Below are 72089 nucleotides of genomic sequence, written 5' to 3' on the forward strand. Positions count from 1 at the left end.
AATGCTTCATAAACTGAAAAACAATCCAATTCCAAAATATCAAAACTACCCTTGTATGCCTAAGTTTGAGGTTTAAATTTAACTTCCAAAAGCAGTCCATATTCAATCTAAAAAAAGAGTTCAAGACCTCAATCCAACTCATTACAATATTTGTACACCATATCATCAGCAGGTAAAAAACCTATTAAAAAAAGCACTCCGTTAAAAAAAGCATATATCCTGCAAATTTAAAGATCCTTTAATTTAGCTCATACACCTAAGGTCAGTGTATATTCCTAATTCTGATATATGTTCAGAGATATCAGATTATTTCAGCAATCTCCATAACCCAAGATTTAATAAACTACACCCTATTTCATTCCATTCCAATACTCCCAAATTTCAGCATATAAAGCTATAAAATAAATAAATAAAACTGTTTATAAGTTCAGTATTGGGAGACACAAAACTTTGACTTGAGAAATAAAGAAGAAGAAGCTACACCTTTACACTGTATTAAACCTTACCTGCTGAAAGGAAATCATCACTCATCAGGCAATTATCCAGGACAATCGTTTCAAGCTCTGTGCTGCAGGAGAGGTTATAAAACTGAAACATACAATGTAAAGACCAGCACTCAGCATTTCTCCTAAGAATCTAGTGATGCTGCTATTAGACGGATAATATGCAAAAAACATAGTTCATGCTCTGACAATGGGTTACTCCAGGTAATATCTTTGCCTGAACATCTAGAAGCACACAAAATTTGTACATGACACATGTTTTTACCAAAACATACCTGCCGGGGGGCAGGGGGTTGAAGGAAAATTTGAATTTTAGAGCAGACAATTTAGCAAGACTCAATTGCATTTGATGAAAAAAAAATAAGAATAAAAAGAAACTTACATAATCATTCTATAAATTACTTTTCTATTAGTCATGCAGTAATAGGAAAACAAAAAAACTAGCTAATGTCACCATTAAATTTATTTTCCAATGATTCTGGATGATTAAGCACAGAACTGGTAACATTTTACAAAGATAACCAGGCTGCATAGAAAGACCCCATTCTTAATACCAAGGAAAGAAGTTCTATGAATTAAAAAGTAAATTAGGTTGCAATATATAAAAGACAGCAGAAATCAAAGAAACCAAACATTTACATCTTTTTTTTTTTTTTTTTAAATCTGGTTCAAAACTGAGCAAATAAAAATAAATGAGTGGGCCTTAATCTCCACCCAGTTCTGAAGTTGAGAGGAGGTTTCATTTGAAAAACAGGTCATTGTCACCTATTTCCAATACTCACTTGCAGAAATAGAAATCAGTATGGCTTTCAAAAATGTTGGTCTTTCTACATAGAAATCACTAGTATAATAAATTCATAGACGTAAGAGAGAGAGAGAGAGAGAGAGAGAGAGAGAGAGAGTTTTTCCCCAATCATAATACTTTCGCTTGGCAAACAGAAAAATCCCCAATCATATGTTCAATGTTACACAAAGTTTCCCATGTTATTAATCAGTCAGCAACTAGACATCATCCGCAGCATTAATGCATTATTATCACTACTATTACACATCCTTAACATTCAAGGCAATATTTCTTCCACTTAAGAAGTTTTCTTTTCAAAGAAAATCAAAAAAGATTTTAAGTATGATGAGTTCCAAGGAGTAAAGCCTGTATCCTCAGCAAATAACATGAATAACAATTCTGGTCATGAATATGAGTGTTGATTTATTTCATTACCAGCCCCCAATCAACAGATTTAACACACATAGATGTTTTGAGTACCATGTCAAACTCATTTAAGCTGATAGCATACAATGTCACTAACTCAATCAGCAATTGTGACAAAATCATAACTTAACTTGAATATATAAACCTCTAAAACATTGTCTAAGCTTGTGCAAAATTTAAAATTGGTACCCAACAAATTATTGCATGAACATTTAAGTCACATATATGGCCACAAGTAATCATGCATATAAATTGGCAGCTCAGATTTCAACAATCATAAATAATAAAAAAAGAAAAAAGGAAAAAGGAAACAGTCAATTATTAATAGAGTAATAATTTGGCTAACATCAAAACTCTTCTGTTTCTTAAAGTAGCAGATAAGAAACAGGGATTAAACTGATGGCAACTTCATGTGCAATCGTTTCACAAAGAACATCAGGCGAAAGGACATATAGTTAGTTTATAATTCCGTTTTTAGCCACCTGCAATTTTTCCAGCTGGATTCCTCCTATCCGTCATTAAACAATAAGCATTTAATCATAACACAATGTATTAACAGTACTTAAAATACATAAATTTGCATATTGTCAGATTGATCATTCACATCTAAAAATTTTATTCACTTGAAAAAATATTTTACAAGATATCTAACTGAAACAAAAACAAAGAGATACATAACAATCATATGCAATCTACTTCTTCAAAAACTATATCTCATATTTCCCGTAGAGATACAGTAATTTTTGAATGTAACAGACCCTTGTTCCTTCTTAAACTCTTCTAGCTTTTGGCGAAGGCAATGAAGAATTCCAGGTAACACATGTCTTGGGTTTTCCCGTAACTCATCACCTTTGACATTACAGTGTGTCTCAATGCATTCAATATGCTTTGTACCAAAGTAGTAGTCTTCTACTATGATAGGCTCCTCCAATGACTTACCCTGTATCTCATTCATTAACCACTCTGCACACTCTATTGTTGATCGTATAGGTGTTAGGAACCTATCCCGATCATATTTTAGGTCCTCAAAATCCTCGCAAACTTTCTGCTCCTTGCTTTTTTTGATTCTTTTTATAGAGTAATCCAAATTGGCACACACCAAATTGCCATTCGAAATCCAGTAACTAGGTGTAGCTTTTGTACACTTAGAGAGGTCAGGTTCATGGTCTTCATCATCCTTAGTTATAAGCTTTTGCCTCTGTTGGCCTTTATGAGATGGTTTTGCTTTTTCACCACTACCACCAGCAGCAGCAGACATATGAGAGCCTTTACACTTTTTTCGCGCCCAGTCCAATGAATTCTCACATAATGCTGGAACAGCATGAGCATGAGCGAGAAATCCACAAAAATTATCATCCCTCCCATACTTTTGCCACTGTTGGCCTTTATGAGACGATTTCACTTCATCACCAGATTCACCACTACCACAACCAGTAGAAAAACGAGACCCTTTACGCTTTTTTTGGCCCGAGCCCAATGAACTCTCACATAATACACCAGCAGGAGGAGCAGGAAACCCACCCAAATTCTCACAATATTTGATAAAATTATGCAATTCATCCACGAAACCCAGAGGACAGCTTCCAAGAACACTATCAAGCCCTATATGTCCAGAAGTGTAGCAGTGAATACGCTCCAAAAAGTAGTTGTAATGATAATCCGACCCACATAAACAGCTTTGAATCTTCTTGAACAGAGAATTTCCTTGCTGGGACAAAGCTTGCAAGTCAAAAGAACATGACTTATTGGTACTGGTTTCATTAGGAACCGGATTTGAAACAAAGCTGAAGAATTCCTGGAACAAATCAGGGTGGTCCTTGAAAAGATCGTGGATCTGATCACAAAGCGAACCCATATCCTGTTGCCCTTTACCCTTACCCTTACGGTATGAACTGAGCAAAACCAAGAACGACTCATAAATGCTATCGTCATCTGCGAACCGAGTTCGAACCTTATTAATCAACCAACTTGCTTTCTGAAGCCAGAAATCCAATTCGTTTTTCATGTTTGACTAGCAATCATATCACCAACAGGTCAGTTATAATCACAAAAGAGAAGACAAAATAAATGGAAGTCTTAGAGCACAAGGAAAGAGAGAGAGTCTCATAAAGTGAAAGAAAGATTGCAAATAATAGGATATGAGAATTAGGGTTAGAGGTAAGAGTGAAATATATAAAAGAAATTTGGAAGTCTTGGAGCACAAGGAAAGAGAGCAAGAGTCAGAGTGAGAGTCGGAGTTAAGAGTTAGAAAGAAAGAGAAAACTAGGGTTGTTAAGATGAGACAGTATTTAACGTTAACCGCCTTAACTTAAGCACGCGCGTGAATTTGACGACTTTAAGACGCAATAAACTGTGGTTATGAATTTGTTGAGTTTAATTTCGAAGTTATTTTTTATATAAACAAATTTTTATTTTTATTTTTATAGGAAAATGCTAATGAATACTCTTAAGGTATTGGTTAATAATTCATAGGCCATGCTAATGAGTACCCTTAAGATATTGGTTAATAATCCAGTTAAAGAAAGTTTCTATAGGAAAAAAAAAAGTAATTAATGTTTTGACAGTTTTTTTCATTTCTCATAAAAATTATGTCAAAACTTTCCTAAAATAAATTGTTAACCAATACTCTAAGTGCACTCGTTAGCATTTCCCATAATCCATTTAGAGAAATTTTTTATGGGAAAAGAAAAAAAAAACAATTAATGTTTTTTTCATTTCCTATAAAAGTGATGTCAAAATTTTCCTAAAATGGATTATTAACCAATGTCGTAAGGCACTCGTTAGCATGACCTTTTTTTTATATAAACAAATTTTTAAGTATTTTAATTATTATAATCTTTATTTTTATATATTAAGAGGATTTAGAAAGTTAGTTATGACTTCAAAAAATTTCAAAAATACCCTAATCTAATTAGATAATCTCTATTCTTAAAAAATAAAAAATGGGGTTAAAATTGTAATTAAAAAAAAAACTTAAAAATTAGCACATTCTCTATTTTAATATATCTGACACACATTTGATACATTTTTTCTTAAAATCTAACAAACACAAACAAACAGTTTACTCCATTTCAAATTTAAATTTTAGTTTCTTAAAAATTCCTTCCTCAGTAATGTCACTAACAATAGATAAATTCAAATTAAAAATTTACATTAAACTCAAAATAAATAAATAAAAAGCCTCATCGCACATGCAGAGCGCGTGTGATAAGAAAGTTGCTACATCCACAATATTTTCACAACACTTTTACAACAAATCATATGTGGTAAGTTGTTATTGGTTCTAATTTGAATTCGCAGCTTAAATTACTTTTTTGTCCACCCATAATTGCAAATAACAACCTGCCATTTATGATTTGTTATGACATTATTGTGAAAATGTAGTGAACATAACATTTTTCTTTTTAAAACATTTTTTCATAGACAAACACACACAAGTGAGAAGGAATATGGTTCTAACTTCTAACATAAAGGCACACCACAAACTTCTCTCAAAAGTCACGTTTAACTTTTAAGAAAGAGTAGAGCAAATTATAATACATACAATACACCCTCTTAAATAATGTGAGACCGTTATTCTTTTTAAAAAATAAAAATAAATAAATAAACACACACACAAGGAGATTAGGAAAGAGAGTGGTTTTCATTTCTATGGTGGAACCAAGGATAATAATACAGATAAATATACTCTTTTTTTTTTCTTTTTTATGTTATCCCATATGTAGAAATAAATATACTCATTTTTACGAATTAAAGCTTTTTATGTTATCCCATATAAACTTTTTCCCCTCAAATTTAATAGCCTTTTTGAGATACACAATTGTTATATTATTTTAAAAAATACATAGACCATTTTTTTGGGGGTTTATTTCTTTAACAATAGAGCGAGACTTAAGAAATGCAAGCAACTAAAAAAAAAAAAAAAAAAAAAGAGAACACTAGTGTGCATTTTTATAAATTAGTACGGCTATTAGGAAACAAACCAATATTCATAGTAATATAACTAGCCAATAACCAAGATGGCAATTACATGTTGATGCCTTAAAATTGAGCAATGCTAGGGACACAAAAACTCTCACAATTTTTGTTACAACTAGCCATGTGGCAAGTTGTGAGTGATGAAGATATGTACCCATCATTTGACCTCCACCATTCATAGCTCACTACGTAGCGAGTTGTGGCAAAAGTTATGAGATTTTTTGTGTCGATAACATTTTCCCTTAAAATTTGTGTGTGAAATGATAAATGAATGGATTATTAATGAGCCGCAACTTTTTCAAAGGAATTGAAGCAATGTCATTCAAAATAGCAACTATCCATTAAGGCTCACACCCCAATGATTCAAACAAAGAGCTTCGTTTCCAATGAGTGGAACCTACCAATCTTCGAAGCAATTAGAAATACCCACAAAACTTGCAAGATTCCACTTCCTCAACTCAACTGTCTCGAGAAATTGAAAGACCTAATAGTTTAGAAAGAGGACGCACAAGCTTGGAATTGGTAGGCTTAGGGGGCTCAATCCAAGTAGGCCAAGCCTAATGAGTATGGTGCAAAACTAGACTTCTTCATTGACTTGAAGACATTTTGCTAAACTTGAGGCCAATTAGCCAATCAAGTCCTTGAGCATGCCTCTTTGGTCAAAATTGTGTATTGCGATCGAATTACACCTAGAACAGTCAAACCTCTTGTTTGAGGTAGTCTACTTCAACCCAAACTACAAAGCATGCACAAAGGTTAGCTACCAATATTCCTTGCCTAGAAAAGAAAATTTGCAAAGGACCATCATCCTTCGCATTCGCATTTATTATGACTCACCTACCACCATTTGTATTTACTAAAAAACACAATAGGGACCTTACCCCTAACAACCATGAGGAAGACTTCTTATGATTAGATCCCCTCATCTGACTTAAGGGGGTGGTGTGTTGTCAAGTTCTCCGTCTAATTGAATGGTAAAATAACCACCAAAATCCATTAGGGGAACCCTAGAAATATCTCATAAATTAGAGATATTTTCTCTCTATTCTCTACTTTCATTCATTCTTTCTTGAAGCTTATTGTGTGTTCTTATCACTCACTAGCTTATTGGAGTGCCTTCGACCCACCCGTTGATTGGATTCTATTCAGTTTGCCTCATCTTCACATTCACTAGAACCCTTATTGTGGTTCCTTTTTCTATTTCACCCATACACTTTAACAATCTAGGAAATATAAATTGTTAATAGCCATATAATTTAGATTATGAATGTATTACTTGAGGGATTTCACAAATATTTAATTATTTTAACTAATTTAAGTGCATAATCAAGTTTTTATATTCTTGATTGCATGTTTTATTAAATCCATTTTATTATTTGGTTGCGTTTTGTCTCAATTGTTGCCAAAGTAATATTCCAAATAATTTTTTTTAATGAATATTCATAATTAGTTATTCATAAATTTTAAAAAGAAAAAAAGTTATTTTACATAAATAGTTATTTTATATCTATAGGTAACATAAAACAAATTAATTTACCTCTTTAACAAATGGTAATGAATTAAAAAAAATACATGGTTGGTTTTTAAACTTTAAAACATGAGTGATTTTACTCCTTAAAATTTAAATTAGGGATGGAAATGGGCAGGGTAGGTTTGGATCATGGTTGCCTTGTACCAACTTTGAGGTGGGGAAAATCCGTAAGGGTAGTAAGCAGGGCAAGTTGGGTTTGAGGCAAATTGAAGGTATTTTACTAACCTTAATGAGATGGTTCTAACATTGACAAAATAAAAATGAAATAGAAAGGGAAAGGGCAACCCTATAGAAAAGCATTTTGAAAATAGTAATATAGAATGTTTATAGAAAACTAAATTATAACTAGGATATGTATACCAAAAATTAAATTATATGTATGAATAATTCAAATATATATAAAATAAAATATATCTATATACATTCGGGGTGGTGCGGGACGAGTAAAACTCATTCTTGGCCCGTCACCTCTTTGAGGGAGGAAAATTTGTAGAAGACAAGCCGAATCAAGCGGGACGAGGTGATTTTGACGTCCCTAATTTAAAGTGATTGCTTTTAATCACTTACAAAATATAAACAAACTAAAAACTAACAAATTATCATTATTCCAAAGACATTAGGGATTAAAAATGATTACATTAAGTTTATTAGAAACATGATTCTTAAAAAAAAAAAATGTTTATTGGAAACAAGTTGCTTAATAGAAAGTAGAAACATCAACCTTTTTATTTAAAAAAAAAAAAAAAAAAAAAAAAAAAAAAAAAAAAATTAATAGAAAGATTAATGGGCTAAAGTTGAAATGAGTTTTTAATAGAGAGCATTGAGTATTGGGTTGGGCTAGACTTACAAGAGAAAAGGGATAGTTGGTATGAATAGTGTGGGCCGGCCCATGATCCATGATCCATGATCCATGATCCATCATCTAATGTCTTCCATTCCAAAGTCGAGACTATCACTGAGGTTGAGTTTTGGTGATTCGGATTCAGAGGAAGAAGAAAAAGAAAATCTGTATCGGATTCCGCTTAGTAATGAGATTGTGCTCAAAGGCCACACCAAGGTCTCTCTCTCTCTCTCTCTATAATTTTTTTTTTTTTTTGAAAAATGGCTATAAATTAGTGATTTTACTTAAAAAAAGTAATGCCCACCAAAATCATTGTAAGATCATGATAAAAACACATTCTTGATAAGAGCCTAGAAATGATGAATAAATTTTGCTAACAAAAACCATGCAAATAAATAGTCAAAATATTTACACTATCAAAATTACATTTAAAAACATGAATACTTTTTTATGAAGGAACCATTTATTTCAAAATTACATTTAAAAAAGAAAAAAAGAGCTAATGTGACACACATAAAAATAAAAATAAAAAATAAAAAGTAGAACTCAAAGAAAGTCAATCATAAACAAAAGAAAAGAAAACAAAGAAGAACTTGCAAAAGATAGAACCTGAAAATTTGTTGGAGCCTCTGACAGTAAATGTCTTTAATCTAAAGAAAAAGAAATGAAGATGTAGAGCTAAACTAAATGTCTTCAATTTGAAGAAGAATGAGAGATAGAAAGTGAGATAGAAACTGCAAAGCGTACGTGAGTTTGTGGGTCTTAAAGTGTAAGAGTTTTAATTTACATATTGTAGGGTCCGATTTTTCTGGTCCGGCCCAAGATGCATGAGACCTTAAACCAGCGAGCCCGGTACAATGAATTTGTAGAGAGTGGGCCAAAGAGCTAGGCTTTGGAGCATGAACAACAGTTATCATGGTGTTTTACTCGATCAGGATGAGATGGACTGAGTTCATCTGGGAGAATTAGTCCTCGGCACGGTTCCGAGGGCCCTTTCTGGTCATTCTTATGTGTTGGGAGGTCTTCACCCCGCCCTCTCTATCTCTTTTTACTCCCTTTTTATAGTAGATTTCTTCCTCCTGAATGGGGTCCCTAGGGTAGGTGCTTGTCCCATTCGCCCTTCTCTCCAGTTGTTGGGAATAGTTGTAAGGACAGGGAAGTATGGCCATGTCAGGCACAAGGTCATGAGCGCAATAATGGCAATCTTTTCCCTAGACACCTCCCTTTTTTTCGCTGTCCTTTCCTGCTATAGTACTTTTCCTACTCTGTGGTACGATATAGTGTGTCACTATAAGTGGCAGGTTGTCTCCTTTATCCTAGGCTATATCCATACCGAGGAGGATCCTCCTCATGGCCGAGGAGGGGTTTTCCCTTAGGCTGGATCCTTGGTCCAAATGTAGACATTCGCATAGGCCTCCGGGTCTTTTACCCCCCACAATAGCCCCTTAAAATCCTGCTATCTGGATCCTCGGACGAAAATGAGGGTTTTGGTGACATTGGGATTATGTCACGGCCTGCCAAGTCTTGCCCTCCATTAATGCTAAAGCCTCTTTGTTTGCCTGAGGCATGTTTTTGGTGGTGAGACATTCTTTTAGTCTATCTAAGTTGCGTTCCCGCCATTTCGGTACACGAGGCGTGCTTTAATTAGGGTCACTTCACGAGGCGGCATAAATCCAACGGCTGAAGACTGTTTTGGAAATTGAGCGAAGTTTATCTCGTTTGCAACTCCTTCTTGGAGATTTGGTTGAATTGATTGCCACCAGATTTGCCCCCTATATAAGACGCACAGTAGGAGATCACTCCCCTTTATTCGCAGACCCTTGAGCTTTTTTTAGGCTTCTAATTCTCCACATGTTCCCAAAGTCTCCACTGCGAGTGCAACTGAGATTTGGGGAGTGAAATGGTCATGGTTAAGGCGAGGGTGAAGGAGCCAAACCCTCTTCATAAGCCTTGGGTGTCTCCGAGATTCAGAATGGCCCGGTCGGGGCAAGGGAGACAAAGGCTCAAGACATTTCTTTTCCTCGATAGGGAAAGAAAGGAGCCTCTTTTTCCTTCAGCCAAAATCCAAAGCAGGTGGAGGTCGCATCAGATTTTTGGTGCGACAGCACTGGGATTTCCACCCGACGCCGTGTGTTGCGCACGTGAAGGCTTGGACTTCCCATCGTCGATACCATCCATGCTTGCTCGATTGCTGTTAGAACGATACTTGCTCAATTGCTGCTAGAGCAAGTATGGGGATTTGGCATCCCCGCTTCTTCCTCTCTTCCATCATTGGTGTCATCCAGACTTGCTTAGTCGCTGCTAGAGCAAGGCTGTGGACCAGGTGCCTCTGCTTCTTCTTCTCTTCCATCACTGGTGCCATCCAGACTTGCTTAGTTGCTGCCAGAGCAAGGTTGTGGACCAGGTGCCTCTGTTTCTTCTTCTCTTCCATCACTGGTGCCCTTCAGACTTGCTTAGTTGCTGCTAGAACAAAATTGAAGGATCTATCGTTCCCATGTATTCCCCTTTTTTTTTTTTTTTTTTTTTTTAGTTAGCTTATGATATAGGCTTGTCTAAGCCCTTTTATGTACATTATACTATCTCTTTATCTAATAAAAGACGATTTTATCGCATTTTATACATCCTTTCTTTTCTGCAATAATTATTTTGTGAATGAATGTGCTGGTGTCTTTTCTTTCGAACCGTACTTAGATCCAATGCCCTTGTCGGTAAAGAGTTATTACTTTGAACTTATCGAAACCCACGGGCACAACAATGTCGACTTTAAATAGGTTAACAATATAAGACTAACCGGGATAACAGCCGCACGTTCTGTATTATGAACGGGGTGACTGCCTGAGGACGTGTAATCTAAAATAAACTGTCTGAGGGGGTCGCTGGGTACTAGGATTCTTTTTCGCGTTTCTGATGATATTCGTAGCTTTAACTTGTTTTAGGCGTCTGGTCTGAGGACCGAGGCATGACTGTACCTGGTCTAAACACTCAGAAAGGCACTATTGTGTGTTAGTTTCCATAAGGCCGGGGGGCCGAGGACCATACAAGACCTCCATTCCGCCTAGGAGTTAGGCCTTTCTTGAAGTTGCTAGTTTCCTGTAGGTTTGAGTCTGAGGACCATGCAAGACCTTGGTTCTGTCTAGCACTTAGGCTCTTAAAGTGTCTAGTTTCCCCATAGGTTTGAGTCCGAAGACCATGCAAGACCTTGGTTCTGTCTAGCACTTGGGCTCTTAGAGTGTTTAGTTTCCCCATAGGTTTGATTCCAAGGACCATGCAAGACCTTGGTTCTATCTAGCACTTAGGCTGTTAGAGTGTCTAGTTTCCCCATAGGTTTGGGTCCAAGGACCATGCAAGACCTTGGTTCTGTCTAGCACTTAGGTTGTTAGAGTGTCTAGTTTCCCCATAGGTTTGGATCCGAGGACCATGCAAGACCTTGGTTTTGTCTAGCACTTGGGCACTTAGAGTGTCTAGTTTCTCCATAGGTTTGAGTCCGAGGACCATGCAAGACCTTGGTTTTGTCTAGCACTTGGGCACTTAGAGTGTCTAGTTTCCCCATAGGTTTGAGTTCAAGGACCATACAAGACCTTGGTTCTGTCTAGCACTTGGGGCGTTAGAGTGTCTAGTTTCCCCATAGGTTTGAGTCTAAGGACCATGCAAGACCTTGGTTTTGTCTAGCATTTGGGCCGTTAGAGTGTCTAGTTTCCCAATAGGTTTGAGTCCGAGGACCATGCAAGACCTTGGTTCTGTCTAGCACTTGGGTCGTTAGAGTGCCTAGTTTCCCCATAGGTTTGAGTTCGAGGACCATGCAAGACCTTGGTTCTGTCTAGCACTTAGGCTCTTATAGTGTCTAGTTTCCCCATAGGTTTGAGTCCGAGAACCATGCAAGACCTTGGTTCTGTCTAGCACTTGGGCCGTGAGAGTGTCTAGTTTCCCCATAGGTTTGAGTCCGAGGACCATGCAAGACCTTGGTTCTGTCTAGCACTTGGGCCGTTAGAGTGTCTAGTTTGCCCATAGGTTTGAGTCCGAGGACCATGCAAGACCTTGGTTTTGTCTAGCACTTGGGCCGTGAGAGTGTCTAGTTTCCCCACAGGTTTGAGTCCAAGGGCCATGCAAGACCTTGGTTTTATCTAGCACTTGGGCCATGAGAGTGTCTAGTTTCCCCATAGGTTTGAGTCCGAGGACCATGCAAGACCTTGGTTCTGTCTAGCACTTGAGCCGTGAGAGTGTCTAGTTTCCCCATAGGTTTGAGTCCGAGGACCATGCAAGACCTTGGTTTTGTCTAGCATTTGGGCCGTTAGAGTGTCTAGTTTCCCTATAGGTTTGAGTCCGAGGACCATGCAAGACCTTGGTTCTGTCTAGCACTTGGGCCGTTAGAGTGTCTAATTTCCCCATAGGTTTGAGTTTGAGGACCATGCAAGACCTTGGTTTTGTCTAGCACTTAGGCCGTGAGAGTGTCTAGTTTCCCCATAGGTTTGAGTCCGAGGACCATGCAAGACCTTGGTTCTGTCTAGCACTTGAGCCGTGAGAGTGTCTAGTTTCCCCATAGGTTTGAGTCCGAGGACCATGCAAGACCTTGGTTCTGTCTAACACTTAAGCTGTGAGAGTGTCTAATTTCCCCATAGGTTTGAGTCTGAGGACCATGAAAGACCTTGGTTCTGTCTAGCACTTGAATAAATTCCGGTTTAGCCCTTGGCTTCCCTGTTCGAAGGGAATTCAGCGAACCGGAATATTAGGGGTCTTAAGAGTTAGCCTTTTGACAAGTGCATGGGGGCGCATATCTGACGTCCGAAACCCCTTGAACTGCGCTGTCTAGCAATCCTCCCTTCGTAATGAACACTTCGAAGCGTGACCCAAAACGGAGGTTGAGCTATGATAATGGCGGTGTGTTCCTAGAAATGATAGGGGGGCTTTCGTGCAACTCGCACCATTGCCAAAATGGTCCTCTCGAGGGATTCTTGTTAATAGGAGCTTGACCGTGACTAATTGTTATATTCGCCAACGCACAAGCTCTTCTCACAGACGTCGCCAATTGTGGGGTCCGATTTTTCCAGTCCGACCCAGAATGTGTGGGACCTTAGACCAGCGAGCCCGGTACAATGAATTTGTAGAGAGTGGACCAAAGAGCTAGGCTTTGGAGCATGAACAACAGTTATCATGGTGTTTTACTCGATCAGGATGAGATGGACTGAGTTCATCTGGGAGAATTGGTCCTCGGCATGGTTTCGAGGGCACTTGCTGGTCCTTCTTATGTGTTGGGGGGTCTTCGCCCTGCCTTCTCTGTCTCTCTTTACTCCCTTTTTATAGTAGATTTCTTTCTCCTGAATGGGGTCCCTAGGGTAGGTGCTTGTCCCATCCGCCCTTCTCGCCAGTTGTTGGGAGTGGTTGTAAGGACAGGGAAGTATGGCCATGTCAAGCACAAGGTTATGAGCGCAATAATGACAGTTTTTTCCCTAGACACCTCCCTTTTTTCTGTTGTCCTTTCCTGCTATAGTACTTTTCCTGCTCTGTGGTACGATATAGTGTCACTACAAGTGGCAGGTTGTCTCCTTTATCCTCGGCTATATCCATGCCGAGGAGGATCCTCCTCATGGCCGAGGAGGGGTCTTTCCTTGGGTTGGGCCCTTGGTCCAAATGTAGATATTCGCATGGGCCTCCGGGTCTTTTACCCCCCACACATATTTATCTCTGTTAGTTGAAAACTTGTAAGTGGGTATGATAAGGGTATTTTAGGTATAAAAAATGAGGAATCCAAACAGGAGAAACCCCTTAAATAGTAAACTAGCCTTTAAGCATGCACTCACGCGCGTGCTCAAAGGCTCTTTTATTTTTTGGGTAAGGGTTAATTTAGAGCATCCATTATAATTTCGGATCACTACATTTTCCATTATAAAAAAAAGAAAAAGAGTTTTCAATCTGAAGAAAAAGAAAGGAAGATTTAGAGCTAAACTAAATGTCTTCAATCTGAAGAAGAATGAGAGATAGAAAGTGAGATAGAAACTGTAAAGCGTACGTGAGTTTGTGGGTCTTAAAGTGTAAGAGTTTTAATTTACATATTTATCCCTGTTAGTTGAAAACTTGTAAGTGGGTATGATAAGGGTATTTTAGGTATAAAAAATGAGGAATCCAAACAGGAGAATACCCTTAAATAGTAAACTAGCCTCTAAGCACGCACTCACGCGCGTGCTCAAAGGCTCTTTTATTTTTTGGGTAAGGGTTAATTTAGAGCATCCATTATAATTTCAGATCACTACATTTTCCAATTATAAAAAAAAACCTAGGGATGTGATAAAAAAATTATTTCACCACACATAATACTCATCACACCCCTAGGTTTTTTTTGTTATTGAAAAATGTAGTGATCCAAAATTAAAATGGATGCTCTTAATTAACCCTTACCCAAAAAAAAGAAGAGCCTCAGAGGCTAGTTATTTATAACCAATAAATCATTCATCCAAGTAAGTTAATTTTTGTTAACTATAAATATCAATTGGAATGATATCACCAATATTCTGCCGTAATGCACATTGAAAAACATAAAAGTAAAAGTTTTGGGTTGATTTCCAACCAAATACTGTGAGCAAATCAGATATGTAAAGCATTATCTTTCAAACACTTAGATTTACTACAAAAATCAAGTGAAAATGTAATGATCTAATGGACCAATCGGAAGCAAGAGCAACTAAAGTTAGTTTTTTTCATACCTTTGTATAATGCCATCAATGAACAAAAGCAACAATTAAACGCGAAAAGTTGTAACTTTTTAAATTTTCTAAGTTCTAACCACAAAATACAAATATAATCCCAAAGATATTGAGAGTGAGAATTTTATCTTGTACATGAACGAATAAGTAAAAGAAAGAGTGTGTGAGAGAGAAAGAAAGAGATGTGATACTGGTTGCAAACTGCTGTCTTCGATCACAGCCTTTACATGAACGAAAAAGTAAAAGAAAGAGTGTGTGAGAGAGAAAGAGAGAAATGTGATACTGGTTGCAAACTGCTGTCTTCGATCACAGCCTTTCCACCAAACCAAATGAAATTCATCATTGAAAACAACTGAAAGAGAATCAAATAAACACCAACTTCATATCAGAGGAGAAAGGGAATAATTATTTATTTATTTATTTTGAAAGTTATCAACCTGGATTGGAGATGTAAGCCCCATAAGTATATTTGTAAGCAGTTCTTTGTAGAGAAAGAGAAATAGATGTCCATGTAAAACAAAAAAGAAATAGATCAATGTGTGTGGGGTTGGTGACTTTTTTATGGGATAAATCTTCAATTTGCGGAAGTTATCCTTGAGTAGTTTTGGTTAATTTTAAATTTTAAATTTCAATTAAGAATGGTGAGACATGCGATGATAACGGGGTGAAAAAAAAGAAAAAGAAGATAAATGGATTAGTGGGAGAGAAGAGAGGAAATGTGTGTTTATTTAACTTGTTTTTCTAATTTTGTTTTAAAGAAAAAAAAGGGTACGGTTGTTTAGAATAAGTGGGTTAGTGGGAGTGTTCCTATTTTGTAGGAAATATTTTTTTCAAATTTACCTAAAATTTAGGAGTTTTTGAATTAATAGTTTTACATGTCTAACCCTATTATTTAAGATTTACAAATAGGTAAATTTGAGGGTATTTTAGATATCAAAATTGAGGAATCCAAACAGGGAAAACCCTTTAAATAGTAGTATAGATATAAAAATTACATGTATTTTCATATATTTTTTCGGGAATTCTAGCCTTTTGCCCTTAATTTTTAAAAAATTTAGCAATATGCCCCTATTTCGAAACTATATAGGGATATGCCCATGTTTCGATACTCGATTACTTTAAAATTGAGTTTTAATGAAATACTTGATTTGTAGAAAATCGAGTTATGCCCAATAAAACTATTAAAAAAAATGCATGGAACTCGATTTTAGGGAAGTCGAGTTCCAAAACGCTACTATAGGGCTTTAAAACGTCACTATAAGGCTTAAAAACGCCACTATAGGGTTTCCTGAACCTGGGTATGGGGCGATCATACTTATAAAAAATTTTTTGCAGGAAAACGCCGCTATAGGGATTAAAAACGTCACTATAGGGCTTAAAAACGCCACTACAGAACTCCCTGAACATGGGGCAATCACACTAATAAATAATTTGCATGAAAACGCCGCTATAGGGATTTAAAACGTCACTATAGGGCTCCCTGAATATGCGGCGATCACACTTATGAAAATTTTCTTGCATGGAACTCGATTTCCTGAAAGTCGAGTTCCATGCGATTTTTTTTTTTTTTTTAAAAGTTTGATCGGGCATAACTCAATTTTCTACAGATCGAGTATTTAATTGAACTCGATTTTAGGGTAATCGAGTATCGAAACAGGGGCACGCTCCTATATAGTTTGCAAATAGGGGCATATTGCCAATTTTTTAAAAAATTAAGGGTAAAATGCCAGAATCTCCATATTTTTTCACCCAAACATATTTTAAACTGAAAACTGATATTTAAACCTACTTACCAAATGGTACAACTTTCCCAAACGGGCTGTAAGATTTTAAAACCCTAGTTATATTCCAGCTGGATCTTATTCTTTTCTCTTCGGCCGCCGCTCCCATTTTTTCTCTCTCACACAGTCACACTTTAGCAACTTATTATTTTCTCTTCTTCTCGATGTCGACCCTCTCCCCCCTCCCCCAATTTTCTCTCTCTTCAGATCTTTTCCTCTGTTTTTTCTTGCTTTTGTTTTCTTCCATCCCAAACACCGAAACCCGATCGATTGAAACCAAAACCCTTGATAAAATATGACAAAATTTTCTGCCCTTGAAAAAGCCCACAAATATTTTAAAAAAGATAGCCACAAAGCAAAAAATTCTAACTGATACCAATTGATAAAAACCCTTGATAAAATATTCTGATACCAATTGATAAGAACCTAAGATAATCTAACTGAATTCGAGGACAGTTATCCTCCGAGAACAATAGAGAGAGAGAGAGAGATAGAAAGGTGTAAGGTTGAATTTATTCAACCATCTAATTGGCTTTATTCCGTGCCAAATTTGCTTGTAATTCAGCATTTAGTAACCCTGTATTTAGGTGGGTTTGTTGTAAGGGTAGTGAGTGAGATAGAGTGAAGTTTGCTCAAGAGTGTGCAAGAAAACAGAGACTCACGGCTGGGACTCGCGGGTGGACTCGCGGCTGCAAGCCGCCAGAAGCTGCACACGTGCCAAGCATGCTGGAAGATGAACAGTCATGCTAGCTGGAGCACTACAGGAAAACTGGCCATACGGTTAACTCGCGACTGGATCTCGCGACTTGGTCAAGCCGCGAGGTCAAGCCGTGAGCCACCCCTGTTTTGCCAAAACCTGACGTTTCACATTCCTCTCCCACTCCAGTATAAATACCCCTTTAACCCACGATTGAAAGAGAGCTTCCAGAGAGAATTTTGAGAGAGAAACCCTAAAGAAAAACCAGATTGCTTCACCCACAATCTATACCTTAGAGTCTCTTCAAATTCCCTTACTCTCTTCCTCTCCATTGTCAAATCCTTGAGAGGCATTATACCAAACCTGGTTCTCACCATTATCATCTCTGTGAGACAGTCGTTTGGAGTTCTGGGAAGCAGTTAGGAAGGAGCCAATCTTCATTGGTTGATGCTACGGTCTAGTAGCGGAATCCGGAAAGCTAGAAAAGAAAAAGGTTCGGCGCAACCTCGTTGGAGCAAGAAGCTTGGAGGGCTTAGGTGCACTGGGTAGATTAGGCTTGGAGGGTCTATTGCTGTCCTTGTATCCCAACTGTATTTTCTAGTGGATTGATTACCGCTTGGAGGGCGGCGGAGAGGTTTTTCGCCGAGGTCTTCGGTTTCCTCTTCGATAACACATCGCGTGTTGTCTTTGTGTTTGCATCTTCCTTCCTCTCTATCTTTGCCTTTATATTATCTGCTGTGATTTTATTATGTTATGGCTTCGATAGTATTTAACCTATTTCACATTATAGCATATGTTAAGTTTCCGCACACTTGTTGTTTAACATATTGCTTGTGTTGGTTAAGTTAATTTTTGGGGGTCTAAACGTTCAAAAGTGTTTTGTACACGTTTTTGAACTTTCAATTGGTATCAGAGCGGGTACACTTGTTGTGGTTTAAATACCTAAGTGTGATCCTTGACCCCTTGTGTTTATTTGCCATGGATTGTGCTTTGTATGCCTCTTTGCATGATTTGGTTGGTGATGAATGTAACATGCCACATGTTTGTGAAAATGCCTCTATGAGTGTTAATCCTCATAAGTGTGATGACATGTTATTTGAATCCATGGGTGTTGTTGACAAACTCTTGAAGAAAAATGCTAAGAAGTTTCAAAAGAATTTGAGCAAGTTATTTTGTGAAAATGATGATTTGATTGCTAAGCTCAATGAATCCAACAAATTGGTTGAGAAATATAAAAAACTTGCTGAAATTTCTCTTGAAAAGCTGAAAGAGTTTGAATGTTTGAATATGGAGTTGGATGCTAAACTTGTTTTTTCTAACAAACTTGTTGATGATCTTAAATGTGAAAATGAATCTCTTAAGATGCATGCCAAGTGTTTGATTGCTGAACCCATTGATAAAATGGATGATAATATTTGTTGCAATCATGTTGTGGTACCCGATTTTGTGCCTAGTGTGTGTTCTACCTTAAAGGACAAATCGGTATACATTCCTCCACATAAAAGAAATCAAAAGGTGGAGAGAAAGGCTGTTAAGTCAAAACCTTCATTTAGGTCTCAACCTAAGGCTTTGGATGGATCTAAGTTTGTTCCAACTTGCCACCATTGTGGTGTGATTAGTCATATAAGACCTCAATGTCATAAGTTGAAGAGGGAACAAAACCATGTTGCTAGATCCATTCCCAAAAAGCCTAGTGGACCTAAACACATTGTTTGTCACCATTGTGGTGCCTTTGGTCATCTAAGACCTCATTGCTCTAAGTTTCAAGCTTTTAAAAGAATCAAAAGAAAAGAGAAACTTGAGCTTTTTGGAAGTGCTAAAAAGAGTAAACCGGTTTTGAGTGAAAATAGCATGTTGTTAAAGAAAATGTTTAATGCTCTTAACTTCTTGACTATGTGCATCTCCGGTTCTCATTCTTCCAACCCTCGTCTCACTTCTCTTGAGACACTCATTCCAAACAATCGTTCCGTTTGGATGAGGAAGGGTTCTTATGGTTGAGCTTTTGCTCTTTTGGTCCTTGATCTTATTCTTTCGATCTTTGTAGGACCCTTCATGCATTAAATGTCATATCTTCATGCATTTTGTGCATCTTGCATTTATTTGTAAGCATTGTTTTGTTCTTGATCTTACTTTTATGTTTCTGCTTTGTGTGAGTAAAAAATCCAAAACCACATAAAAAGTGAAAAATTCAAAAAGTTTGATCGTATTTGTTTGAGCACATATCACATGTGAGTTTGGCCTTGTACCTTTGTACAAATGGCTTTGTGCATTTTCGAGCTTAGCTTGTTATTTTTGCACTTATATCTTTGTGGAAAAAATCTTGACATCTTTGTGTGATTGTTGTAAATCGATCTTCAAGCTTGTCATGAATGATTAGTCAATAGTCATGTTGGTTTTGATACATGCGTAGACTTGTGCTTATATCTCTTCCCACTCTTTTATTTTTATTGCTTAAAGAGCTCAATAAATGTAAATCTCAAAATGAAAAGAGATGATGAGCTGCAAAAGCCGTCGCACATACTAGTATTCGACTAGGAAAAAGGGAAAGCGACTTATATGAAAATGTATGATGCCCAAAAAGCCAAAGGCTTGTTCATCAATTTGAAATATCAAAAAATTTCAGGCATCAATCTCAAAAATGAGATGTATTGCTCAAAATGAGTTGTATTGATTCAAAATGATCAAATGATATGAATTGTAAGAAGCCAAATGAAAAGCTTCAATCTTATGTAATCATTTTCTTGTGGGAGGTCATATATGTTCATTTCTATAATTGAGATAGACCACTTGACTTAGCACTAGTTGTATATGACTTGATTGAATTGATCATTGAAGCTTCACTCTAGACTAAGGACTATTCCACATTTGATACACACACACAATACACATGCCTAATGTTCAATGAATGTCTTATTCATTTGTTAGATTGTACTTGTCTAAATGTGATGTGTGTGTGCTCAATCTTATATGGATTAATCCAAAAATATTTTTGATCTTTTTATATGTTTTTGGAAGTGATTTTTATCACTTTTTGTGTTTATGTTTAGTGCTTACTTTGTTTTTCAATGTTTAAACTTATTCTGGTTTGAAAAACATGTGTCAGATTTTTTGGCCACTCATTTTGGCTACTTGCGTGAGCTGCCAGCAAGCTGCCAGTTTTGGCTACTCGGTTTGGCGGCTTGCAAGCCGCGAGTCTAAGCCGCGAGTTCATACAGAGAGGTTTCGCGGCTCACTCGCGACTTGGCTCGCGACTCGCCAGTCGCGAGTCGCCCAGAATCAGCTTTTTAAAGAGCTTTTTCGTGGGAAACTTGTTTTAAACCTCTCCCATCCTCTCTAAAACCCCTCTTTCAATATTTTTACATCAAAACCCAACCAATTTGAATGGTTTTTCAATCCATTAACATCTCTAAGGTAATTATAAACTCTTTTAATTGATTTTGATCCTTAGATTATGTTTTGGAGAGTTTTGTGCTCTTGGTTGGGATTTTCATCATAGGGGTTGGGAAAACTTATTTTTTGTCAATTTTCTTCATGGGATTGGTTTCTTTTGTTGATATGCATTGGATGTTGGCCCCTTGTGGCAGAAAGAACATGTATTAAGGGTGGATTTCATGATGTTCATGCATTGTTTCACATTTTTGTTCATAGTGTGCGTGCTAGGTGTTTGATAAAATGCCTCTTAGACATTTTCTCGCTTGTTTGGACTCCGATGAGTACCAAACTTTGGGGTTTCTCATGTTTCCTCATTAGGAACATATTTGGTTCATTGGTTGTGTATTTTAACACACTTTGCCCCACATGTGCATTTTTCATGCATTGGTCATGCATTGCACTTAGCCACCTCTTGCACACACTTTTGTTACCCTTGTCATGCCTTGGTCTTTACCTTATTTCTTCATCCTAGCATGTCATGCTTACCTTATGCTTTGTAGCATGTTACTTTGTCTTAGGTTTGAGCTTCATTTTCTCATTCATCGTGCACCCCTCATGCATCATTAGCATTGTTCGTACCTTCATCTCTTGCCCTCGTTTCTTCTTGACCCTTTGTCTATTCCTGACAAAAAAGGGGAGAGTATACTCTAGAGAATGTCATTTCTATATGACTCTTGTGCACATCCTTAGGGGGAGAAATTCTATTTCTCGTGCACATTTGTAGGGGGAGAGATTTTCCATAGTCAAGATGCATATACCAAGGGGGAGAAGACATTGTGTTAACTAGAAAACTTTGTTACGTTTGTTTTCTTGTTGGCTTTATGGTGCTTTGAGTTATGCTTTGTTGTTCTCATTGCATCATGTTTGTGCTTTGGACATGCATACTTCCTTATGCTATTGTGCTTCATTGAATGCATGTTCAGATGATCAATTGCTTTGCTATGTGTTCATTGTAGTCATTTCTATATGACTGTTTTGGTGTTTGATCAAGTTGCTCATATGTTTCACATCATGTTTACTTGATCACAATTTACTTGTTACATTATACTTGTTATTTTATTACTTGCTTTACCTTGAGGGTCTAATGTGTTTTGTGCAAGTGTTTCAGGTTACAAGTATATATGTTCTAAGTGCATCACAGCTTCTCATCATTTTGAAGGGGAGAAACTTTAAGCACTTTTAGTTTATATTGTTTAAGTTTTTATTCAATATAATGTGTTTGTATCCATGTGCTTTTGTAAGCTTTTAGGGTTAATGTTTTATGCATAGTTTGTAGGCTTTATGGTATGTACCTTGCTTAGTGCAGCCTTTATGCTATGTTGAAATCAGTACTTTAATCTAAATGTTCTGCATTTTGGTTTATGTACTGTCACTCTTGTTCCCTTGTAGGATTGTTCCTAGATGCATATGCCTTGTGTGCTATGCATTGGTTGAGTGTTGAGCATACAAGTGTCTTGCCCTGTGCTTGTTAACTTGTATGTCCTTGTGTTCATTCCAAGTGTGAATGAGCACTGTGATCACTACCTTGTGGTGTTCACTTGGTTGATCAAGCCAGGGTTTGTTTATTAACTCCATCTTTGCTTGATCACATTTTGCCTGTTTCATATGCATTTATAATTTTCTGCTTACAATGATCATGGTGTATTGTTGTGTTTCAGGAGTATTATGTTCATATGATTTAAGTGCTTCACAGCTTCTAGAGTTAGGTGTGAGTGAGTTATGTTTAACTGTTCCCAACTCACATGTTAAGTCTAGAGTCTGTTTTAGGGTTTTGTCACAGAATAGCCAAAGGGGGAGATTGTAAGGTTGAATTTATTCAACCATCTAATTGGCTTTATTCCGTGCCAAATTTGCTTGTAATTCAGCATTTAGTAACCCTGTATTTAGGTGGGTTTGTTGTAAGGGTAGTGAGTGAGATAGAGTGAAGTTTGCTCAAGAGTGTGCAAGAAAACAGAGACTCGCGGCTGGGACTCGCGGGTGGACTCGCGGCTGCAAGCCGCCAGAAGCTGCACACGTGCCAAGCATGCTGGAAGATGAACAGTCATGCTAGCTGGAGCACTACAGGACAACTGGCCATACGGTTAACTCGCGACTGGATCTCGCGACTTGGTCAAGCCGCGAGGTCAAGCCGCGAGTCACCCCTGTTTTGCCAAAACCTGACATTTCACATTCCTCTCCCACTCCAGTATAAATACCCCTTTAACCCACAATTGAAAGAGAGATTCCAGAGAGAATTTTGAGAGAGAAACCCTAAAGAAAAACCAGATTGCTTCACCCACAATCTATACCTTAGAGTCTCTTCAAATTCCCTTACTCTCTTCCTCTCCATTGTCAAATCCTTGAGAGGCATTATACCAAACCTGGTTCTCACCATCATCATCTCTGTGAGACAGTCGTTTGGAGTTCTGGGAAGCAGTTAGGAAGGAGCCAATCTTCATTGGTTGATGCTACGGTCTAGTAGCGGAATCCGGAAAGCTAGAAAAGAAAAAGGTTCGGCGCAACCTCGTTGGAGCAAGAAGCTTGGAGGGCTTAGGTGCACTGGGTAGATTAGGCTTGGAGGGTCTATTGCTGTCCTTGTATCCCAACTGTATTTTCTAGTGGATTGATTACCGCTTGGAGGGCGGCGAAGAGGTTTTTCGCCGAGGTCTTCGGTTTCCTCTTCGATAACACATCGCGTGTTGTCTTTGTGTTTGCATCTTCCTTCCTCTCTATCTTTGCCTTTATATTATCTGCTGTGATTTTATTATGTTATGGCTTAGATAGTATTTAACCTATTTCACATTATAGCATATGTTAAGTTTCCGCACACTTGTTGTTTAACATATTGCTTGTGTTGGTTAAGTTAATTTTTGGGGGTCTAAACGTTCAAAAGTGTTTTGTACACATTTTTGAACTTTCAAAAGGAATAGAAGAACAGGTACTCAAGGAAATAATGGACTGAGCTAATTCATTCATAGCCCTAACAATACAATTCAATCTCTGTTTTATACTCCCTTTCATGTAACTAACTAATTCCCTAATCTAGCATTACAATGCACTAATCATTGATTAATCAGTAAATGGCATAACTAACTTCTAACCACCCACAACGGCTTCCTTGTAACTACCTAATTGAATAACTGCCTCTTAAGGTCCCACATCAGCAGCCTTGACTTGCCCCTCTCAGTAGTAACCCACACACCATGCCTCAGCAAATCATGCACCACTCTGCAGCAACTCTCACACTACCAGTGCACCTCACGTGCCCCCCACATATTAGCATTGTATCAATACTTTCCCCCTCAAAGCACCTTGCCCACAAGGTGAGGGAATTTCAGTTGAAGCTGATATAAGTCTTCCCAACTAGCATCGTCACTGGTACAGACTTGCCATTGGATCAAGACCTGAGTGATGGTCTTGCTTCGCAGCTTGACTGACCCGCTCTTCAAAATGGCCTCAGGTTCAAGCGTAAGAATGCCTTAAGGTGAGACAGATGGCAATTGAGAAATAGGAGTGACCTGCTGTCCTAACTTGGCTTTAAGACATGAGACATGAAAAACAGGATGGATTATGGAGTCAGCTGGTAAAGCCAATTTGTAAGCCACTTCCCCAACCTTATGCAGCACCTAGAAGGGTCCATAAAATTTTGGAAAGAGCTTACCAAGAGCATTAGGCTTTAAGGACTGCTGCCTATAAGGTTGTAACTTCACATACACCCACTCACCATCTGCAAAACTCCTCTCTACCCTATGCCTATCTGCTTGAACTTTCATTCTCTCTTGAGCCAACAACAAATTCTGTTTAAGTAAGGACATAATCTGCTGCCTTTTTTGCAAATAGGCACAAATCCAAACTCATAGCTCGACTCGATGATCACGAAAATCGCACAGCTCCAATTAGGTGTATGAATTGATCTCGGCAAGCAATGTGTGACTCTTCGTCTTTTGGCGTGGGGCATACGAGTTACTCCGATTAGGTACGAATTAATCATGGAAGTCACAAACCCTAATTTCGTCTTTGATTTTTTTTTTTTTTTTTGGTTTACCCACACTTTTTCACATTGATTTCCCATGATTTTCGTTTCACATTTCTTTGGAAACTGAGCTCATCATCGATTTCCCTATTTCGAGTTCTAATTGTTCTTCTTTTGTGATTTCATTATTCAAGTTCTAATCATAATCTTTGTTTCCTTTACAATTTTCATACAAATATTGATTGATTTTTTTTTTTGATTGTGAGTACAAGCACAACTGCAAGCCTCAATCCAAGGGATTGTTAGTATTGGTTGTCTGGGAAATGTGCTTTCCTTGATTTACTTCCTAATATAATTTGCACATTCAATAACTAGGAATTTATAATATTAGTTATACATTTTTTCAATCAATGTTTGCTATATTGTATGTGTTTGAACTTGGGTATTAGTTATGGATCTTTTCAATCAATTTTTTTTTGCTATATTGTATGTGTGTATTATGTTGAATTGCTTTGGCTTTCTGCTGTAGTGAAACCAATTGCTTTGGCTTTCTGCTTTGAATATAAAAGTTGTCCAAATGATGCATGCTTTGTTTACATGGACATTATAAATGTGAGAATACAGAATTCTAACAAAAGAATGGTAGTTTGAGTGATTGATGAAGTTATTGACAAGGGAATTACCATTTTATGACTAGATATGCAGCATTGTACCATATTTCATCCGGAAATTTTTGGAACTCAAACTAGTCCATTTACAATACAGGATAACATGATTATTATAGCCTTCACAGCATCACTAGTTTTTCTGCAAGTCATGCTCATCACTTGCATATTAAATGCCAGTATTCTAAACCCTAGTTTTAAGCTTCTTCTTGTTGTGCATACAATATCTAATACAGCCTTGATATTAAACATTACTTTTCTTCTATTTAATTTCTTTTTCCTTTCATGTAGAAAAATCTGCTGATGTTCCTATTATAGATGCAGAAACTATTCTTCTGTTTTCAAGTTGTGTACTTTTAACTTTAGTATGATGGGTTTATAGCTGTATGTGTATCATCTATCTATTAAGAATGTTGATTCCTCATTCTTAGGCCTTACGCAAATTTATGCAGAAACTGTGTATACATCACATCCATGCTCCACTTTTGGTTTTTGAAAATTCCCTTTGCCAATTAGGAACATACAAATTAGCAGTAATTCTCAGTGGATAATTTGCTGAACTTAACAAAGGCTTTAGAGAGGCCACTTAATTTTCCATGTTTTCGCTTTAGTAAATTAAAATTTGCCATGAGGTACAATTCAATAGTTTCTGTATATACATCTTTATAGCTGATCAAATGCATGTACTTTGTTGCAATGATGGGGAGGGTGGGGGGAGTGATCTTTCTTATGCTTCTAGATGCCATGGCTTCTCTTATCTTATTGTTTGAGGAACCCTTAATTTTATTGGAGCAAAATCACTAGCAATAGAATAATAATGCTCAAAAAACGCAAGGTGGAAAACCCATGCACATTAGATACATATAATGACAACCCCAAGGCAACATGTGGAACACAACCTGATAGCTATACTATAGTCTTTTTGTGGTCTATGATTATGTTTAGCTTATATAACTGCCTTTTTTTATTGATGTATCAATGACATTGTTTAAAATTGGCACTAAGGTGATGGGCATTATGTTTTGAAATGAATGAACAAAGTGCCTCACTATGTCAAATGGAATAGGGAATTGGGAATCAAAGTCAGTTGTCTTACATTGTACTGTTTATGTGTAACTGCACCTATTTGTGTGTGCACATTTGGAAAAAGAATGGCAGTAGATTCATTTTAATTGATTACTATAACTTGTAAATGAGATCCAGTGACTTTGAATATACCTTTTCATTAGCCACTACTGATGTTTAATATTTTGTGTAGCATTAGTAGTTTCAATATATCTAGAAATAAGTGTTGATGCTGTTAATGAAAGAGTGTTTTTAAATTCACGATTATTTCTCCTTCATACCATTTTCTCTTTTAATAGGCAAATATCATTCATCTTTTAGGATGATGAAAAGCCCTCATTATGAACTAAATTTTAATAGCCTTGATAAAGGCATTTAATGTGATTTTCTGTAGCACTTTTGTGTTGAATGCATACCTTTTGTTTCCTTCTTCTGATTTGGCTCTAACAAGTTTTTTAGATCGCTTATGCTTTTTTGTTTGTGGTTGTTGCAGACATCATCTTTCTTTCTTCACATTTTGAAGGTTCAGTTTACAGAGAAAAGAATACAGATTGAAGGGAAGCAACCTTCTAGTTTATTTCTTGCTTCTATATCTCTTCTTCTCAGTGAGCAGGTGCCTTTTGCAGGTGACTTGGCAGTGTAAGTACTCTTCAACTTTAACTGAGTAAAATTGAACTTTTACTACAGTTATAGCTTTTAATCTCAATAAAATGGAGAGATATCTTGTGACTTTACAAAATTCAATGTCATAAAAATAAAAAATCCATGTAGTAATCAGAAATAAAGTCTTTGTGAAATGGAGAGGTAGTAAATGAGCATTGATAGTATAAACTGGGTTTTGTTGGGTTGTATAGTTGTGTGGAAACCCAGGAAAGATAATGCCAAGATACTGGGATTTTCCCTGTTCCCTTATTTGTTTTCTTCTCTTCATTACTGGAAGAAACATAGTGCTCTGTTATATTCTATTGAAAATCAGTGAGTTTTCTCCTATTGTTTTGAGCATTAACTAGGGGTTTTGCTTTCATTTCTTAGCTGATTCTAGAGAGAAAAAAAAAAAAAAAAATACAAACCCAGTTTCTGGATGTTTCTTTTTGGTTCCTTAGAGTTTGATTTTGCTATATGGTCCTAGTGTTTTTTTTCCCCACATTCAAATTCCCTTTCCAAGTAATAGTTGAAATTAGGTTCTGTAATTCTGGACAGCTATTTGAAGTTAGTGCAACAATGAGAGATGGGAATTCCAAGAAAAGCAAGGTTTATGAAATGCCATCACTTCTCTTTAAGCCTTTGTTCTGATCTTCGTTCTCACTCCTAGTATTATTTTTGTGCTAGTTAAATTTGCTTAAAACCTTATTTCCCTCAATAAATTAAATTAACATGTTTTAATTGTTGGAAAAAAAATCATGTCTTTGAGCCATGATTACGATGGTGGTTGATAGTTGGTTACTATAGGTTGTGACGGGTTGTGTCGTGGGTCATTGTGGTTGGGTGTTGTGGTTGCTGGTTGTGCTGTGGTGGTCGGGTCGTTTGATTTTGGTTAAAAGGCTTTGATCTATTTGGTTGAGGAAGAGAGACTGACATGTGAGGAAGAGAGAAGGGTATATGAGTTTTTTATTTAATACTTTAATTGGTTGTATGTTAAAACTGGATGAAATTATTTATATTATTTTAATAGGTTGTATATTAAAATAAGAAATAAGATATTGGGTGTATTGTTAAAAGAAGTTTTAAAATAGATAAAATAATTTTTTTTAAGATAATAAATAATAATTTTTCAGCACCCCATATATAAATGCTCTTAGAATTCAAATCCAACTAGCCACTAGAAGAAAATAAATAGTTTAAATCGAAAAACCAGAGCAATGGTTAGCTCAATGTAAAAATAATAACCCAAAAACCTCTGATCAGATCGTCCATTAAGCTCTCCTGTGAGAGAGAGAAAGTGTGTGAGAAAACAGAGCCCGTGTACACTTCATCACAACAAATATCTTGGATAATTGTCAATGTATAAACTTTTTTTGTTTTTGTTTTTGTTTTTGTTTTTGTATTTTTTTGCTTTTTCTATTACATTGCACAATTATAGATACTGTGCACTAAGAGTTAAAAATTTGAGAAATACTTATTTTTAGAAATGGCAGTTCTATAAGGGTGTGACTCATATATATGTGTATATATATACCTAAATATATATATGTGTGTATATATATAAATATAAAAATAAAATTTAGGTATTTACCTTAGCAACAATGCACTCCTTTTTTTTTTTTTTTTTTTTTTTTTGTGTGTGTGTGTGTGTGTGTGTGTGTAAGAAAAGGGAGAAAGGAGAAGGAGAGGAGAGCTCTCAGTTGCTTAGAGAAGAAAACTACTGCTCCTAGCTCCATGATTAAAAGTTTTCTTCTCTACGCACCTTTCCTTTTAACTGACAGATTATCTTCTGAAGTTGTTTTAGGAAATCTTTTTTTGGCTTTACTTTATCCTTTTTCCATGACAGATAATGGGATCAGTACTAATATATGTGAAACAGAAGTTTTCTCCAAGTTCATCTTACCCCCAATCCCAAAAGACGTATACTTGTTAAAAGAAATTTCCATTTTTAAAGAAGGACGCACTGACAGAGTTGAGCCAGTAACAGATGATATAAGTGATACCATTGATCTTGCCCAAAAGCACTAATGGATGTATTTATTACTTGATACCTTATCGTTTTCTTCCTTTCAAAAGATGTTTTGCCACTTATTGTATTCCCCTTTAAAAACTGTCCCCTGAAGAATTTTAAGCCCTTTGCAAGACAAGGTAATACAGATGAAATAGAAACCCAGATAGACAATCTCATTGTTGAGATCCTGATAGAAAAAGAAAAAGGTAGCATCCATGCACTTTATTAGACAATAGCATGAAGGCCTTCAAGGTGTACTTGCACTTTGTTAGTCTTAATTCTAAGGTTAACGGTCAATTGCCTGGCAAACAAGATAGCCATTCAGGCTAAAATCCCAGACCAAAAAATTCTTAACCTCGGCGGAGGAAAGGGATTATTGCCAATCCACTGCCAGAAATCAGCGAAGATTTCAGAAAAAGTATGAAGGTGTCTCGTCAGAGACACTATCCCTTAAGAATACAATACTACTGGCCGACGCAATGTATTCACATGGAAAATAATGAGACCCAAAAACAGACAGATTGACAGATGTACGACTAAAAGATTGCTGACAAACTCAACAAGAAAACTGCAGACAAAGCGACTACTACTCACCATTATCAAACAGTTTACTGTTCATCATCACGCGTGAATAGTGCCTAGACAGATCACGACAGACTGATACTGCTCACCAGCAGGCGTAAATAATACACCGACAGATTACTGTTTATCAATAGTAATTTTTCCATGATTCTACAGGATTACATCAAAACTCAAGTTATCTTTTCCTACTTGAGTTACTTTTCAAGACAGACATGGTTTATTTTCTCTATAAAAAGACAGATTCACAGGTCTAAGTTTTAGATCCAATTACAGAACCCTTTCTCCCTCTCTTAGCCAAGACAGACGCTTGTAATCTTCTCCCTCCCAGACCTCACGGACATAGCCTTTTAATCTTTTATACTTTCAGACAGACTTCTATTTGTAATCCTATATTTCAAAGACAGAAGTCTATTTCAAGCTTTGTATCAAAGACAGGAGTTTTTCAGTTCAAGTAAGATTTTACTAATTTCTATTTTGATATTCTATACTCCGTTTTAATTTTATTTTGAATATATTTATTTTGCTATATCTTCTTTATTTGCTATTTTATCTTTGTTTTATGCATCTATAATACTGTTGTGCTTTCTCCTGGTAGTTAAATATAAATACAAGTATATATATATATATATATATATATATAAAAAGAGGAGAAAGGAGGAGGAGATGAGAGCTCTCAAATGTGTAAAAGTTTTCTTCTTTACGCACTTGAGGTATATATATATATATATATATATATATATATATATATATATATATAAACATATATAGTCATTCCCCATTTAGGGAACCTCGTTAAGCCCCGCTCTAGAAAAACCTTTAGTCAAGCCATGGGTAACCCGACAAATCAGTCTCAAGTCTAAATACAAGACAGAATTATAAATAGTCAACCAGAAGTTAGAATAACTAGTAAAAAAAAGGAACCAATTACCTCTTCGGCTAGTAAAAAGAGGAACCAATTACCTGTTCAACTAGCAGAGACCCCAGATTAGCCACCCTAGACATTCATACATCATTTAGTTATTTCAGCAAAACCTCTTTAGAATCTAGAATCGAAGAAGAAATAGAACAATTAGAAAACCAGTTTCAAATTCTACAAGTCTACAGGTGAATATTTATGTATATATGTGTATATGTGTGTGGGTATATATATTTATATATGTGTATATATTTATATATATATACATAAAATATATACGTATATGTATATAAATATATATGTATTTATTTATGTATATAAATAAATAAATATATATGTATATGTATATATAAGGTATTTATATATTTATAAATATATTTGTATATATATAAATAAATATATACACACATATAAATGCAGTTTCAACAAAACCTCTTTAGAATCTGAAGAAGAAATAGAACAATTAGAAAACCAGTTTCAAAGTCTATAGCTGAATATTTATGTGTGTATATATATATATATATATATGTATATACATAAATATATGCATATATGTATATAAATATGTGTATATGTATATATACACACACACATATGTATATAAATATATATGTATTTTAAATATATATTTATATAACTAAGCTTTTAGTGTGGTCTTAGTACTAAGCCTGCTGAAGACTGAGGCCAAGGATGCCTTATATAGATAGAGGGAGCCTTGGATCCATTCAGGAGACTGCTTGAATCACGGAAGGTGAAATGCTTTTACTTCCAGGTGAATATCTTTTCAGCCGAAAGCAATAGTAACTTCAATGATTCTGCTGGGGCACTGTTGAGTGAACAGTAACTGGTCACTGTTTATGAACAGTATCTTGTCCCCTTGCTTTTCTGGAATAGTAACTCTGCATAGTGTTCTGGACTGTGCAGTAAATAGTAGCTTGCTGGTAGCTCTGCTAGTGCGGGTACTGTTCATGGAATAGTAACCGGATTTGCAAAGGTGGTTCTTAAGCTTGTCTGGGCTTCTGGAGCTGTTCTGGAGCGTCCGGGAGCCTATCTGAAATGTGTTAATCAGTATCATGGCCAAATGGGTACCCGTCATAAGGATCCCATGGAGGGTCATAGTCACAGTTGTACTCATGATACTTGGCATACTTATCACAAAAGCCACAATACAGGATAGGTTCATAATCTGCTTGTTGCAGAACTAACTATTCGGGCTTAATGTAGTCAATTCTTTCGGTATGGAGAGCTTCAGAATACGGCTTGGTGGTAAACACTGTAATTCTTCCAGTATTTCCAACAAAGTGGTAATTCTGCCAAAGCTCGCTGGTGACATTTAAAATCTCATTGTTGAAGTATCCTCCCCAGCAACTTGCAAGAGCTTCGGGGTCTTCATTATGGAGATAAGAGTCTCCTTCATACCAAGGGCCATTATGGTTGTACCCGTTGATGAGTACAAGATGGTGCGCAGGTTGGACAATCATCCAATTGCTTCTGTCCCATTGTGGGAGAGTACTCCAGCATCTGATGGAGACGAATGGACTCTTGATTTTTAAAACAACCTGTCAGACGATCAGTGGGAACTGGTTGATCTGTTTTGTTTTACATCTATTTTCTGATAGCACTTCCACTCCCATATGTTGCATTTTTCATCTACTACTTCATCTTAGTCAGTGTTTACTGTTCTTTCTTTTAGTGGTAGGTTGAGCCTCCCGTTTATTCAAACTGTTTATTATCTTGAGATTATCTGTTTGAGCTAATCCTTTGCTTCCCAGTTATCTTCTTCTTCTTGTCTTTGTTTCTTTCCCCACAATTTGTTGCAGATGTTATCCAGTAAGTCTAGGAGTAAGCCCGGTTTTGTGTTCGTCTGCTACCTAGTAAGTCTTAAGTACCGAGGTTGAGTGTGAACCGAGAGTTTCCCCTGTTAGCCGTTAGCCAGGTGGGCGTTGAGGCGTTGTTGAGGGAAAGTAAAGGTTCGTATACACTTAGTATTAGGGAAAAGCGGCGGTTAGTAGTAGCAGAAAACACAAAAGGCGTCCGAGCGGTGGTAAGTTGGTAACATATTACAGAAGGTGTCCATACACTCCCTGTTTCAGATCTAAGGATAGATCCAGAAATTGGAAGATAAAGGTAGTCTAGGTTGTAATTGATTTCTTAGGCTTTTAATCCAGAATGATAAATAGGATGTTTAGAAGGAGTGACTCTTCCACTTCCATTAGATCTAGCAGTACAAACCCTCCTGAGATTCCACAAGAAGATGGAACAATCAACTCAGAGTCGTACCAGCTTTCAGATCTAGATCAGAAGTTAGGAGATTGGAACATACCCAAAGTTCCCACAACCCAAGTCTATAAGTCTTCGTCATGGTCTTTGAAAAAGTCTTTCAGAACGGACTACCATGTTAGGACTATAGAACAAGTTTACAGCATTAACAAGGAATATGAAACATGTTATTTGTTGTCCCCTGCAGTCATGAAAGCTCACAGGGAAAATGGTCATAAATTCCTCCACATAGGACTTGTCCAAGTTGGAGTAAAACCATTGATCAGAGAAGGTTTGAACAACTCGATCCTTATGGCACTTAGAGACACCCATCTTATTAGATTTAATGACAGTCTCCTAGGAACCATAGAATCCAGTTTGAGTAACGGTCCAATTCACTTTGACTGTTTCCCAAACCTCACTGTTGCACTTGACGACCCTCACATCTTGAAGGTCCTCACCCTCAACATTAAAACCCATGGAACCCTTGTGTTACATGGCACCAAACAGCTTGCTCTTATATACAGAGTATATTATAAGTGCATGAGGACGAACATGTCCATCCAGGCAGTTGATAAGAGAAAGCCAGGTGAAACCACTCTTATCCAAACCTCAGATGTTAGATCCACCGTTCAGGTACCAAGAACTCTGAAATGGTCTGAAATAACATTCCCAGCACAATGGACTCTAGAGAATGAAAATTATCCTCTACAGATCCAGAATCCTGTTAGGAACCCAGATCTAGATTATGTCCAGCAGTTAGCCGATGGAACGGTTAGACTTAGCTTTGACCAATCTAGGTTTAGATCACCTTTAGAGTATAATGAACCCAGGCCCAGATCCTCATTAGATCTGCACCAGGAAACATACCAAGAACCAAGGTCTAGATTAATAGATCTATGCCAACCCTTTAGGCAGCCAACTATCCTCTTGAAAGATAGACCTGCATCTCAGTGTAGTTCGTCTAGAACACGAGCTCCCTTTCCAACATCTAGAAGAGACTTAAGTCCACAGTTTCAAGGTGTTAAAGACCACTCCCAGGTTAGTACTCCTTGTTACACAGCCAAACAAGACTCAGTTGCTGATCAAGAAGAAGACAGCAACAGTCAAGACAGTCTTAAGCCTCCCTCACCATCAGGATCTGATTTTAAAAATCCTATTCAGCAGGAAACTGAATATGACCATCAACTCCTAATGTTGACAAAAGAGTTCATCCCTGATATGAACGCTCTTGAAAAGGAATTTAATTCTGAAAAGAACAGAGTTAAAAGAGAAGCCTATAGAGCCAACCATACCAAGGAACAAAAGGTTGAAGTTTTGGAGAAATGGAAGTTATTCATGAAAAAGGTACAAGCTAATTATCCTTTCTTTGAATACTTTGAGAAATATTTCAAATGGCATAAAAAGAACTGTGTCATTCCCAAAACCAAACTTCCTGCAAAAACCCTTCCACCAACAAAGGCTAGACATTCAACACAGAAAGAAGAGGAACCAGTCTCTCCTTCACCTGAACTAAATGTCTTAGAAGCCCACATATCTTCTAGCAGTTCTAATGAACCCTCCTCAGAAAAGGAGAAAGAACCACTAGATGACCAACTTGGTGATACACCCTCACTTCCTCCTAAAAAATGGATATCCAAATTTAGAGGAAACCCAGCCTTTAAGGATTTCCACAGGAAGAAGATAGTTTCCAAAGAATATAGAAGACAGAAGTTCAAAAACAATGACTTCTATAAGAAAGGAAACCCCAACCCCTTAGTACCCTTTTCCAGTTCACCTAAGGTTTCACCTGTGTCACCATCCGTTGTTGCCAATCGTTATTTGGTCTCCACAATCCCGAAACCAAATTACCATAGGCCCCAAGGACAACACAGTTATAGTTCTGCTCTAGCCACATTGCCTTCCAAAGCAACTTCTCCATATACAGTTGAAGAACCCTTTGGCCCGATTGTGCCTAAGCAACCCTCTTTCACTCTCCCTCCTAGAACAGGAAGAGCCTCTTACATCAAGAAACCTTTTGTTCAGCATATCTCTTATGTTGAGCCACACTTAGCTCACATAACGGATCCGCTAGCATTAGCAACGGAAGTATTGCCCCATGAATGACATTTCCTTCCCAAAAGCCCAGAGAAAAACATCAAATTCTATAAAGGCATTCTCATCCAAGAAAAGTCTGCCAGAATAGAAGATATCAGAGATAGGAATAATCCCTCAATTGTCCTATACCATAAATTCATAATTCAGAGTTTTGTAAGCTGCAAAGATTGGGGACACCCCTCCACTCTCAGGAAACTTACAGTACTCAAGGGCTCAGAACCCCTGTATAATTATTATGACTATATGGATGCTTTTGAAAAGGTATTATTCTTCCAGAATGAGAACTATGATCACTCATGGTTCATTCAGATTGACAGGAATTTCAAAGGACAGATACCTTCGTGGTTCCTCAAGTGGTGGGAAATGTTTGGTCCAACTCCACAGAACTTCCCAGAACCTCTACAGGATGCACTAAGATATTTCGGTTCCAGATTCCAGACAGATAAGCATTCTTCACAGTTTCCAGCTATCTTGCATATGATAGTTCAATACAAGATCCACTGGATTAGCATGTGGAATTATGCAATCAATCAGAACTTGCTCGATAGGGAATTCTTTACAAAATGGTGGGATAAATTCAGACCAACTGATGCTATCTCCAAATTATATAAAGACTTTCCTCTTCCAATACAGAAACCTATAGGTCATTGCACAAGATCACAGTCAAGCCTAGATTCCGTTCAGATCTCCGGAAAATCTAGTAAAGAACTCAAGGATCTTGCCTAACAGCTACTCCTGCAGTCTGCACAACTAGAGTCAGCAGAAAAGAACTCTCCTGCCTCTTCAGAAGTCTCGTGCAACCGTGTCCCAATTGACCCATTCCAGGATTCTCAAGATCCTTACGATGGTTATAATTTGGACAGCGATTAGAGCAATTTCAGAACGGTTCCCGGATGCTCCAGAACAGCTCCAGAAGCCTAGAAAAGCTCAAGAACCACCTTTGCAAATCCGGTTACTATTCAGAATAGTACCCGCACTAGCAGAGTTGCCAGCAGAGCACTATTCACTGCACAGTCCAGAACACTATGCAGAGTTACTATTCCAGAAAAGTAAGGGTACAAAACACTGTTCATAAACAGTGACCAGTTACTGTTCACTCTACAGTACCCCAGCAGAATCATTAAGGTTACTATTGCTTTTGGCTAAAAAGATATTCACCTGGAGGTAAAAGCATTTTACCTTCCGTGATTCAAGCAGTCTCCTGAATGGATCCAAGGCTCCCTCCATCTATATAAGGCATCCTTGGCCTCAGTCTTCAGCATGATTAGTACTAAGACCACACTAAAGGCTTAGTTCAATACTACCTCAGAGCCCCAGTTTCACATTGTAACTAGAATACTTTGTAAACTCTCAATGGCTCTCTTCTTCTCCCCTCTAGTTTACACTTGTACCAGAACTACATTTGTAACCTATTTGTGCTTCCGCCCCCAGTGCCCTCTGAACGGCACCCATTTGTTGTAGCTTACCCCCATCTGTTGTAGCTTATATTTTGTGTATATATATATATATATTTATATATATGTATTTATTTATGTATATAAATATATATATATATATATATACACACATAAATATATAAATATATATGTGTATATATATACATATATGAAAGGAGAGAGATGAGAGCTCTCATTTGCATAGAGAAGAAAGCTTTTACTCGCATATCTCTACGCACCTAAGAGCAATAGTTTTCTTCTCTACAACTAAAAGTTTTCTTCTCTGAGGTATATATATATATATATATATATATATATATATACAAAAGGGGGTAAGTTACAGGTAAGGGCCGACTAAGGCCGTTACAGTGCGGAAACATAAATAAGAGGTTATAGTTGTGAAGGTTATGGTTATAGCGTTACAAGTGTAAACTTGAAAATAAACTGAGAAAGCCATCTGTTTACAAAGTAAAGAGAAGGGAGGTTTCTGAGTTTTGCAATGGGGACTGCAAATTGGACCTGCTGAAGATTGAAGCAAAGAGTTTCTTAAATAACTGGAGGAAGCCTTGGATTCTTTCAGGAGATTGCTGGAATCACGGAAGGTAAATTGCTTTTACTCTGGGTGAAAATCTTTTCAACCGAAAGTGAACAGTAAACTGGATGATTTTGTCGGGGTACTGTTTGATGAACAGTAATGGTCACTGTTCATGAATAGTAATTTGTCTCCATGCTTTTCTGAATAGTGATCATGTACAGTGTTCTGGGACTGTGGATGAATAGTAGTCTGTCTGCAACTTTGCTGGTGCGGGTATTATTCTGGCAACAAAAGCAAAGCCAAGTATGAAATAGGAAATTTCTGTATTCAATATGGCTTACCTTCCGTCATCCCCAAAAGAAAATCCAAACACAGAGGAAAAGAACCCTCTGAGAAATCCCATAGGAAGAAAACAGCCTTTAGGTACTATAGAAAATAGAAGTTCAAAACTGATGATTTCTATAAAAAAGGAAAATCCAAATCCACAGGAAGATTCATACCTAAAACATCAGGAAAATGTTTTAAGTGTGGAAAGAGAGGTCATTTCCAAAAAGAGTGTAAAGCTAAGGCCAAATCCCTTATCAATACCCTCATTACTAACCAAACCAGTAAAGAAGAAATTTTCAAACTCTTAGAGCTTGATCGCTCAAATAGTGAGTCTTCAAATAGTTCTAGTGAAGAGGAAAAGCACTAGTTGTATAAGTCATCTTCTGAACCCTTTAGAATCTCCTCTAGCTCCTCTAGTGGCTTAGACAAAATCCTAGCTTGCAAAGATAGTTGTTGTAGAAACAAGACTATTAGTGTTCTTTCTAAGCAAGAAGAGCTGCTCTTAGATCTCATAGAACTAATCGAAGACCCAATCACCAAACCCAATCACCAAAGCTCAAAAACTTAGTGAGTTCCACAAAACCCTAGTTAAGGAAGCCAGTACATCCAAACCTAGAATCCAGGAACCCAAAGTTGGAGAAAATCTACAATAGGTTTACCAAATCCAAGAAAGAGGTAATCGTCCAAGATCTCCAGAAGGAGATCAAAGGATACCAAATCATATGTGAGAACCCTTAAGCAAAAATTAACCATCCTTAGGGTTGACCACAATCTCATAGACCAGAGAGTCAAACAGTTAAAAAACAATTCTCATCATGGCAATGAGGAAGGCACCTCATTACAGAACCCCTCTAATGAAGAAATTGATGAAACAGTTAACCCTACTACAGATATGGAACAAGAACCAACCAATGAAGCGTTCTTACAAACCATCAGTAGAATTAACTTCCAGAAATGACACTCCAAAGTCAGGATTGTCACTAGTAGAGATTTTGAATTTGAGGTAGTAGTCTTAATAGATTCAGGTGCTGATCTCAACTGCATCTAAGAAGGAATCATTCGCTCTAAATACTTCCGGAAAACCAAAGAAAGGTTAACTTCGGCAAGCGGAGGAAAGATGTAAATTGAATTCAAAATCCCAAAAGTACATGTTTGTCAAGACAATATGTGTTTTAAAACCACATTTGTTCTTGTCAAAAATATGATAGATATAGTCATCTTAGGAAACCTTTTCATGTGTCTATTGTACCCTTTCATCACGGATAGTGAAGGAATCACTATCCATCCTTTTGGCCAACCAGCTAGGTTTAAGTTTCTTAGACCCTTTGTCCAGCACATCTCTTATATTGAACCTTACTTGGTCCACATAACAGATCTGTTGGTACTAGCAATGGAAATCTTGCCCACAGGTTGGCATTTTCTCCCTAAAAGCCCTGAAAAGAACATCAAATTCTACAAAGGCATCCTCACTCAAGAAAAGTCCGCCCGAGTAGAAAATATCATGGATCGTAAGAACCTTTTTGAAGTCCTCTATCATAAATTCATAATCCAAAGTTTTGTAAGCTGCAAAGATTGGGGACACCTCTCCTCACTCAGACCACTTACAGTGCTCAAGAGATCAAAACCCCAATACAATTATTATGATTATACGGACGCCTTCGAAAAGGTTTTGTTTTACCAGAACAAAAACTATGATCATTCATGGTTCATGCAGTTTGACAAGAAGTTCTCTAGCCCAATTCTTTCATGGTTCCTCAAGTGGTGGGAAATGTTTGGATCAATTCCTCATAACTTCCCTGAACCCCTTCAGGATGCATTAAGGTATTTTAGCACCAGATTCTAGGTTGACAGCCATACTTCCCAATTCCCAGCAATTTTGCACATAACAATTAAGTACAAAATTCACTAGATCAGTATGTGGAATTATGCAATCAACCAGAACCTTTTAGACAGAGAATTCTTTGTGAAATGGTGGGATAGTTTCAGGTTTAACGAGATTATTGCCAAAATACACAAAGAATTCCCCCCTCCAGTTTCGAAAGACATTGCTCACAGTACAAGATCTCAATCTAGTCTAGACTCCGTCCAAATCGCTGAAAAATCTAGCAAAGAACTCAAAGATCTTGCCCAGCAATTACTCCTCCAATAAGAACAGTTAGAGTCAGAAGAAAAGAACTCTCCTGCCTCTTCAGAAGCCTTATGTAATCGTGCTCCAATTGACCCATTTCAGGACTCTCAAGATCCTTATGATGGTTATAACTTGGACATCGATTAGGCAATCCAGAACAACTCCAGAAGCCCCAAAATAGCTTAAGAACCACCTTTGCAACCCAGTTACTATTCCAGAATAGTACCCGTACCAACAAAGTTGCAGACAGACTACTATTCATCCACAGTCCCAGAACACTGCGCATGATTACTATTCAGAAAAGTAAGGGGACAAATTACTATTCATGAACAGTGACCATTACTGTTCATCAAACAGTACCCCGACAGAATCTTCCAGTTTACTGTTTACTTTCGGCTGAAAAGATTTTCACCCAGAGTAAAAGCAATTCACCCTCCGTAATTCCAGTAATCTTCTGAAAGAATCCAAGGCTTCCTTTAGCTATTTAAGGAACCCTTTGCTTCAGTCTTCAGCAGGTCCAATTTGTAGTCTCCATTATAGAACTCAGAAACCTCCCTTCTCTTTACTTTGTAAACAGATGGCTTTCTCAGTTTATTTTGAAGTTTACACTTGTAACGCTATAACCATGGCCTTCACAACTGTATCCTCTTATTTATGCTTCCGCACTGTAACGGCCTCAATCGGCCCTTACAATGTTTTGAACATCTTTTTCTAAAACATATTTTGCAGATTTGCAATCAATCCTTAATAAAAACTTTTGATTCAAAAGATCACTTTGAAATTTTTAAATGCATAGTACTATAGATAAAATCTCTTTTTTGATAATACTGTAGTTAAACTGAGTGGGAGTCCAGATTCCTAACTTCTGATCTAAATCTGAAAGTTGGTACGACTCCGAGTTTATTGTTCCATCATCTTGAGGGATCTCAGGGAGGGTTGTACTGCAAGATCTACTGCTAGAGGATGAATCACTCCTTTTAAACATTTTGTTCATCATTCTAAAATAAAAGCTTAAATAAACAATTATATCCTAATTACCTTTATCTCCAAATTTCTAGATCTAACCTTTAGATCTGAAACAGGGTATACACACGGGACGAATGCCTTCTCTCAAGCTAACTACAACCTCTTACTGCCACAAACTCTCCACAATGCTAACACCCTAAAACGCCTCTCTCTCAGTTGACACGGGTGAACCAAGCATGAACAGGAAAGACACTGGGTCTGACTGGGTTGCAAGACGGCTTAGATTTGGTCTTACTTGTGTCAATAGTATACATCTGCAACAAACTTCAGGCTAAAAACAGAGATATGGAAAAGCAGATAACTGGGAAACAATTGATTAGCTCAAACAAATAAATTCAGAATAATAGACAGGAGTTTAAACGGGAGGCTCAGCCTACCACCAAAAGAGATTACAGTAAACAAAGACTGAGAAGAAATAATAGATGAAGAAAGTGATAAATGGGAATGGAAGAGTTATCAAAAAATAGATGTAAAACAAAATGTAATTTGTAGGAGATAACATATTCAAAGTAATGAATAATGCACAAAATAATGGATAACTATGGTGGTTGTACCGGCCATATATATATATATATATATATTTATGTGAAGACCTAATAAGGTGTTACAAATGTAAACTAAAATTGCCATTTGATTACAATACTGAAGGGTTGTAATGAGAAACGAGGTATTTTAGAACTGAACTAGACCTAAAATTGAAGAATGAGACTGAGGATTCCTTTTATAGCTAGAGGAAGCATTGGATTCTTCAAAAGATTGTTGGAAATCCGGAGAGTAAAATGTTTTTACTAAAGGTGAATTTCTTTTCCACTGAAAGCAAATAGTATTCTGAATTATTCTTTCGGGCACTGTTTGATGAACAGTAACTGTTACTGTTCATGAATAGTGACTTGTCTCCTTGCTTTTCTGGAATACTGTTCATGCACAGTGAATGGTGCTGTGGATGAATAGTGAATTGTCTGGGATCTTTGTTGAGTGCAGGTACTGTAGCTGAATAGTAACCGGATTGCAAAAACTATTCTTTGAGCTATTCAAAACATCCTAATCGCTATCCAAGTTGTAATCATCATAAGAATCTTGAGAATCTTGGAAGGGATCGACTGGATTGCGATTTACTGAAGCTTCTGAAGATGTAGGAGAAACTCTTTCTTCTGACTCTAACTTCTCTGACTGGAGGAGCAACTACTGAGCAAGATCTTTAAGTTCCTTGATAGATTTTCCGGCAATCTGGACGGAGTCTAGGCTGGACTAAGACCTTGTATTATGAGCAATAGCTCTCTAAATCTGAGGAAGATAATCCTTATTGAGCTGATTGATGATTGGATCAATCTTAAGGTTATCCTACTCCATGATGGATGTTTTAATCAGTATCATAAGCATCAGATGAGTATCAATCAAAGGGATCCCACGGGGGATTATAATTATAGTCATGCTCATGATATTTGGGATATTGATTAAAAAATTGTAGTACAGTACATGTTCATAATCTACATTTTTTTGTTACTAACTGCCTGGGATCAATGTAATCAACTCTTTGAAGAGTAGGAATGGCGGTGGAGTATGGCCTGGTAGTGAATACTGAAATTCTGCCAGTATTTCCTGTAAAATGATAATTTTTCCATAGTTCACTGGTGATATCTAGAATTTCATTGAATTCATAGAAGGAACTCAAAACAGTATCCCTGACTTCCTTACCCGTGAATTTTTGCAAAATCCAAACCAAGATGTCCGGGAAAAGACAACCCCAACCCCCAAAGTTGCCTAAACAGTAAACTACCAGTAGTACTAGTCAAGCAAAGGACCCTGGCCTTTTAGTACCATTCTCTACCAGTCAAGCAAAGGCCTTACTTGTGTCACCAACCACTGTTGCCAACTGTTTTTTGGTCTCTACCATCCCAAAACCAAACTACGTAAGGCTCCATGGTCAACACAGTTACAGTTCAGCCTTAGTTACACCACCACTCAAGATAGTCACCCCATACACAGTTGAAGAATCTTTTGGCCCAATAGTACCCCAAAAGCCTTCTTCCCATCCCCCCAGGAAAGGAAGGTCTCCTTATGTTAGGAAACCCTTTATCCAGCACATCTCTTATATTGAACCACAGCTAGTTCATATTACAGATTCCTTAGCTCTGGCCATGAAAGTTTTGCCCCAAGGATGGCATTTCGTCCCAAAGCATCCAGAAAAGAATATCGAATTCTATAAGAGCATCTTCATCCAGGAAAAGTCTGCTCAAATAAAAAACATCATGAACAAGACAGACCCTTCCGTAGTCCTCTACCACAAGTTCATTATCACAAGTTTTGTAAACTGTAAAGATTGGGGGCAGCACCCCTCTCTTCTCAAGAAGCTTAAAAACCTCAAGTCTCTTACAGGTATAGAACTCCATTATAGTTACTACGACTACATGGACGCCTTTAAGAAAGTTTTATTCTACCAAAATCAGAACTTTGATCATTCATGGTTCTTGATGTTTAACAAGAAGCTCTCGAGTCCTTCCCTCTTAATTCCTTAAGTGGTGGGAAATGTTCGGATCCATTCCCCAAATCCTTCCAGAACCCCTTCAGGATGCCCATGGATATTTTGGCTCCAGATTCCAAGCCTTCGGTCATGGTTCCCAGTTTTCGGCCATTTTGCACATGACAATCATGTACAGAATCCATTGGATAAGTATGTGGAACTATTCAATCAACAGCAATCTCTTAGGCAGAGAATTTTCAGTCAAATGGTGGGACAGTCTCTGGTTTGAGCAAATTATCAGCCAAATCCATAAAGACTTTCCCTCTCCAATTCAGAGAGCCATTGCTCATAATACAAGGTCTCAGTCCAGCCTAGACTCCGTCCAGATCGCCGAAAAATCTAGTAAGGAAATTAAAGATCTTGCTCAGCAGTTGCTCCTCCAGTTAGAGAAGTTAAGAGTCAGAAGAAAGAGTTTCTCCTGCCTTTTCAGAAGTTTCAGTCAACCACAATCCAGTCGATCCCTTTCAGGATTCTCAAGATCCTTATGATGGTTACAACTTGGATAGCGATTGAGATGTTTTGAAAAGCTCTAGAACAGTCTTTGTAGTCCGGTTACTATTCAGCTATAGTACCCGCACTCAGGAAAGATTTTAGACAATTCATTATTTATCCACAGCACCAGTCACTGTGCATAAACAGTATTTCAGAAAAGTAAGGGGACAAGTCACTATTCATGAATAGTAACAGTTATTGTTCATCAAACAGTGCCCGACAAAATAATTTAGAGTACTATTTGCTTTCAGTGGAAAAGATTTTCACCCCAAGTAAAAGCATTTTACTTTCCAGATTTCCACCAATCTTCTGAAGAATCCAAGACTTCCTCCAGCTATAAAAGGAACCCTCAGTCTCATTCTTCAGCAGGTTTTCATTTTAAGTCTAGTTTAGTTCTAAAATACCTCTCTTCTCATTACAACCCTTCAGTATTGTAATCAGATGGCAATTTCAGTTTACACTTGTAACACCTTATTAGGTCTTCACATCTGTAACCCCATGGCCTCAGTCGGCCTTTTATATTTCTGCTTCCCCATGGCCTCAGTCGACCTCCCCCTTTGTTTGTAACTTACCCTCCCTTTTGGTATCAGAGCCAAGTTTTGGCCGATTGTAAGTGTTTGTAAGTTACTGTAATTATTTTCAATCAAGTTGGTGGTATAGCCATAGTTATCCATTATTTTGTGCATTATCATTATTTTGAATATGTTATCTCCTACTTGTTATATTTTGTTTTGTGTCTATTTTCTGATGACTCTTCCATTACCATTTGTCACTTTCTTCATCTACTATCTCTTCTCCACACTTGTCTACTGTAATTTTTTTTTGGTGGTAGGCTGAGCCTCACTTTTAATCTTCTATTTACTGTTCTATGTTATCTGTTCAAGCTAATCAGTTACTTCCCAATTATCTGCTTTTTCTTATTCCTATTTTTAGCTCCAAAGTTTGTTGTAGATGTGTACTGTTGAGACAAGTAAGTCCAGATCTGTGCTATTGTGCAACCCAGCAAGACCCAGTATCTTTCTTGTTTAGTGTTTGGTCAGCCCATGTTAGCCTGAGAGAGGCGTTTAGGGTGGTCCCCACTGTGTTGAAAGATTGCGGTAGTAAGAGGTTGTAGTTAATACGTGAGAAGGCGTTGGTCCCGTTAGAACACACTGTTTTCAGATCTAAGGTTAGATCCAGAAATTTGGAGATAAAGGTGATTAGGTTTTGATTGTTTATCTTAAAATTTTAATTTAAAACAATGAATAGATTGTTTAGAAGCAGTTCTTCTACCAGCATTAGATCTTCCCATTCATCCCTACCTGAGATCCCTTAAGATAATGGAATTCTCAATTTAGAATCTTACCAGTTATCAGATACATATCTAAAACTAGGAGATTGGAACATCCCTAAGGTTCCCACCAACCAGATCTACAAGTCATCTTCATGGTCCTTGAAAAAGGCTTTCAAGATAGATTACCATGTTAGAACTATAGAACAAGTCTATAGTATAAACAAGGAGTATGAAACATGCTACTTGTTACCCTCTTCTGCTCTGAAGGCACACAAAAAAGGACACAATTACCTTCACATAGGTTTAGTCTAGGTTAGAGTTAAACCTTTGATCAGAGAATGATTGAATAACTCGATCCTAATGGCTCTTAGAGACACCCGTCATATCAGATTTAATGATAGCCTCTTAGGAACCACGGAATCCAGTCTTAGTTATGGACCAGTTCATTTTGACAGCTTTCCGAACTTCACAGTTGGGCTTCATAACCCACATATTATGAAGGTCCTCACCCTCAACGTCAAAACCCAATCTCAGATTAGTACCCCTTGTTACACAGTCAAACAGGACTCAATTGTTGAACAGGATGAAGACAACACTAGTCAGAAACTCCCATCACCATCAGGAACTGATATGGAAGATCCTTTTCAGCAAGAACATGAAATTGATCACCAACTCATGGTGATAAGAAAAGAGTTCACCCTTGACCTTGTAGCCTCAGGCAAAGAATTTGACCTAGAGAAAAATAGAGTCAAGAGAGAAGCCTATAGAGCCAACTACACCAGGGAACAAAAGAAAGAAGTTTTGGAAAAATGGAAAGAATTCATGAAAGAGATATCCAGCAATGTCCCTTTCTTTGAATACTTTGAGAACCATTTTGAATGGCATAAAAAGTCTTGTGTCATCACCAAAACCAACTGGACTATAGAAGACAACAAAGCAAACAAGAATATTGTTCGGTCTAGTCATCCACCCCAGGAAGCCATAACCTTTAAACACCGTGGTAGTGATGTAGTTGCCTCTCCCTTCAAGCACCCAACCAATGACAAAAAGGTTGTCAAGAAGGTAATAGAGCAAAACAACTATACCAACCAGTGTTTAGGTGTTATCAGTAAACAGCTTGATAGTATCAAAGATAGTATAGATAACAAGGTCATCCTCTAACCAGGAAACCCTAGTAAACCTATCCAGACCCTAGAAAAGCCCTTAGTCAAGCTCCCTACAACCAGACAAGCCAGTCTTAGACCTAAGGATAAAACAACCTTAGAAATAGTCTCCCAAAAGCTTAAGGAACTCGTGAAGAATGAACCAGTCACCTCTTCACCAGACACCACCTCAACCAGTAGAGACCCTAGAGATGATCGACTTGTCACCTTAGAAGCCCATACAGCTTCTAGCAATTCTAGCAGAACCTCCTTTGACAATGAAAAGGAGATAGAACGTCTAGAAGACCAATTTCGAGGTTTACAGGTAAATAGGCTTTACCAACCCAAACCAACCAGTTTAACCAAGAATTGATATCCCAGACCAACACCCCCTGACCTCTAGTTCAAGGAAAGGAATAGCCAGTTCATTGTATCCACTGGTAAACTCTATAAGTGGAACATAGACGGTTTATCAGAACAGGAAATCCTAAATAAGATTCAGCATATAACCATGGAAGCCATTAACTACCTAAATGATGGACATCCCCACACAGAGGTCATAGAGCTCATAACCTTAGGATTCGTAGGAAAACTTCTGCAATGGTGGAACAATTGCCTAACAGAAGAATCTAGAGAAAACATTAAGAATGCTGTCCAAAAAGATGAGGATGAGAACCCCATCTTTGACGAACGCATAGGAAGAGATATTCCCAATAGAGTCAACACCCTGATTTATACGATCATGAAACACTTCGTAGGAAAACCCAGCAACATCACATCTAAGATTTACGACCAGTTGAGTAACCTTAGATGTAAAACCCTTGGAGACTATAGGTGGTATGAAGATGTCTTTACCACCAGAGTCATGCATAAAAGCGATTGCAACTCTCCATTTTGGAAGGAGAAGTTTATCAATGGCTTACCCAGATTATTTGGCGAAAAGGTCAAAGAAACCCTATGTAGCCCTTTAGGTGTCATAGATTATGAAAAGAATCCTCTGAGAAGTTCCATAGGAAAAGAACAGCAGCCAAGTATTATAGAAAACAGAAGTTCAAGATAGATGATTTCTATAAGAAAGGAAAGTCTAAATCCACAGGAAAGTTCATACCCAAAGCGTTAGGAAAATGCTTTAATTGTGGAAGGAGAGGTCATTTCCAAAAAGAATGTAAAGCTAAGGCCAAATCCCTTATCAACATCCTTGTGAGTGACCAAGCCAGTAAAGAAGAGATCTTTAAGCTTTTAGAACTTGACCGCTTAGACAGTGAGTCTCCCAATAGTTCTAGTGAACAAGAGAACCACCAATTATACAGGTCGTCCTCTGAACCCTTTAGAGTCTCCTCTAGCTCCTTTAGTGGCCCAGACGAACCTATAGCCTACAAAGATAGTTGTTGTAGAACAAGACTATCAATGTTCTTTCTAAGCAAGAAGAGCTCCTTTTAGATCTCATAGAACAGATCGAAGACCCTATCATCAAAGCTTAAAAGCTTAGTGATTTCCATAAAACCTTAGTTAGGGAAGCCAGTAAACCTAAACCTAGGTTTCAGGAACCCAAAGTTGATTTAGAAAAAATCTACAATAGGTTTACCAAATCAAAAAAGGAAGTTACTGTCCAAGACCTTCAGAAAGAGATCAAGGATACTAAGACAGAAGTGAGAAACCTTAAGCAAGAGTTGACCATCCTTAGGGTAGATCAAAACCTCCTTAATCAAAGGGTCAGACAAATAGAAAACACTTTTCATCATAGCAATGAGGAAGGTACCTCATTTCAGAACCCTTCTGATGAAGAAGCAAATGATACAGTTAACCCTATAGCAGATATGGTACAGGAACCATCCATTGAGAAGTTCTTAGAAACCATCAATAGGATTAACTTCCAAAAATGGCACTCCAAAGTCAGGATTGTCATTAGCAAAAATTTTGAATTTGAGGTCGTAGCCTTAATTGATTTAGGTGCTGATCTCAACTACATTCAAGAAGGAATCATTCCCTCCAAATACTTTAAGAAAACCAAAAAATGGTTAACTTCTGCAAGTGAAGGAAAAATGCAGATTGAATTCAAAATCTCAAAAGCCCATGTTTGTCAAGACAATACGTGTTTCAAAATCACATTTGTCAAGACAATATGTGTTTCAAAACCACATTTGTCCTTATCAAGAACATGACAGATAGGGTCATCTTAGGAAACCCTTTCATGTGTTTGTTGTATCCTTTCATCACGGGTAGTGAAGGAATCACTACCCATCCCTTTGGCCAACCAGTTGAGTTTAAGTTTCTTAGGAGCCCAGAGCCCAGACAGATAAGTAGCCTCCAAGAAGTCTCTGTCTCTAAAACTCTTAACCTTGTCAAAGCCAAAACCCAACACCTAGAGTACCTTAGCAAAGAACTAAGTTACAAAAGAATTGAAGAACAATTAGCTTGCAAAAGTTACCAAACTGAGATCAAAAAGTTTGAAGAAAAACTTAAGCAGGAGGTCTTCTCTGATCTTCCTACAGCCTTTTGGCATCAAAGGAGACACGAGGTAGCTCTCCCTTATGTCAAAGATTTCCAAGAAAAGAATATTCCTACCAAAGCTTGACTTATCCAAATGAGCCAAGAACTCATGGATACTTGCCGAACTGAAATAGAGGATCTTCTTAGAAAAGGAATCATCAGAAAAACTAGGTCACCATGGTCCTGTCCAGCTTTTTATGTCCAAAAAGATGCTGAGATTGAGAGAGGTGTCCCTAGACTTGTCATCAACTATAAGCCCCTTAACAAAGTCTTGCAATGGATAAGGTATCCAATTCCTAATAAAAAAGACTTAGTCAATAGGCTTAGCAAAGCAGTGGTTTTCAATAAGTTTGACATGAAGAGTGGATTTTGGCAGATACAAATCAGAGAGTCTGATAGGTACAAAGCCACCTTTACCACACCATTTGGCCATTACGAATGGAATGTAATGCCTTTTGGTCTCAAAAATGCACCTTCCGAATTCCAAAATATCATGAATGAGATTTTTAATCCATTCTCCAGTCTTGCTATTGTGTACATTGATGATGTACTCATCTCTTCAGAATCCCTGGATCAACATTGGAAACACCTTAGAGCATTTCTTAATACCATCAAGCTCAATGGTCTTGTTGTTTCAGCTCCAAAGATCAAACTTTTCCAAACTACTATCAAGTTCTAGGCTTTGATATAAGACATGGTGTCATCAAACCCGTAGATAGAGCCATTCAATTTGCAGACAAGTTTCCAAATGAAATCCTAGATAAAACCCAGCTACAGAGATTTCTAGGATCTCTTAACTACATTTCAGACTTCTATCAAAACCTCAGGCAGTAATGCGAACCCCTTTTTGATAGACTTCGAACCAATCCTCCTCCTTGGACCCTAGCCCATACCACAGTTGTCCAAGAAATCAAAAAATATGTTAAGACACTCCCTTGCTTAGGAATTCCCTCAGTAAATTCCTTCAAAATTGTCCAGACAGATGCCTCCAATATTGGTTATGGCGGTATTCTCCTTTAGCATCTCAGTCCCACTTCCCCTTAACAGATTATCTGTTTCCATTCCGGAATCTGGACTCCTACTTAAATTAATTTTAGTACTATTAAGAAAGAAATTTTATCTATAGTACTATGCATTTCAAAATTTCAAAGTGATCTTTTGAATCAAAAGTTTTTAATAAAGATTGATTGTAAATCTGCAAAGCTTGTTTTAGAAAAAGATGTTCAAGAAATTGGTCTTCTAGATGTTCTATCTCCTTTTCAGTTTCTGAGGAGGTTCTGCTAGAACTGCTAGAGGCTGTGTGGGCTTCTAGGGTGACAAGTTGGTGATCTCTGGGGTCTCTACTAGTCGAGGTGATATTTGGTGAAAGGGTGACTGGTTCTTTCTTCACTAGTTTCTCAAGCTTTTGGGAGACTATTTCTAAGGCTGTTTTATCCTTAGGTCTACTGTCTTGTCTGGTTGTGAGGAGCTTGACTAAGGGCTTTTCTAGGGTCTGGATAGGTTTACTAGGGTTTCTTGGCTGGAGGATAACCTTGTTATCTATCCTATCTTCGATCCTATCATGCTGCTTGACTATTACACCTAGACACTGGTTGGTATAGTTGTTTTGCTCTATTACCTTCTTGACAACTTTTTCGTCATTGGTTGGGTGCTTGAAGGGAGAGGCAACTATATCACTACCACGGTGTTTAAAGGTTATGGCTTCCTGGGGTGGATGACTAGACCGAACAACATTCTTGTTTCCTTTGTTGTCTTCTATGGTCCAGTTGGTTTTGGTGATGACACAAGACTTTTTATGCCATTCAAAATAGTTCTCAAAGTATTCAAAGAAAGGGACATTGCTAGATATCTCTTTCATGAATTCTTTCCATTTTTCCAAAACTTCTTTCTTTTGTTCCCTGGTGTGGTTAGCTCTATAGGCTTCTCTTTTGACTCTATTTTTTTTCTAGATCAAATTCTTTGCCTAAGGCTACAAGGTCAGGGGTGAACTCTTTTCTTATAACCATGAGCTGGTGATCAATTTTAGGTTCTTGCTGAAAAGGATCTTCCATATCAGTTCCTGATGGTGATGGGAGTTTTTGACTAGTGTTGTCTTCATCCTGATCAACAACTGAGTCCTGTTTGGCTGTGTAACAAGGGGTACTAATCTGGGATTGGGTTTTGACTCCTTGGAGCTCTGGTCCTAAGTCTCTCCTAGATTTAGGAAAGGGTGCTAGGGGTCTGGAAGAGCTACATTGGGATACAGGTCTATTTCTAAGGAGGATAGGTGACTGCCTAAAGGGTTGGTGTAGATCTATCGGGGATTTAGACCTGGGTTCATCATAGTCTAAGGGTATTCTAAACCTAGATTGGTCAAAGCTGAGTCTAACCGTTCCATTAGCTAGTTGCTAGACAAAATCTAGATCTGGGTTTCTGGATGGGTTCTAGATTTGTAGAGAGTAGTTTTCATTCTCTAAAGTCCAATCGGAAGGGAAAACGACATCTGACCATTTCAAGGTTCTTGGAACCTGGATCTTGGATCTGACATCCTTGGTTTGGATAAGAGTGGTTTCTCCCATCTTTTTCTTGTCAATTGCTTGAACATTCATGTTCATCTTGATGCACTTGTAATACAATCTGTATATCAAGGCTAACTGCTAGGTTCCCTGTAACATGAGGGTTCCATGGGTTTTGATGTTGAGGGTGAGGACCTTTATGATATGCGGGTTATGAAGCCCCACTGTGAAGTTGGGGAAGCGGTCAAAATGAACTGGTCCACAACTAAGACTGGATTCCATGGTTCTTAAGAGGCTGTCATTAAATCTGATATAACGGGTGTCTCTAAGGGCCATTAGGATCAAGTTATTCAATCCTTCTCTGATCAAAGGTTTGACTCCAACTTTGACTAAACCTATGTGAAGGTAATTGTGACCTTTTTTGTGTGCCTTCAGAGCAGAAGAGGGTAACAAGTAGCATGTTTCATACTCCTTGTTTATACTGTAGACTTGTTCTTAGTCCTAACATGGTAATCTGTCTTGAAAGTCTTTTTCAAGGACTATGAAGATGACTTGTAGATCTGGTTGGTGGGGACTTTAGGGATGTTCCAATCTCTTAGTTTTAGATCTGTATCTGATAACTGGTAAGATTCTGAATTGAGAATTTCATCATCTTGAGGGATCTTAGGTAGGGATGAATGGGAAGATCTAATGCTGGTAGAAGAACTGCTTCTAAACAATCTATTCATTGTTTTGAATTAAAAGCTTAAGATAAACAATCACAACCTAATCACCTTTATCTCCAAATTTCTGGATATAACCTTAGATCTAAAACAGTGTGTTCTAACGAGACCAACGCCTTCTCACGTGCTAACTACAACCTCTTACTACCACAATCTTTCCACACAGTGGGGACCACCCTAAACACCTCTCTTCGGCTAACATGGGTTGACCAAACCCCAAACAAGAAAGATAACGGGTCTTGCTGGGTTGCACAACAACACAGATCTGGACTTCCTTGTCTCAACAGTACATATCTGCAACAAACTTTGGGGCTAAAAATAGGAATAAGAAAAAGCAGATAATTGGGAAGTAACTAATTAGCTTGAACAGATGACACAGAACAGTAAACAGAAGATTAAAAGGGAGGCTCAGCCTACCACCAAAAGAAATTACAGTAGACAAGTATGGAGAAGAGATAGTAGATGAAGAAAGTGACAAATGGTAATGGAAGAGTTATCAGAAAATAGATGCAAAACAAAATATAACAAGTAGGGGATAACATATTCAAAATAATGATAATGCACAAAATAATGGATAACTATGGCTATACTGCCAACTTGATTGAAAATAATTACAGTAACTTACAAACACTTACGATCGGCCAAAACTTAGCTTTGATACCAAAAGGGTAACAAGTAGCATGTTTCATACTCCTTGTTTATACTGTAGACTTGTTCTATAGTCCTAACATGGTAATCTGTCTTGAAAGCCTTTTTCAAGGACCATCATATATATGTATGTATAAATGTGTATATGTTCATGGCACTGTTCACTCCGAGTTTTTGCCTATTTAAGGAGGGTTGTCATTTATATAGACAAAAATTCGAAGTGAACAGTGCCATGAATAGTAAAAGTGAATAGTAAATAGTGAACAGTAGTGAATAGTAAAATTTCACTTTTTGTCTTCAAATTTTTAGCCAAAGAGCCTTATCCAAAGTTTGCCGAAAATGAACTTGGAATGACCAAATGCATGAGGAATCATTGGGAATCTTCTTTTCAAAACATCATTATTAGGCATTAGTGTAAAACAATAGTGGTAACTTATAGCATTCTTGGTATGATTACTGCTTCTTTGTATGATGATCCTCTTTATTTCACTTTTTATCTGATATTACTCTTGCTTTGGATGATCCTAATTTTACTCTCTGGTGAAATTCCCACTATTGTTTCACACTGCTGTCCTAGGCAAATGATGATGTTTTGAAAAAAAAGATTCTTCATATTTTTAGTCATTTCAAGCTTGCTTTCGGCAAGTTTTGGTTTTTTGGATTGAAGAATCAAACAAGGCCCCTGCTGCTGTTGATTTAAGACAAAAAGTGAAAAAAATCACTATTCACTTTTTACTATTCATGGATTACTGTTTATCGGTACTGTTCACTATACTTTTTATGCCTATCTAAGGGGGGATGTCCCTTATGTCAAACCAAGTTTTGCTCTAGAGTTAAGGGAAGGGACACAGTGCTGAAGGCGGAAGCACAGTAATATTATGTTAAAATAAACAATGTAGAACCAGCCAAAAAGGCGGTATTGCAAATATAATCAAAGTAATTTAAAACAATAGTAAGGCGGTAGAACCAACCAAGCAATATAGATCAAAACAATATAAAGTGTAGAACAAACTGAAAGCTGAAAGTAGTTAATATTGAAAATAAGTAGTAGAACTTACAGTAGTAGTTACAAGGTCTCAATAGGGTTAACAGTTACAAGGCTTGAACTAGTTTTAGTTACAAAGCTTTGTAGGGAAATAGTGGTAATAGTGGAAATTCTAGAGAGAAGTTCTGAAGGAGAGAAGTAGTCTTAAAAGAGAATTTTGGCTCTAGAGCAAAACTTGGTTTAACATAAGGGACATCCCCCTTTAAATAGGCTTAAAAAGCGTAGTGAACAGTACTGATGAACAATGAAAAGTGAACAGTAATCGGTGAATAGTAATTCATGAACAGTGATTAGTGAACAGTAAAAAGTGAATAGGGATTTTTTCACTTTTTGTCTCAAATCATCAGTAGTAGAGACCTTGTCTAATTCTTCAATTCAAGGAACCAAAACTTACCGAAAGTAAGCTTGAAATGATTAAAAGCATGAAAAATCTCTTTTTCAAAACATCATCATTTGCATGGGGCAATGGTGTGAAACAATAGTGAGAATTTCATCAGGGGGTAAACATTGTAGCATTTTGGCCATTGTGCAGGCCAAATAAATAGGGGAAGGAATCAATCTTCCGCTAAATCTTGAGTTTCTTCTTCATCATGACCAAACCGCTCCTGATTGTAGGGGTAGTAAGGGTCTTTTGTAATAGAAGATGACACTAGATCTGTGTCTCCATCTATTTCTGATTTTCCCCCTATTGAAACCCCTTATTACCCAAATCAATTAAGAGTTTTGAATGTTTTCAATGAGAGATTTGAAATAGATATGGTTTCATTGTATAATGAATTTATTTTTGCTTATAATAGAGATAAAAGAAAATATTACCAAAGTACTTTTGCTCAGTCTAAAAAAGATCGTGTTAAAAGGAAATGGAAAGAAAAGATGAATCAATTGAAGAATCATATTTTGTTTTTTGATTTCCTTGAAAATCATTATGTTTCAAAAGATGAAGTTTCAAAAAATCATTTGAATGTGATAAAAAAAATCAAATTTTGTTAAAGAAGATAAAACCATTGTTAGGTCTAGCCATCTGCCTCTTGAGACAATTTTGATAACCTGTAAGAAGACTAATGTTAAGGCCTCCCCTTTCAAAGTTGCTGATGAGCAAACTCCTATTATCAGTATTATTGAACAAAATAACTTTACTAATGAATCCTTGTATATTATTGGTCAAAAACTTGACTGTATTGAAGAAAAAATTGTTGAAAAAAATCTTGTTTCAAAAACTGAAAAACCTTCGATTGATTTACCTAGTAAAGATGGGAAATTAAAGTTTAAAAATTTTACAAAAAATTGGTATTCAAAACCTACTCCTCCTGATATGCAGTTTGAAGAAAGAGGTTTTCAAACACAATTTTCTGTTTCTGCAAATAAAATTTATGAGTGGAATATTGATGGTTTTTCTGAACAGGAAATCATTAATAAAATGAGTCATATGTCTATGGTTGGAATTGCTTATGTGAATAACCATAATCTTGACCACCCTGAAATTGTTGACCTTCTTGTCACTGGTTTTTCTGGCACTCTTCATGGATGGTGGGATTCATATCTCACAGAAGATTCTAGAGAATCTATTAAGCATGCTGTTAAAAAGAATGATGAAGGTTTGCCTATTTTTGATGAAAGTATTGGCAAAGGTATACCTGACGATATCAATACCTTGGTCTATACTATTCTCAAACATTTTTTTGGTACTCCATCTAATATTTCGTCTCGAATTTCTGATTATCTAAACAATTTGAGATGTCCTACTATGTTTGACTACAATTGGTACCAAGATGTCTTCATTTCTAGAGTGATGCTTCGGAAAGATTGCTACAAGCCTAGTTGGAAAGAAAAGTTTATTCACGGTCTGCCTCCTATCTTTGCTCATAAGGTAAAACAAGAGTTGATTGGTAAAAATGATTCTATTGATTATGATAATTTAACTTATGGTGATATTTTAAGCACTATTAAAAAACTTGGTATTAATATGTGTAATGATGAAAAATTGTTAAGATACTATTTAAAAAATAAAAGAAAAGCTAAATATGAAATGGATAATTTCTATGAACAATATGGTTTGCCCCCTATTACTCCTTCCAAGCAAAATGGTAAAAAAATATGATAAAAGTCACAAAAATTATAGCCATAAAAAATATAAAAAATACAAAACCAACTTTGTTAAACCTAATGATTTTTATGCTAAAAAGAAAAATGTTTCTAAAAAATATGATAAACAAAGATCAGGTAAAGGCAAATGTTTTAACTGTGGTAAACCTAGACACTATAGTAAAGATTGCAAACAAAAACCTGGTAAGTTAAAAAATAAGTTTAACATGTTATCAATTTGTTGTAGAGAAGAAGAATTATTCCGAATCCTTGAATCAAACAATTCATCTGATTCCTTGGAAGAGGATTTTTCTTCCTCATCTAATTCTTGTTATCAATCTGCTGATGATTCTTCTGATTCTCCTAATATTAAAATTGGTTATAGAGATTCCTGCTGTAATGTTATTAAATCTGTTAATGGTCTCACTAAAAGTGAAGAAAATGAAAGTTTGTTGATTAAATTGATAAGTCAAATTGAAAACCCTAAATTGCAAAAAGAATACTTGGATAAACTTAAGAAAAATTTGATAAAAGATGAAACTGGTAAAAAACTAAAGGGGTAATTACACATAACCCACCTATGGTTTGGGCGAAAATCACTTTGCCTACCCGTGGTTTGAAAAGTATCACTTAACCCACTTGTGGTATGTTCCGTTTGTTTTCCGTAACCCACCTTTGTTAAAATCAGGGGTAAATAGGTATTTTTGCTCAAATTTTATGTCTCTCTCCTCCCAAAACAAAAAATAGAGATAAAATACAAGAAAAACAAGATCAAAAAGATGTATTTGTCTCTCTCTCCATTCACACAAATTTTGAACATGAAGAACTGAAGAACGTACCCAAAAAAATAAAAAGCCTAAGGCCCATTGCCTCTCTCACTCTCATTTTCTCAGAACCCAAACAATTCACAAACTAATTTTCATACTCTTTTCCTTTCTCAACAATTAAATAAACCAAACCACACACGAAAACAACAAAACAAATTACACTCCACCTTAAGTTTTAGCTCTCAAAGTCCCACATTGCAAAACAATCTAAAAACCCCATCCCCCCAAATACCCATTTTTCTCTTCTTTTATTTCCCCCATTTTCCCACCACCCAAACACAACACAAACTAATCTTCATGAGCCTCCTCTATGAGCTTCTCAACCTGGCCACAATCGAGCTTCTTCTCTATGAGATTCTTCTTTGTCTCTCTCGGTTCAAAAGCTTGAAGGCTGCAGTGACAGTAGAAGTAAGGGATGACGGCGGTAGGGGTAGGAAGACGGTGACAGCAGCGGCGGCTTGAAGATTTTTCGTTTCTGGATTTCTATTTCACTTGTCGTGGTCGTCGATGGTGGGCTTTGCTCGCCAGTAGTTGCTGGGTGTTTGGGTTGCTTTGGATGTTGGTTTGGTGGTTGTTTGGATGTTGGTTTGGTGGTTGTTTGGGTGTTGGTTTGATTGGTGGATGTTTGAGGCAGTGGGTCTTTGGGTGGCAGTTTTGGGTGACTTCAGATTGGCCTCTACCTCCCTCTCTCACGCCTTGATAAGTATGGGTCAAGGGTCGTGCGGCCGTGTCCCCTTCACCTTCGATGGTTCTGCTTCTTTCACCTTGAACTTGAGAACTGAGATGTCATAGAATTGGAGATTTGGATTCAGTGAGGATTGAGACCCAAAATATGTTTGGTTTAGTTTTTTTTTTTTTTTTTTGCTTGCTATGGTATTGATTTTTGGATGGATACTAATTGTGGTGGCGATGGAGGTTGGTTTTGGTTGTGGAGGAGAGGCTGGAAATTATTGGTCTATTCTGATTTGTATTCGTTCTTTTTCATTTTCTGTTTATGATGGAGTAAGCCAAAGGGTTGAGGGAGGCAATGGGGCTTAGGCTTTTTATTTTTTTGGGTATGTCTTCATGTTTTTCATGTTCAAAATTTGTGTGAATGGAGAGAGAGATAAATACCACTTTTTGATCTTGTTTCTCTTACATTTTTGCTCTATTTTTCGTTTTGGAAGGAAAGACATAAAATTTGAGGAAAAATACCTATTTACCCCTGATTTTAACAGAGGTGGGCTACGAAAAACAAACAGAACATACTACAGGTGGGTTAAGTGATATTTTTCAAACCATGGGTAGGCAAAGTGATTTTCACCCAAACCATAGGTGGGTTATGTGTAATTACCCCAAAAATAAAATCAACTATAAGCTTTGAAGAAACTTTGGAAAGATTTAATAAAAAGAAATCCAAAGAATTAATTGTTAATGATCTTCAACATGAAATCACTGTTGTTAAACAAGAAATAATTGAATTAAAAAATGAATTTGAAAGCATTAAAAGTGATAACATTAATCTTAAACAATAATTGTTATTGTTAAAAATTGATAAAAATCTTGATCAAAATCAATATGATAATGAACAAGATAAGCATAAAGATGAAGATGAATCCTGTCAACAGGCTCTTCTTTCTTATAAAGGTATTGTTGATAATTCTCAACTTAATCTTGTTAATAAAATGCTTCCTCCAAAATGGTTTACAAAAGTTAAAATTGTCATTTCCCATGATTATCATTTCACTGTTATTGCTATGATTGATTCTTGTGCAGATATGAACTGCATCCAAGAAGGATTAATTCATTCAAAATATTTTGAAAAGTCAACTAAAAGATTGGTTTCTACCAATGGCACTCAAATGAAGATTAAATATGAATTAAATAATGCTCATGTTTGCCATGGTAATGTCTGTTTTAAGATTCCTTCTGTTCTTGTAAAAAATAGGCAAACCTTCATCAAACCTTCAGGAATACCTCGACCAATACTTTCATCAAAAATAGGCAAACCTTCATCATCCTTTTTAACAGATGTTTTAATAGATTCTCTGGAATCTTCTGTGAGATTTGAATCCCACCATCCACGAAGAGTGCTAGAAAAACCAGTAACAAAAAAGTCAACAATTTCAGGGTGGTTAAGATTATGGTTATTCATATAAGTAGTTCCAACCATAGACATATGACCCATTTTTTTAATGATTTCCTGTTCAGACAAACCATCAATATTCCATTCATAAAGTTTATCAGCGGAAATAAAAAACTAAGTTTGAAAAGATCTTTCTTCAAACTACATATCTGGAGTAGGTTTTGAATACCAATTTTTTGTAAAAGACATAGGATTAGATTTTCTGACAAATCTTTTAATTTATGGTAAATCATCATCGAAAACCTTTTTAACAGAAACAGAAGATAATGAGTCAAAATTTGTGTTTTCTTCAAAAACAGTTTCTTTTTCATTTCTTGAAATAGTTCAAGCAACATTGGTAGTAGCACTAGTAGAAGTACCTTCCGTTTTAACTTTTAAATCAAAAAGCATTTTCTCAACAATCTCAAGGGTTTTTTCCTAAGAGGTTTTAAAACTCAATTTTTCTCTTTGACTAGGTAAATCAATCAAAGGTTTCTCAGGTTTTAAAACAGCAGCTTTTTCAACAATTTTTTCCTCAATACGGTCAAGTTGTTGACCAATAACATGCAAAGATTCATTAGTAAAATTGTTTTGTTCAATGATACTATGAACAGGGGTTTGTTCATCACCAATTTTCAAAGGAAAGGTCTTTACTTCAGTCCCTTTACAGTTTACAAGAACTATCTCAAGGGGCAGATGGCTAGACCTAACAATGGTTTTATCTTTTTTAACAAAATTTGATTTCTTTATTAGATTCAAATGATTTTTTGAAACTTCATCTTTCGAATTATAATAGTTTTCAAGGAAATCAAAAAACAAAATGTGTTTTTGCAGCTGATTCATCTTTTCTTTCCATTTCCTTTTAACACGGTCTTTCTCAAACTGAGTAAAAGTACTCCGGTAGTACTTTCTTTTATCTCCCTTTTTTTGCAGAAACAAATTCATTAAACAAGGAAACCATGTCAATTTCAAAGTTTTTGTTCAAAACATTTAAAACTCTTAATTGACTTTGGAAAACAGGGGTATCAATAGAAGGAAAGTCAGAAATAGATGGAGAAATAGATCTAGTGTCTTCTTCTTCTTAAATAGTAGTTCTACTATATGGAGAGGAAGGTTCAGCTTTAGTAGAATAGAAAGCAATGCTAATTTGGGAGTTGACATTTGAAACTCCTTTTAGCTTCAAACCAGGTTTTTCAAAATTCTTTTGCAAAAAATCATTGAGATCTTGTTCTCTTTTTGAAATACTTTCAGATCCAGCAAAGGAATGTCTTCCCTTGTTGATCCTGAAGGGTTGATTATCACGAAAATTTATTTTAACAGTGCCATCAAGATATTGTTGAATATGGGTATCAAAAACAGGTTTAGCAAGAGGAGATTCTTGTTCCAACAACCATTTTTTGGGAAGATTAACATCTTGCCATTGAATCATTTTTGGAACTTGAATTCTAGCATCAGGGGTTGAACATTGGATTAACATGGTCTTTCCAGTAAGTTCTCTCTTTATCCTAGCACAAGGATTCAATTGAGTACATGAAAGTCTATAATAAATACGATAAATAAGAGCAAAAGGCTTGCTTCCTTCTTCCATGTTATAACCAAATGTCAAAATATTCAAGGTTAAAGCTTTAACAATATTAGGATCATCCAAAGCAAGAGAAATATCAAGATAACAGTCAAAATAAACAGGACCATCATACAAAGATGCAGTAATCATACCAAGTATGCTATCAAAAAAGTTCTTGAATCTAGCATCTCTTAAACACATAAGAACAGAAGCATTTATACCTTTTCTAGTGAGTGGTTTAAGAGCAACTTGAACAAGACCAATATGCAAATAATTGAATTTTTTAGCAAGAAAATCATTAATATTTCTTTTAGAAAACAAGCAACACTTTTCATGGGTTTTTGAAATAGAAATTGTTTGTTCAACAATTCTTAATTTGTACCAAGAATAAAAAATATTTTTAGCTCAGCTAGCCTTGTAGATGGACTTAGTATCAACCTTCGGGTTATACCATTTCTGGAAATTCGAAAACTCATTTTCTTCAACAGTGTGATCTTCTTCATTTACAATATCAGAAGGACAACCAGTCCTGGAGCTGAAAGAGGAGTTGGATCTCCACAATCTATCCATACTATCCTAGGTTTAACACTCAATTATCATGTTTTTCTTAACACCATTGCATTTCGTAACACATACCCTAGTCAACCCTATACCTCTCATGCCCTATACGCTCTCTCTAGCTTAAATGGGCCTTATTGTTTAGTTCTGGCATTTCACTTTTTGACACGAGTGGTGCTAACGATGGTAAAAAGGGGAACACAACAAAGGAGTATCAAAGTTTCGGGTAGACACAGACAAACAACAGAGACACAACGACACTATCATCGGCCAGAAAAGAATGGCTCTGATACCACAAAAGGGGGAAGAACACAGTGCTGAAGGCAGAAGCACAGTAATAATAGATTGAAAATAATGTAAGAATATGTGCAGTTCTGCTATATGTAGAGGAAGGTTCTGCTTTAGTAGAGTAAAAAGCAGTGCTAACTTGGGAGTTGTCACTTGAAACTCCTTTTAGCTTTAAACCAAGTTTTTCAAAATTCTTTTGTAGAAAATCATTGAGATCTTGGTCTCTTTTTAAATACTTTCCAATCCAGCAAAGGAATGTCTTCCTTCGATGATCCTCAAGGGTGGATTATCATGTTTTAAACAAAAACTTTGAAATTGATATTGTAAGGTTGAATTTAATCAACCATCTTGTTGGCTTTATTCTGTGCCAAATTTGCTTGTATTTCAGCATTTAGGAATCCTGTATTTAGGTGGGATTGTTGTAAGGGTAGTGAGTGAGATAGAGTGTTGAAATGCTCTAAAGTGTGCAAGAAAATAGAGACTCGCGACTTGACCTCGCGGGTGACTCGCAGTTTCAAGCTGCCAAAAGCAGCACACGTGCCAAGCATGCCAGAAGTTGAAGTGTCATGCTAGCTGGAGCACTATAGGACAAAAATAGGACAACCGGCCGTTTTGTTATCGCGCGACTAGATCTCACGACTCAGTCAAGCCGCGAGGCCAAGCTACGAGCCATCCCTGTTTTGAAAAACCTGACTCTTCACATTCCATTCTCACCGCAGTATAAATACCCCTTATACCCACATAAGATAAAGAGCTTCCAGAGAGAATTTTGAGAGAGAAACCCTAGTGTTATTCAATATTGATTCATCCACAATCTTCACATAAGAGACTCTTTAAATTCCTCAACTCTCTTCCTCTCCATTGTTAAACCTTTGAGAGGTCTTTTACCTTATCCATTACTGTGAGAGGGCTGTTTGGTGTTCTGGGAAGCAGTTAGGAAGGAACCAATCTACATTGGTTGATGCTATGGTCAAGTAGCGAAATCCGGGAAGCTAGAAAAGAAATAGATTTGGCGCAACCTCGTTGGAGCAAGAAACTTGGAGGGCTTAGGTACACTGGGTAGATTAGGCTTGGAGGGTCTATTACTGTTCATGTATCCCAACTACATTTTCTAGTGGATTACTTATTGCTTGGAGGGCGGCGGAGAGGTTTTACGCCGAGGGCTTCGGTTTTCTCTTCGATAACACATCGAGTGTTGTCCTTGTGTTTGCATCTTCCTTCCCTTTATCTTTGCCTTTTATTTTCTGATGTGGATGTGATTTATAATTGGCTTAGATTGATTTCCAATTCTATTTATAGGTTATGTTCATTTTCCGCACACTAGTTGTTTGTCATAAAGCTTGAATTGGTTATTTTGTATTTGGGGGTCTAAACGTTCAAGGGTGTTTTATACACTATTTGAACTTTCATTTGGTATCAGAGCAGGTGCACTTGTTGTGGTTTAATTACCTAAGTGCGATCCTAGACCCCTTTGTTATGGATGCTATTATGGAAAAGGCCATGCTGAATTGTAGTTTAAGTGTTTGTGAAAATGACTCTATGAGTACGTTTGAAGGGTGTCCTAACAATGAACTCTTAGAGTTGTTAAAAACAAAGAAACATGCTAGGATATTTGTTCACATGCTGAAATATTTTGAAAATAAGAATCACATCTTACACAATTGCATATCTGAATCTAAATCTTTAATTAAGAAGTACAAAAGAAAAAATAGAATGTTGTGTGAGATGATTGATAGTCTAAAAATGAAAGGTCAATCTAACAGAAGCGTGAAAACTGAAGATAAAATTATGTTTGAAGGTCAAGAATGTTTGTCTTATGTGAGCTTATTTGTGCATACCTCATTGAAAGTATTTAACTCATGCTTGTGGTATCTTGACAACGGGTGTTCTCGTCACATGACAGGGGATAAATCACTGTTAAGACACCCAAAGAGAAGGTTGGTGACTATGTGACTTTTGGTGATGGAAGTCATGCTCAGTTCTCGGTAAAGGGACTATCGAGATACCTGGATTACCTCTATTGAAAGATGTTTTGTACATCAAAGGGCTGAAGGCAAATCTTTTGAGCATAACTCAAATATGTGATGAGGATTTCCTTGTCCAATTCTCTAAGAAGGGATGCTTAATCATCAATAAAGAAGGGATTCAAGTCTTAGAGGGAAATCGGACTACAGCCAATTGCCATGGAGTAGTTCCTACAACACCCATTTCGTGTAGAAGTGCTTGCATTGACATGTTGGAACTATGGCATCACAGATTTGGGCATGCGAATTTCAAACAAGTAGCTAAAGTGTCTAAACTTGAAGCAGTTGAGGGACTTCCTAAGTTTAGAAAGGTAAAGAAGACTATTTGTGGTGCATGTCAAATGGGAAAGCAAACAAAGGCAATTCATCACAAGGTGAATGTGATTGCTACTTCACGGTGTTTAGAGTTACTTCATGTTGATCTAATGGGGCCTACAAGAACTGAAAGTCTAAGAGGAAAGAGGTACATTATGGTCATTGTGGATGATTACTCAAGATACACTTGGGTTGAATTTCTTAGAGAAAAATTAGAAGCATGTGAAAGGCTAGAAATTCTTTGCAAGAAACTACAAAACGAGAGAGGGGTCCCTATTGCCAAGATAAGAAGTGATCATGGGAAGGAATTTGAGAATGCAAGATTTGAGTCTTTCTGTGAAAATAATGGAATCAAAAAGGAATTTTCAGCCCCCAAAACTCCTCAACAAAATGGAGTGGTAGAGAGAACGAATCGGGTGATTCAAGAAATGGCAAGAGTCATGTTACTTAACAAGTAAATACCTCAAAAGTTTTGGGGAGAAGCTGTGAACACCTCGTGTCACATTGGCAATAGAATATTCTTCCGAGTAGGAGCAAAGAAGACCGCCTATGAGATTTGGAATGGAAAGAAGCCCAGAGTAAAGTATTTCCGAGTGTTTGGAAGCAAGTGTTATATCCTAAATGATCGGGAGAATCTTGGGAAATTTGATGCAAAAAGTGATGAAGGTATTTTCCTTGGGTACTCTACTACTAGCCGGGCGTATAGAGTTTTTAACAAGAGAACTAAGACAGTGATGGAGTCCATCAATGTCAAGATTGATGATGCCTTAACAAAGGTAGAGATGATTGATGATGGAGAAGGGCCGAGCACCAAAGAACCCGATGTTGAGGTTGAAGCTCTTGATATAGAAGTTGAAGGATCTACACCGGAAGAAGATTCAACTCCCATGAACCCAAGAATGGAAACAAGATTGATGTCTAGAACATCAAGTCCTCTCACTCCACCGGAAGCCCATCCTCCCATCTCACGGAGTGATGAAGTCTCCACATCAAAGAAGCCATCATCAAGAGTGATTAAGAACCATCCGGAAAGCAACACTATAGGATCTCTAGATGAAGGTCTTTGCCTCAGAAAAGGAAACATCCTTTTGCCCAATCATGTAACATATCATTGCTACATTGCTCAATTTGAGCCAAAAAGTGTAGAAGAAGCTCTTCAAGATGAGAATTGGGCTGAGTCAATGCATGAAGAGCTGAATCAGTTTGTGAGGAATGATGTGTAGGAACTTGCTCCAAGGCCTGAAAATGTTCATGTCATAGGCACAAAATGGATATTCAAAAACAAAACCGATGAAGATGGAGAGATAATACGGAATAAATCTCGGTTAGTAGCTCAAGGATACACTCAAGTAGAAGGAGTAGACTTTGATGAATCCTTCGCTCTTGTGGCAAGACTTGAGTCTATTCGAATTCTCATGTCCATTGCATGCACTATGAACTTCAAACTCTATCAAATGGATGTAAAATGTGCATTTCTAAATGGATACCTAAATGAAGAAGTGTTTGTTGAGCAACCAAAAGGCTTTGAGGATCCTCACTTTCCTGATCATGTGTTGAGATTGAAGAAAGCCCTTTATGGCTTAAAACAAGCACCTAGAGCTTAGTATGATCGGCTTACACATTACCTCCTAGATAGAGGATTCAAAAGGGGATATGCCGACCGGACTTTGTTTGTCAAAAATGATGAAGATTATCTCCTTGTGGCACAAGTATATGTTGATAACATAGTGTTTGGGGCTACCATTGAAGATCGAGCTATTGAATTCTTTGAGGAGATGAAGAGAGAATTTGGGATGAGTATGGTGGGAGAACTCACATTTTTCTTGGGCCTTCAAGTCAAACAACAGAAGGAAGGTATATTCGTCTCACAAGAAAAGTATGCTAGAAACATTGTCAAGAAGTTTGGACTAGACTCCAAAAAACATGCCTCCACTCCCATGAGCTCGTCTACTAAACTGAATGTTGATTCTTCCGAAGTGGAAGTGAGTCCTACCTTATATAGGAGTATCATTAGGAGTTTACTCTATCTTACAGCTAGTAGACCGGACATTGCATTCAGTGTTGGTGTTTGTGCCAGATATCAAGCTACTCCAAAGGAATCACACCTGACTGCGGTTAAGCAAATTATTCGATATGTCAATGGAACTTTAGATTATGGTCTGTGGTATTCAAAAGACTCAAATGCTTGTCTTGCCAGGTATTCAGATGCTGACTGGGCTGGTAGTGTGGACAATCAAAGGAGTACTTCAGGAGGCTGTTTCTACCTTGGTAACAATCTTGTCTCGTGGATGAGCAAGAAACAAAATTCCGTGTCTCTCTCTACTGCTGAAGCAGAGTACATTGCCGCTGGAAGTTGCTGCACCCAGCTGCTTTGGATGAAAAAATTACTCCATGACTATGGAATTCCTCAAGAGACGATGTGTGTCTTCTGTGACAACACCAGTGCCATTAATCTTTCTAAGAACCCTGTCCAGCATTCAAAATCTAAACACATAGAGATACGTTACCATTTCATTTGAGATTTGGTAGAGGAAAGAGTTGTGTGTCTTGAATTCATACACACCGACAATTAAAAGGCAGACATCTTCACCAAGCCTCTTGATGGTCCACGGTTTGAATCCCTCCGTAAGACCATTGGTGTTGGTAAAATTCCTTGAATCTCTTGTGTGATGTGTGCTTCACATAGTTACAATGTGTTATTTTGTTTGTTAGGGCACACACTACTTTGTTGGCTTTTTGTATAGCATGATTCTGTTGGATGTTAATTGCTGTGTTTGTTTTTGTTGTTTTTACATTGTTGCTTTTGATCAATCTTTTCTTTCTTATGTGTCAAAAATCCAAAAACCACATAAAATGTAGAAAATCAAAAAGTTTGATCGACATTGTTGAGTTTTGTCTCAAAACTTGTTTTGCCTTGTACCTTTGTGCTAATGGCTTTGTGCATTTACGAGTGTAGCTTGTTTCTTTGCACTCTTATCACTGTGGAAGAAATCTTGAAATCTATGTAACTGTTGTAAATAGATCTTTAAACTTGTCATGAATGATTAGTGAATGGTTATATTGATCTTGAGACATGCATAGACTTGTGCCAATATATCTTCCCACTCTTTATTTTTGTTTTTGCTAAAAAGAGCTCTCCAAATGTAAATCTCCAAATGAAAAGAGATATTGAGCTACAAAAGCTTGTCACACATACTAGTATTAGACTGGGAGAAAGGGAAAGCGACCAAAAATTAAAGTGAATGTTTATTCAAAAAGCCAAAGGCTATCTCATCAAAGTGAAATATCAAATATCATTCTCACAATGAGAGGTGATTGTCTCAAAAAGATCAAATGTTATGATTGAAAGTGGAGTCAAATGTAAAGCTCCAAATTTTGTAATCAAGTCTTGTGGGGGGTCATATATGCATACTTCTATAATTGAGATGGGTCACATGATCAAGTGCTAATTGTGTATGCCTTGGTTAAATTGATCATTAAAGCTTCACATTAGACTAAGGACTATCTCATTGTTGATACCCACACACAATACACAAGTTTATGTTCAATGTATGCCATATTCATTTGTGTGATTGTACTTAATGAAATGTGTTTTCACATGCTCAATGTTTGTTGATTCAAACTCAAAAATATTTTTGAGTGTTTTAGGTGTTTTTGGAAAGTATTTTGTCTTCAAAAACTGAAAATTTCAAAAAACAGTGTTGCCCTATTTTGGTGACTCAGTCGCAGGTAAGTCAAGTCGCATGCCACAGTCGCGAGCTCGCGGGTCAATTTTGGAGACTTGTTCGCGAGTGGAAGGTCCAATCGCGAGGGGTACACTTAGAATTTTTTTTTCAAAACTTTTGGCTTGAAGTATTTTGGCGGGTGTATCTGGCGACTCACTGGCGACTTACCTCAGTCGCGAAAATCGCGTGTTTTGCAAAATGAGCTCATTTTCAACACTATTCTCAAAAAGGGTCTTAATTTGCTTGTCTTGCATTCTATGACTGTTCACTTTCTGGTCTTACTTTCAATATTTCAACATCACTGTGGAATCTCCAAAATCTTCCACCATTTTGTTACCATTCTCTCAATCTTCAAGGAAAGGTATGGGTTTTGTCCTCTGCTCTTTATTTGTTACCATTCTCATGGATTTTGTGTTCTATTTGGTATTTGTATATCTCTTACCTGTGTTTGATTATTTGAGTGTCTAGTGTTTTCATTTTTTTGTGGTTATAATCTGATCCACTCTATATTGTGGCCACATTGGGTCATTATTGTCCCTCATTGTTATTTTTTGGTCATTTCCATCTAGCTCTTAGGGTTTTCTTCATTATCCATAATTTGAAACTAACCCACTGCTAATAATGTCTGTTGGATTGTGTTGTTCTTTCTTTTCCTCTATTACATAATACAAACTGGAAATGTCTCCATTCAAGAAAGCAGCTGTGAAAGGAGGTAGTTCCAAAGGAAAGGAACCTGTCATTGATGTCGATGACTACTCACCTTAAACAAAAGGGACTCGTTCTTCATCAAGAGTGTTTGATCCCAACAAGTTCAAATCCTATGCTACCTTTCAGGCTCATGAGAAATATTTCCGAAATACTACACCATTACTGGAAAGACCTGTTGACCAATCGTCACTTCATGACATTGACATTCCAAAATGGTTTGCTCACAAGGATTGGAATTACCTTCTCTCCGATCTGGATGAAGCTTATGAGAATTTGGTAAAGGAATTTTATGCCAATGCAATTGTGGAAGGAGAAGAACTCAAGTGCTGGGTTAGGAGAAAGAGCTTTTCAATCTCTCCTGCATATTTGGCAGAGATCCTTCACATCAACCGACCAAGCTTAGACACTCACCGGTTTATGATGATCTTTGTCCTGATGAGGAACTCCTTAAGGATGGTCTTGGACAAGACTTGGAATTCTCATCCAATGGAAACTCAATCAGCGTTTCCTCTCTTCCTCCAAAACTGAGAGTGCTTACAATTGTGATGTTTCACAATTTGTACCCCCTATCCAGCACTAGGTATATGAACCTTGGAAGTGCCTTGTTTCTTCATGACCTAATCTCTGATGTAGAGATTGACATCTGTGCTCATATCTTTCATGTTCTGCGCAAAACGGTTCTACGAACTGAGTCCTGGATATGTGTTCCTCTTTACTGTTTCATTTCAAGGATCTTGAAGCTCAAAGGAATTTATCCAACAGCAGATGAATCTCCTTGCCCAAAACCGAGTCCAATCAACATGCGTACATTCAACGCAAGCATTGGTTATAGTCGAAAGAGAGCCAAACCGGAAACTTCCACATCTCACAGTGGTTCGCATTTCAGCTCTCTCTCTCCCTTGACGAAAAACTTGACCACATTGTATCATCTGTCCATGAGTTGAGTACCAAGATGTCCAGACTTACATCTACTCTACACCATCACAGCACTTGATGGGATATGAAGTTTACCTCACTACAAACTCAAATGGATCAGATTCAGAGGAAGCTAGAAGAGGATATATAGCTATTCCATGACAAAAAGGGGGAGATGATGTCATAAGGGGAATGTAATGAAAGGGGAAGTGATAGCTTGATCAGAGGGGGAGAAAATTACTTAAGGGGGAGTGTTTCTGCAAGCAGTTTCAATACTTTACTTTAAGTTGTTCTTCAGTTTATAATTGTATTTGTACCCATGTTGCTTTTGTAAGCTTTTAGGGTTTATGTTCTTTATCTGTAGGCTTTATGGTGTGTACCATGCTTTATGCAACCTTTTATACTTTATTAAATCAGTACTTTTAACTAAATGTCATGCATTTTCTTGTTAAGTACTGTCGCTCTTGTGCCATTGTAGGATGTTCCTAGATGCATATACTTAGTGTATTGTGCATTGGTTGAGTGTTGGGCATGCAAGTGACTTGCATTGAGCTTGTTAGCTTGTTTGTTCAAGTGTTCATTCCAAGTGTGAATGAGCATTGTGGTCACTATCTTGTAGTGATTACTTGGTTGAGCAAGCCATGGTTTGTTTCTTTACTCCATCTTTGCTTGATCACATATTGCCTGATTCATATGCATTTCATGCTTTTCTGCATACAATGATCATGGTGTATTGTTGTGTTTCAGGAGTTTCATGTTCATATGATTCAAGAGCTTCACAGCTTCTAGAGTTAGGTGTGAGTGAGTTTTGCTCAACTGTTCCCAACTCACATGTTAAGTCTAGAGTCTGTTTTAGGGTTTTGTCACAGAGATTGTAAGGTTGAATTTAATCAACCATCTTGTTGGCTTTATTCCGTGCCCAATTTGCTTGTATTTTAGCATTTAGTAACCCTGTACTTAGGTGGGATTGTTGTAAGGGTAGTGAGTGAGATAGAGTGTTGAAATGCTCAAGAGTGTGCAAGAAAATAGAGACTCGCGACTTGATCTTACGGGTGACTCGTGGCTTCAAGCCGCCAGAAGTAGCACACGTGCCAAGCATGCCAGAAGTTGAAGCGTTATACTAGCTGGAGCACTACAGGACAAAATAGGACAACTGGCTATTCTGTTATCGCGTGGCTGGATCTCACGACTCAATCAAGCCGCGAGGCCAAGCTGCAAGCCACCCCTGTTTTGAAAAACCTGACTCTTTACATTTCATTCTCACCCCAGTATAAATACCTCTTATACCCACATAAGATAGAGAGCTTCCAAAGAGAATTTTGAGAGAGAAACCCTAGTGTTATACAAGATTGATTCATCCACAATCTTCACATAAGAGACTCTTCAAATTCCTCAACTCTCTTCTTCTCCATTGTTAAACCCTTGAGAGGTCTTTTACCAAAACCTTTTCTCACCATATCCATTACTGTGAGAGGGCTGTTTGGTGTTCTGGGAAGCAATTAGGAAGGAACCAATCTATATTGGTTGATGCTATGGTCAAGTAGCGAAATCTGGGAAACTAGAAAAGAAATAGGTTCGCCGCAACCTCGTTGGAGCAAGAAGCTTGGAGGGCTTAGGTACACTGGGTAGATTAGGCTTGGAGGGTCTATTGCTGTTCATGTATCCCAACTATATTTTCTAGTGGATTACTTACCACTTGTAGGGCGGCGGAGAGGTTTTATGCCGAGAGCTTCAGTTTCCTCTTCGATAACATATCGAGTGTTGTCCCTGTGTTTGCATCTTCCTTCCCTTTATCTTTGCCTTTTATTTTCTACTGTGAATGTGATTTATAATTGGCTTAGATTGATTTCCAATTCTGTTTATAGCTTATGTTCATTTTTCGCACACTAATTGTTTGTCATAAAGCTTGAATTAGTTATTTTGTATTTGGGGGTCTAAACGTTCAAGGGTGTTTTATATACTATTTGAACTTTCAGATATGGTTGCCTTGTTTAATGAATTTTTTTTTGCAAAAAATCGAGACAAAAGAAGATACTACCAAAGTACTTTTGCTCAGTTTGAAAAAGACCGTGTTAAAAGAAAGTGGAAAGAAAAAAATGAATCAATTGCAAAAACATATTTTGTTTTTTGATTTTCTTGAAAATTATTATGTTTCAAAAGATGAAGTTTCAAAGAGTCATTTGAATGTAATAAAGAAATCAAATTTTGTTAAAGAAGATAAAACTATTGTTAGGTCTAGCCATCCGCCCCTTGAGACAGTTCTTGTAAATTGTAAAGGGACTGAAGTGAAGGCCTCTCCTTTCAAAATTGTTGATGATAGAACCCCTGTGCCTAGTATTATTGAACAAAACAATTTTACCCCCTACAATTAGGAACTGTTTGGTCATGATGAAGAAAACACTCTTGATTTAGCAGAAAATTGATTCTCTCTTATTTGTCTGGCCTGCACAGCTGCCAAAATGCTACAATGTTTACCCCTTGTAAAGTCCCGATTGTTACGCTGCTTGCTCCCCACAAGGGAACATATTGCTGCTTTCGGCCACTTTTGACAAAGCTACAACTATTGTTTTGCCTGATCCTCAAAAGGGATTACTAATGATTGCTGTTACTTTATTACTTTTGGCACAAAATGCCAAATGATCTCAATAAGCTTAAGAAAAATCTAATAAAAGATGAAAATGTTAAAAAAATTATAGGCTTGGAATATCCCCAAGGTTGATACTAAGTCCATCTACAAGACAAAGGGGGACGATCACGGTGCAGAAGGCAGAAGCATAGTAACAATATAATCAAAGTAATACCCATAATAACAGTTTGAAATTGTTTGTTTTTAGACTCCTTAAGACACAATCAGATTAACCTAATTATTTAGCCAAGTGATTACCTAGTCAAATTATCAGACCTACGTTAACACAAATATATCATATCATTGTAAAGTGCGGAAAATAAAGAACACAAGGATATGATGACCCAGGAAACCACACCAGTAAAAACCTAGAGAGGATTTAACCTGGCTATCCTTAAGGTAAACTAAATCCACTATAAAAGAATCGAAGTTTTAAAATAGTGACTTAGACCACTAACATCTATTGCTACCTCATGTAAAAAACTTACTACAACGACCACATAACAGCTCCAAGACCACGGACTCCTTCTTTCTCAGATTCCCAGCAAGTTACTACCACGACCACGGACTCCCACTTGTGTATCTTTAAGCTTTTATTGCAGCAACTAAATGATCATTAAGCTCTCAATGATCTCATTATTGACAATCCTAAGCATGTGTGAAGGTAACCACCTCTTAGATCTCACAAGAGATTCACACACACAGCAAAATAGAGCCACACCAAAAACATGGCCAGGGCAAAACATAAAACTCTACACGTCATATGGGCTTAGGGCTAAGTTGGAAATTCTGCAGAAAAAACACACTGCCCAACTTTCGATAGGTCGAGTCTAATTCTCGATTAATCGAGCCAGACCGAATTGCACAATGAATTCTATAGCAACTCAATTCCAACTTTACATAAAACACATACTTTGAGCAAGTCTAAAACAAGACTAAAAACTTGTTTTGATCATGGTTTGCAAACAGTACAAATTAGAGTTCTAATACATTAGTTCCTAAGTACTTAGAACCTAACAAGCTCCCCCTTTGGCAATCTGTGACAAAACACAAACACAATGCTCAAAGTTACAAGTAAAAGCCCCTTACAAAAATAATGCCCATTACAAAATTATCCAAACTAACTACTATCCATCAGTTGCAAGTGTAGACCGCAGCACAACTGAATCAACCTATATATTTCCTGAAATACTCATCAAACGCATAAACGCATGTG

General features: G+C 37.1%; 1 protein-coding gene and 1 long non-coding RNA gene across 4 annotated transcripts; both read left to right on the plus strand.

Moving 5' to 3' along the window:
* The first annotated feature begins 24554 nt into the window (after positions 1 to 24554).
* On the plus strand, positions 24555 to 27262 carry LOC126698608 (uncharacterized). Its single transcript, XR_007646515.1, has 2 exons — positions 24555 to 24623; positions 26844 to 27262. It is a non-coding gene; the product is annotated as an uncharacterized LOC126698608 (long non-coding RNA).
* Positions 27263 to 28640: 1378 nt separating this feature from the next.
* LOC126698607 (uncharacterized) lies at positions 28641 to 35995 on the plus strand. Of its 3 annotated transcripts, none has more exons than XM_050395956.1 (3): positions 28641 to 30036; positions 31151 to 31273; positions 31426 to 35995. In XM_050395956.1, the coding sequence occupies exon 3, from the start codon at positions 32671 to 32673 to the stop codon at positions 34864 to 34866; it is 2196 nt and encodes a 731-aa protein (XP_050251913.1). In that variant the 5' UTR covers positions 28641 to 30036; positions 31151 to 31273; positions 31426 to 32670; the 3' UTR covers positions 34867 to 35995. The 3 variants fall into 3 exon arrangements, with proteins under 3 accessions (XP_050251913.1, XP_050251912.1, XP_050251914.1); XM_050395955.1 differs by having other exon boundaries at positions 31162 to 31273; XM_050395957.1 differs by having other exon boundaries at positions 31205 to 31273.
* Positions 35996 to 72089: the final 36094 nt, after the last annotated feature.

This window comes from Quercus robur, chromosome 9 (assembly GCF_932294415.1).
Source record: "Quercus robur chromosome 9, dhQueRobu3.1, whole genome shotgun sequence".
Lineage (NCBI taxonomy): Eukaryota > Viridiplantae > Streptophyta > Magnoliopsida > Fagales > Fagaceae > Quercus > Quercus robur.

Bases quoted from the DNA above. Each gene is read 5' to 3' on its own strand.
- LOC126698607 (XM_050395956.1), top strand. From the start codon at position 32,671: ATGATAAATAGGATGTTTAGAAGGAGTGACTCTTCCACTTCCATTAGA.